This window comes from Eschrichtius robustus, chromosome 17, assembly GCF_028021215.1.
Source record: "Eschrichtius robustus isolate mEscRob2 chromosome 17, mEscRob2.pri, whole genome shotgun sequence".
Taxonomy (NCBI): domain Eukaryota; kingdom Metazoa; phylum Chordata; class Mammalia; order Artiodactyla; family Eschrichtiidae; genus Eschrichtius; species Eschrichtius robustus.
In genome coordinates this window covers 70,634,946-70,707,034 of record NC_090840.1, presented here as the reverse complement: position 1 = coordinate 70,707,034, position 72,089 = coordinate 70,634,946, and the positions used below count along the sequence as shown (strand labels likewise).

Sequence of the window (72,089 nt, the reverse complement as noted above, 5' to 3'; positions counted from 1 at the left end):
ATTTATTTAGTCGGACTGTACCTGCGCAGTGAGAGCTTTTAAACTCCTCAGGTGATTCTAATGTGCAGCTACAGTGGCAAACCACTGACTTCTGGACCATGATGAGAGTCAGGCTGACAGCAAAACCATGACTTTCTAGCAATCTCAATCCTCAAGGTCGGGCAACTTCTCCGGCATCATCTACCGACCCATTCCATTGATCAAATCATGCACACTCTGTGTCATAACTAATGAGGCCTCTGCTATAGAGCATGCTGGGAACTTAGACCTCCCCACCCAAAAAACAAATGGAGAGTGACCTGAACAGTCTGAAGCATGACCTAGGCTCATTAACAAGGAAAGGAGAAGAAGAGCCCATATACCAGGGAAAGAAAGAGAAGGAAGGAAGACAGCTAGACCAGGGTAGAAGTAAGAACAATTCTCCTAAGCCACCTAGATGCAGAATATCAGGAACCTGGGAGGCAGAAAGACAAGCAAGGGCACCCCCAAAGTCTTGCATGAGTGCCAGAGAAAGATGTGTGTCAATGGCTGCAGCAGTGGTGTCCTGGCCAATGCTTAACAAACACCTCAGGGGAAAGCCCTGGTTTGTAGCATTTGCCCATTTCTCTGGTGTAAATACTCCCACCATGGCTGATTTCAAGTTATCAGAAACAGAGCTGGGAAGAAACACTTACAGCTGGCACTCTTGAACCAGCCCCAGCTCACCCCCTGGCCAAGCAGATAACCTGAATGAGTTTTGTAGGCTGGGTCATTCAGGAATTCTGGGTACCTGGCATTCACACTTAATCTTTTTTTTTAAATAAATAAATAAATAAATTTATTTATTTATTTATTTATTTATTTATTTATTTATTTATTTATTTATTTATTTCTGGCTGCGTTGGGTCTTCATTGCTGCGCACGGGCTTTCTCTAGTTGCAGCGAGCAGGGGCTACTCTTCGTTGCAGTGCACGGGCTTCTCATTGTGGTGTCTTCTCTTGTTGTGAAGCATGGCCTTTAGGTGCACGGGCTTCAGTAGTTGTGGCATTTGGGCTCAGTAGTTGTGGCTCACAGGCTCTAGAGCGCAGGCTCAGTAGTTGTGGTGCATGGGCTTAGTTGCTCCGCGGCATGTGGGATCTTCCCGGACCAGGGCTCGAACCCGTGTCCCCTGCATTGGCAGGTGGCTTCTTAATCACTGTGCCACCAGGGAAGTCCCCACACTTAATCTTTGACATATATAATAAATAGCACTTTCTGTTAATTAACATTCTATATGTGAGAGGGGAAAAGGTCACTTGTACTCTACTCTCCCTGCCTTCCCAAGGAGCGTGAATCCCAAAGAGGGTGTGTCTGGATGGCTGGAGAAGCTGCCAAAAGTCATGAGAGGATATTTGGGTAGCGGGGAGAGATGAGATTGCTAGTATTGGGAGAGGAACGCTGGAAAAAGAACAAAGATGCTTAAAACGGGAATTCTTTTTAAGTTTTGCTTTGTAGTATGCAACATTATCTTCCAGATTTCTCCAAGAAATCTTGAGTAAAGTCTGCATTTTTTTCACTGAAACTTTTGGAGTTCAATTTGATTTGGGGAGAGATCCTGTAAGGTGCTGAGTTTGGTCTCAAGGTGGGTATGGGGTGAGAGAAGGGGCTGCCTGAAGGGACACAGTCACATTCAGATCAGATGGAAAATAACAATAATAACACAACAATAACAGTAACAACCCCGCTTGCGGAGCACCAACCACATGCCTGTGCCTGCTCCACTCACTTTATGAATATTAACCCATTTAATCTCGCAATATCCCTATGTGGTAGGAACTATACAGATTAGCAACTGACTTGAAGCCGGACAGGCTGGTGGCAGAGCCCAAGCTTGATCATTATACTATATGACCTCTCCGTGAAGTGCATGGAATACAGTGTCTCTTTTAGTTTTTTTAATTCGTTCTATTATTTTTATTTTTTATTTTTTAATCTTTTTGGGTTTATTTATTTATTTATTTATTTATTTATTATTTATGGCTGTGTTGGGTCTTCATTTCTGTGCGAGGTCTTTCTCTAATTCTGGCAAGTGGGGACCACTCTTCATCGCGGTGCGCGGGCCTCTCACTATCGCGGCCTCTCTTGTTGCGGAGCACAGGCTCCAGACGCGCAGGCTCGGTAATTGTGGCTCACGGGCCTAGTTGCTCCGCGGCATGTGGGATCTTCCCAGACCAGGGCTCGAACCCGTGTCCCCTGCATTGGCAGGCAGATTCTCAACCACTGCGCCACCAGGGAAGCCCCGTTCTATTATTTTTTTTTATTGAAGTATAGTTTACTTACAAAATTATATTAGTTTCAGGTGTACAACACAGTGATTCAATGTTTTTGTAGATTATACTCCATTTAAAGTTATTATAAAATATTGGCTATATTCCATGCAGTGTACCTTTTTAGAGAAACGGTGTATATTTCAATATAGAACCGCTTAGAACTTTGTAGTCAGGATGCTTGATCAGATATTCGCAGGAGAGCTGGAAACCTAATGTACCTTTTGGTAAGCATTGTTTTGAAGTGAAATGAAAGCCTTACGTGGACTGTAAGGGGGAAAGGGGGTTTCAGTCATCAATCAGGGAGTTGGATATTTTCTCTCTGAGGCTCCTGAAATCACTACAGAAAGGCATTGTGCACCAGCTGCATAAAATTCAATTCAACAGACATTATTAAGCACCCTTTGAGGTTTACACCGATGAGGATGACAGTCTCTATGCATCTCACTCAGCCAGAGGGATGAGGCAAGGAGTGGGGTGGAAAAGCAGGTACACCCTTAACTCTGTGATGGGGAGAGTGACGTGGGTGCATGAGAGGCAAATAAGTGCAGCTCAGGACGTGGCACAGGCATCATGAGAAACTTCACAGGCTGATGAAGTCGGGTCTTGGCTTTGAGGGACTCCAGCAGACACAGATGTAGGGAGAGTGAGGGTGCTCCAGGGAAAGGGGAAAGCCCGAGCAAAGGTGCAGAGGTGGCACAGACCAGGATAAAGAGTGGCACCATGAGCACGAAGAGGAAGCTTGAGGCACAGAAATCAGATGCTATTCTCGGGAGCTCACAGTCTTCTCCACATTGTTTTATAATAATTTAACTATGGGGCTTCCCTGGTGGCGCAGTGGTTGAGAGTCTGCCTGCCAATGCAGGAGACACGGGTTCGAGCCCTGGTCTGGGAAGATCCCACATGCCGCGGAGCAACTGGGCCCGTGCGCCACAACTGCTGAGCCTGCGCGTCTGGAGCCTGTGCTCCGCAACAAGAGAGGCCGTGATAGTGAAGAGGCCAGCGCACAGCGATGAAGAGTGGTCCCCGCTCTCCGCAACTGGAGAAAGCCCTCGCACAGAAACGAAGACCCAACACAGCCAAAAATAAATATAAAAAAAATAAATAAATAAAGATTACTATTAAAAAAAGAGCTTAATTAAAATAGTCTCAAAACAGGGTGAGAGAGTGTCATGGACATATATACACTACCAAATGTAAAATAGATAGCTAGTGGGAAGCAGCCGCATAGCACAGGGAGATCAGCTCGGTGCTTTGTGACCACCTAGAGGGGTGGGATGGGGAGGGTGGGAGGGAGACGCAAGAGGGAGGGGATGTGGGGATATACGTACACATATAGCTGATTCACTTTGTTATACAGCAGAAACTAACACAACGTTGTAAAGCAATTATACTCCAATAAAGATGTTAAAAAAAAAATAGTCTCAAAAAATAAATAAATAAAAATAATTTAACTATGAGATGAAGAGATTAAAATTATCATGAAAATCGGCAAGGTCAACAGGACTATTTTCATTCTGACAAAATAAAGAGCACCTTAAAATGGAAGGAAACATAACCATACTCCCACTAACCTTAATTGATAATAATTAATCAATAATGAACCAGTTAGTTGAGGCTTCACATTTTAAAGGCAGAGCAGAGTTACTCTGTGCAGGTCCATGACACCATCAGTTTCTTTTATAAGCACCTCCAGCCCCTTCCCCTGCTCCCCCATCTCAATTTTTCCATCCTTCCCCCAGTTCAGATCTTAAAACTCCATATGCCCTACCCTACTCTGGACTCCCTTCCATCTGGTTCTTTCAAGGTTGTACTTTCCTGATCGTGTCTTTTCTATCAAAAGATCATGTCTTTTCTGTCTTCTGTGTTTTAGGCCCTTGGAGTCTGAGATAGCCCTAACTGGAGCTCACGTGATAATAGCGATAATAATAATAATTATGATCTTCATTTGGGAATATATTGGCTTCAGAACCCAAAGTGCAGGAAATGGGAGAATGTCAGGCCAATAAGAGAGATCAGGGCAGGGTCTTCTAATTCCCCTCAAATTACACCCAACAGGAGATTCTCTATTCCACCTACAGGGCTGGCATTGGTTGGGGAAACTGCTTTAGGAAACCAAAGGCCAGATTTCATACAAGAAAAGGTAGAACATGGCTACAGATTGTCCTCTATGCCCTCTTGTGCCCTGGTCTGTTTTCCTTCCTCCCCCCAAGGAAACGCAGAGATGTTTTTGGAATGTAATTCTAGATAACTCAGGCTATCTATCAAGTTACATTTCATCTGGCAATCCAGACCGGCTAGATGAGCCAGCATAAAGAGAGACTGGAGGTGGGGGAGGGAGGAAAAAGCCACGGGGGAGAGCAGGGTAAAAAAAGGTGATGACAAGAGGAGCTTATAGAGGCAAAGACCTGGAAATCTGGACCCAGCAGGTTCACCTTCTGAGCCTGGTGTCCATCTGAAGGCCAAGGGCACTGACAACAGCCCTATGGGAATCTCCAGCATTTCCTAATTGCCTTGGCCAGAGTCCACCACAACTCATATCTCTAGACATTTCACAGTTTACAGAGCCCTTCCCAGACGGAAAGCCTCACAACAGCCCTGGGACAAGAACTACTGCTATTAATATACCCATTGTACAGGTAAATAAACTGAGGCTGAGCAATCCAGTGATTCACCCCAAGGTTGCTCAGTGAGCAAGAAGGGACACTGGGACTTCAGGTCCACTCATTCAAAAGCCAATCCTCTCCCACCTGCTCCTCCTTCTTCTCCATTACCACGGTCGAATGACTATCCAGAATTCTTGTTGATTCCATTTAGAAGACATCCTCGGATCTACTATACAAGTAGATCCGAGTAGAATCCAAGTAGAACAAGTACCTGGTAGTAGCCAATGTCATAGGAAATAAAGAAATGGGGGGAAAAAATTGTCTCCTTCCCTCAAGTTACAAGATTGAGAGAGTTTGAAATAATGCTAAAGGGCCTTCTGGCCAATGTGCTTTCAAACACAACCATGAACTCCACTCTGCTTCAGAACTTCGCCCTATAGTCATTCATTCAATAAATGTTTATTGAGTACCTGCTCTGTGTCAAGCCCTGTCCTAGGTGCTGAGGTTACAACGGGTGCAGGACCGTTAAGGTCCTTGCTCTCACGAAGCTTAGATTCTAATGGCAGGGGACAAGTAAGAAACAAGGAAAATAAATAAATAAGCATGTGTTGAAACAAAAACAGATGCAAACAGAGCCTCTCTTGGGCAAAACAAGCTCAGATCATATGAATGTCAGGATAAGCTTCACAAATCAGCCTAAATTAATACAAATCTTCTAAATTAATACCAAGTTGGTTCTCTATTTACCAGATTATATAAAAACAAGTCCCCTTATTACAAAACCACAGAAAACACCACGTGAGAGCCCGGTCAAAAGTCAAACTGGGAAGGATGGCTACAAGACCTAAGGAAAGATGTTATTGCCGATAAACCACAGCCTCATCTTCAAGGCAGGAATGGATGCAGAGCCTGAGAAAAGGGCAGATTCATTCACGTTGGAATGACCTGGGAAGATGACATTATCATTATGACTTCAGGGTCGAATTAGAGACCCTTGTACATTGAAATTAAATTATGCTTTCAGTATCACACACAAGGATTTCAGCTTCCAGGATGTCAAGATGTGTTTGTTCACATGTGGCTTTTATATTTCAAAAGATAATACCATCTGAAATTAGCCCAGCCCACCCCACAGACAGTGTTCTTTCTTTGAACTTGAGGCATTTGACATCCACTGTGCTTGTTTGGCAATTAACCACACACTGTCCGTGAACTTGAAGTGTTGTCCTGCATTGTTCCTTATCTCTTATAGGGCTGAACTTCTCATGCAATGATGATTCATCTACCAACTGAGATTTACAGGGTAGACTTCTTGGAGATTTCAGTTGACAGAGAGAGACTGACGTTAGCCATCACTCAAATGAGTCTATAGTTAGATATTACAGACTGAGACAGCAAAATGAAGGAAAATAATTCAGTTCAATGAGAATGGATCACATTTAGGAGATCCAGCCTGGACTGGAGGGAAGGAAAGGATTCCCTAAGAAAGTGGCCCTGGAGCTGAGACGGGGAGCAGATGAAGAAGAATGTGCAAAGGCCCTGGGCAGGAGGAACGGTGGGTCAACAGGTGCACTGTGCAAAAGTTGACACTGTCGACTGACACTGAGGCCAGAGCAGAGAGAGCAAAGGGGGCTGGAAGGGACTGAGGCAAGAAACTTAGGTGGATCCTTGTAGAACTTTCCCTAAAAGCAATGAGAAGCCCTTGAGGGGTATGATCAGATTTGCACATCAAAAAGGTCTCCTGCCTGCAGCATGGAGCAGCCTTCTCTAAACATTGGATTACACATCCTTAAGAGTAAAAAGGTTTTATGCAAACTTATGTATTGTATATTTGTATATTCATATATACTGTATAGTTCATGTACATTATAAACTGTACAAATATAGAAATGCTTTTAAAGGGAGCTAAGAAATAATTTTTAAAGTCTTGTCTTGGCAAAATGCTGATAATTGTTGAAGCTGAGCAATAGGTACATGGGGTTTCATTATTATATTTTCTATCTTGTGTATGTTTGGAAATGACCACAAAGAAAAGATTTTCTTTAAATCTTGCAAATTACGACGATGACTAGATACTATCATTAGTTAATATCTCAAAGCACAATGTACACTTAGGGTGAGGTTTGTTACCAACACTAGTAGATGTTTATCCATATTTCATGTGATATTTTTGATCACTCTGAATTCGGGGGCCAACTTAGAGTCTGACTTGATTAGGTCATCATTGTCTTTACTCATTCGAGGAGGTGTAATGGCTCAGCCAGTAGCCTGTCATTCCCTCTTGCTTGTCTTTAGTGTTATCTTCAATCTACAAATGTGATGCAGGAATCTTTTTAAGTTGCTTGTCCACTTTTTGAAAGTTCATTTAATTAAAGCTACTTAATGTAATCCATAAGTGGCTTCTCCAGGAGAAGATACAAAATGCAGTACATTGTAAGACACTGAGAACAAATGGGCAGAGGACCTGAATAGGCTTTTCCAAGATGACATACAGATGGCCAACAGGAATATGAAAAGGTGCTCAACTTCACTAATCATCAGGAAAATGCAAATCAAAACCATAATGGCAGATCACCTCACACCTGTTAGGATGGCTATTATCAGAAAGATGAAAGAGAACAAGTGTTGGTGAGGACGTGGAGAAAAGGAAACTCTTGTGCACCATTTGTGGGAAGGTAAACTGGTGCAGCTACTATGAAAAACAGTATGGAGATTTCTCAAAAAATTAAAAATAGAACTACCATATGACCTAGCAATCCTGCTTCTGGGTATATATCCAAATGAAATGAATTCAGGATCTCAAAGAGATACCTGCAGTCCCATGTTCACTGCAGCATTGTTCCCAATAACCAAGACATGGAAACAACTTAAATGTCCACTGATGGATGAATGGATAAAGAATATGTGGTACCTATATATGCAATGGAATATTATTCAGCCTTTAAAAAGAAGGAAATCCTGCCATTTGCAACAACATGAATGGACCTGGAGAACATTATGCTAAGTGAAATAAGCCAGATGCAGAAAGACAAATATTGCATGATCTCAATTATATGTGGAATCTAAAATAGTCAAACTCATAGAAACAGAGAGTAGAATGGTGGTTACCAGGGGCTAAGGAATGAGGGAAATGGGGAGATGTTGGTCAAGGGGTACAAAGTTTCAGTTATGCAAGATGAATAAGTTCTAGAGATTACTGTACAACAATGTGACTATAGTTAATACTGTATACCTGAAATTGCTAAGAGAGTAAATTTTAAGTGTTCTCAACACACAAAAAAAGGTAACCAAATGAGGTGATGGATATGTTAATTAGCTTGATTGTTGTGAATATTTCACAATGTATATGTATATATGTATGTAAAATCATATACATATGTATATAAAATCATCAAATTGTACACCTTAAATATGTACAACTTGTAATCATCAATAAAGCTGGGAAGAAAAAAAACAACAAGCAGAAAACCATGAGGGCATCCCCTGAACCCTGCCATGTTCTAGAGGCTTCCAGGATACTTTTTTTTTTTTTTTTTTTTTTAAGAAAGAAAGATGGAAAGGTTACTTTTTTTTTTTTAATATTAATTAATTTATTTATTTAGGCTGTGTTGGGTCTTCGTTTCTGTGCGAGGGCTTTCTCTAGTTGCGGCAAGTGGGGGCCACTCTTCATCACGGTGCGCGGGCCTCTCACTATCGCGGCCTCTCTTGTTGCCGAGCACAGGCTCCAGACGCGCAGGCTCAGTAATTGTGGCTCACGGGCCTAGCCGCTCCGTGGCATGTGGGATCTTCCCAGACCAGGGCTCGAACCCGTGTCCCCTGCATTGGCAGGCAGATTCTCAACCACTGCGCCACCAGGGAAGCCCCGAGGATACTTCTTGAACCAAACCTGACATGCATCTGTCTGGCACAAGGATTAGGGTGAGGAGCCCAGGTCAAACCATTTGTTGAATATCAGTAAAGCTTTTTTTTTTTAATTGAAGTATAGTTGATTTACAATGTTGTGTTAGTTTCTGGTATACAGCAAAGTGATTCAGTTATACATATATTTTTTTCATATTCTTTTCCATTATGATTTATTACAGGATATTGACTATAGTTCCCTGTGCTATACAGTAGGACCTTGTTTATCCATTCTATATATAGTAGTTTGTATGAATATCAGTAAAGCTTTATTCTTAACTTTATTAAAAATAAATTTTTAATAACTTTTATTTATTAAAAATAAATAAAAATCAAAATTCTGCCTGCACCCCAGTGGACTATACTGTATGCAAAGTTTTGGAGACACAGCAAAGTTTTGGAGACAGGAGGGACCCAGTGAGGACATCCAGGAGGCCACTCCAGTACGGAATGGAGTGATGATGGGGTGACAGTAGCGATGATGGAGGGATGTAGATGGATTCAAGAGATATTTGGAAGTATTGATACATCAATGCCGGATTGAAATGGGGATGGAGAAGAAGAAGGACACAGAAGCACTCCTGGGTTTCTGTCTTGCACAGAGTTATGCTTTCTACAAAGAAAGTACATTTATTCAAATGTTGAATTAAACTAGCACAGTGTCATAAAACTGCAACCTATTTGTGCTATTTAAATGGATTGTTTATACTAATAGTGCTTACAGTGATACTTTCTCTGTTTTTGTTTCTTAATAGTTCTAGAAAGTGCACCAGGTTCTCGCTCAGCTAATTTCACTTGTGGGAAGCTTCTGATTTTGAACCCTGAGCCCAGGCAGAGTCTAGGAGACAGTGGTAGATAAGCTGCACATTCAAGCCTGTGCAGTGCAGCCCGCATCCCAGGCACTTTGACTTGGGTCAGTCCTTCCCCTCCCACCACCAAGAACCAGCTTCCCTGACAGGAAGCTCGATGTGAGGGCATATCACAGTCAGGATGATGGGGAGAGGTTGGTGAGGTGAGGCCTGGATACGGGCCGAGCAGATGACCACCTCCTCTAGCTTGACTGAGGGGGCTCCAGGAAGACCAAGACCCAGAGGCCAACTTTCCTCTCCTATTCACCTGGCCCCATTACCTGAGATTCTCCCCTTGGAAATGAATTACTCTGCATTAAGTATCATCTCCCAGGCATTCTGAAAGGAGTAAAACATTATCATTGTCACCTTAGTATGAGTGGATTTATCAGATCACTTTTCTCAGTGGCAGGAAAAGCCCGAAGTTTCACAACAACATTGTACGTCTGGCAAAGCACGGAAATGAGCATGCAGGAAACCCCCCCAATACAAAAATCCTTGATGTGTCCTTGCCACACTACCAGACTGCAAGGGGCAGGCAGACAGAGGTACCTCTTCCTTCTCACAAGCCAATTCCCCCAACTAGGGAGATTATGCCATTCTAGCATATAGAACAATAATGATAATAGTGTTAAATTTAAAAAATTCTAATTTACTAAGAAATTATGTGTGCCAGGCACTTGGGAAAGCACTTTACAGGTAAAATCCCACTTATTCTTTACCGTAAATCCATGGTAGGTAATTATGATTGCCTGTACTTTACAGATGAGCAAAGATCAGAGAGGCTAAATACTTGTGTAATGATGAAGCATGAATGATGAAGCCAAGATCGTATTCAAGTCAGCAGGATGTTGTAGATTAAAGAAAGCTGCACCAAGAATCAAGAGACTTGAGTTTGAAATGCAGCTTTCCCAGGCAAGAGCTACGTGACCTTGGGCGACCTCAGAGCCTCAGTTTCCTCCTCTGTAAGATGAGGAACCCAATGATCTCCCGGGCTCTCCCAGCTCTGACATCCCATGAATCTACTGAGACATAATCTTCCATCCGCCAGGCCTCCCATCCAACCACACACTTTCTCTTGAGGCCAGTTTAATTAGCCTCTCTGTGCTCTAGCTCAGAGGAACTTTTCAGAGAGCAACCAGCTGTTACAGTGGTGGTCTTTCTTTAATTTTTAAATTAAACTGAAAAAAGCTACTCTAGTGCTAATAAGATGAATGCCTGGGCATTCAAAGGGTTGGATGGAAAATATCAACCTGCTGAGTGGACAGGCTGATTCAAGGCAGGCTGGCATGTTGCTGCCACTGTGTTCCTGTAACCAGGGCTGGGGAGGCTTAGCTTAGGGCTTCAGCTGTTCTACCAGCTGTGAACTATTCGTGTTTCTCAATTCTCAGAGTTACTCTGCCTTAGGCAGAATTACTTTCCACAAAGACACATGACAGCTGGCCTGGGGTCCCCACATAGCACCCAGGAAAGCCGTAGTGACCGGGCCTCGCTGCAAACAACTTTTCAGAAGAGGAAATGCCTTCCTTTATAATCGGGAGGAGACTTCATCCGGGACCTACCTCTTGTTGATTCATCTCAAGTCAGCCTCGATCATTGCATGTGAGCGCCATGAATAAGCTACACCTGGCTCTGGCCATGGGGTCATAAATCTCAGCTTTGCCGTTTATTAAGAACACCTGGGCTGAAATCCCAGCTTTGCCACTTATTAAAAACATCACCTCAGCTAAGTCACCTAACACCCACAAGCCTCAGCCTCCCCACCTGAAAAATCGAGATTATAGTACTTCATAGGGTCATTGAAAATATTAAGTAAGAGCTTACTGGGAACACGTCTAGCCCAGGGTTAACATACATTAAGCACTCAATAAGTATTTGTTAAATCTGAATCATAAGTTGTAAGTCTCCAAGCCTGTATGGGGAAAGTTAAAGATTTTATGTCACTCAGAGGAAATTGTGGAATTCTGCAGCCCTCAAGAGCCATTGGAAATTTAATTCCATTTATTCTGCAAGTCTTTACTGAATGCCTACTATGTACCAGGCACTGTTCTAGGTACCAAGGATACAGAAAAGAACAAGACACACAAGAACTTGCTCCCATGAAACTTATTTAGTGTAAGCTATTTGAAATTTTCAAAAGTTTAAATACATTTGGGGGACTTCCCTGGTGGCGCAGTGGTTAAGAATCCACCTGCCAATGCAGGGGACACGGGTTCGAGCCCTGGTCCAGGAAGATCCCACATGCCTCGGAGCAACTAACCCCGTGTGCCACAACTACTGAGCCCGTGTGCCACAACTACTGAAGCCCACGTGCCTAGAACCCGTGCTCTGCAACAAGAGAAGCCACTGCAATGAGAAGCCCGCTCACCGTAATGAAGAGTAGCCCCCGCTCGCTGCAACTAGAGAAAGCCCGCACACAGCAATGAAGGCCCAATGCAGCCAAAAATAAACATAAATAAATAAATAAATAAATCCATTTGGGGACAACAGTGTCGTATTAAGCTATTAGGTCATTAAGAAAACCCAGTGTCCAGCCTCTAAGCTCGGCCTCGGCAGAGGGCAGCCACATGCTCTTGCAACACTTTTCTTGGTGGCCCCATCACAGAGCACATTCCTGGGCTGGAAGACTGTGGCTCTGACCCAGTGTGACATTTCTTATGTCCTCAGGTATCCCTTCTGGCCTAAGTGGACAGGCCGTATAGTGTAACACAGCCTCTCTTTCCCCCAGTATATTCCTCAAAACATGACTAGATGATCAATGAGAAAAGAGTTCCTTGTCTACACAAGTTCAGAAAACAATGCCTTGAACCAAGTTCAATAGGTTTCCTTGCTTCAGGCCTTCTCAGAGGCTTTAGTAAGCTAAGGTACTTGTGAGTCTCAGAGAGGATTACAGTGTGCAACCTTTGACCAAAGTGTTGCTTCAACCATGGAACACTTCTTTATTCTGGAGTATATCGTAAGTCTGGCTTTCCCAGTACATATTTTCAGACATACTGGATTCTTGGAAAGAAGTCAGGAGTCCTGAGTTCTGGTCCCTGGATGCTGCTGACTCACTCTATGGTCTCAAGCAGGTCAAGTCACTTCCCTAGGTCTTAGTTCCCTCATCCAGAAAATGTGTTTGTGTGGTCAAGATGGGGCAAGAAGGTGATGAAGAGGTGGGAGGAGGCTGGCCCACATCAACTTGAAGATCCCTTTCAGAAGGACCAGTTTATCATCTGGAAGGTCACCAAGCTCCCTAGTGTACAAGCTGGCTCATGACTCTGTGTGCTGGCCCATGGGTTCCAATGGCCCCTCAACACTCAACGCCCCTGGGTCTGACTGTGACGCATTCTCCGTCATCCCAAAGACCACTCCTGCTTCCCTTCAGTTCTATTAACAGCCTTTCCATTCTATGGTCCACTAGCTCTTGAAATAATTGCTCAATAGCTTGTGTTAGCAGTCAGGTGGGGCCTTAAAGATGCTCCAGGATGAGCAAGAGTCAGCCCAATCCCATCTGAACCATTTCTAGAGGACCTGGTGAAAATTACGCAAATATCATGAGCTAATACTTTTAACATGATCAACCATGGACAAACCAATATCTGTCTATCTATCTATCTAAATAGAGAGGGAGAGAGAGAGAGACATCTATATCTATTTATTTATCTATCACCCATCAAGAAACAAGGAGATGAGAGACTGGAAAAAAATCCAATAACATATTAGCAGTGGTTTTCTCTGGGTCGTGGATAATGCGTGACTACTTTCTTATTTAAACTTTTCTATATTTTCTAAATGTTCATCAATAAGCATGTATTATTTTTATGATTCAACACAACTAATTCCTCCCCCCTTTTTAAAGAGTCATCTAGGGCAGGTCTGGGTGTGAAAGAAACCATCCAGCAGATTTTGTCAGATTGCTCCAGCAAGAGTCCTCCGCGTTCCTGTCTCCCATTACCTTGGCTTGTTTCCCTGATTCCTAATCTTCAACACCAACTCCCAAGCACAGTTTTTTAATAGCTCCCCAACTGAGTTCCTGGTATTTCCATGTGACCTCTGGCTATCAGCTTATGCAGGCCCCAAAGCCTTGGAGTAGCCACATATATTCATGCAGGTTGTCCACTGCACAACTCCAGGGGTTACAATTACATAGATGACAACGTGAATGGTACCTCCTGAGCTGTGCAGTGCACAGTCCACACAACCTTACATGGCAGCCCTGGCTGCCATGAGTCATTTACTCATGCCCTGAGTCATTACTCATGATTGCCTGAACATTTTGCAGAGACAAGTGCTATGCAGAATACGGCAGTAGCTGGGCTTGGGAGGCATCTACCTAATGTATCACAGCATGGGCTCTGGGCTCTGAAATCCAACTGCCTGTTTTATATACTAGCTCTGCCACTTGGCAGTTGAGTGACCTCTGACAAATTATTAAACTTCTCTAGCAATACAGCTTCAGTTTCTTTGCCTGTAAAGTGAGATAACACTAGTACCTACCCCCTAGTGTTGTTCTGAGGATTAAACGCAGTTAAAATATAAAGCACTTAATTTCCTGTCCCATGGTAAGTGCTCAATAAACGTTAATTACTGTAAGTTTGATTTGCTCTGAAGTCACACACAGGCACCTAGAGACAAGCTCTTCAATGCTAATTAAAACTTGCATTCTTATTTAGCTCTATCTGGGTGGGATAAAGGGAAAGCCAGCCAGGGAAGGAATGAGTTCCTTGGGGCCAGAACGGGATCATGGGTGCTCACCAAGGCAGCATAGGATACAGAGAGCCAGAGAGTCAAGCTGAATCAGGGTTGGTTAGTTAAGAATAGACATCAGGGGCTTCCCTGGTGGCGCAGTGGTTGAGAATCTGCCTGCTAATTCAGGGGACACGGGTTCGAGCCCTGGTCTGGGAGGATCCCACATGCCACGGAGCAGCTGGGCCCGTGAGCCACAACTACTGAGCCTGCGCGTCTGGAGCCTGTGCCCCGCAACGGGAGGGGCCGCGATAGTGAAAGGCCCGCGCACCGCGATGAAGAGCGGTCCCCGCACCGCGATGAAGAGTGGCCCCCGCTTGCCGTAACTAGAGAAAGCCCTCGCACGAACCGAAGACCCAACACAGCCAAATAAATAAATAAATAAATAAATAAAGTAGATTAAAAAAAAAAAAAAAAGAATAGACATCAGCAGCAGGGGCAAGAGACAGGATGGAAATGAAGGCTGCGACACCAAGACTGCAGCCGTCTGATGGAAAAGATGCTGGATTTGGAGAGTCAGGGATCAGGAAAGAAGCTCCTGAATCATCACTGAAATATCCTTGGGATGCTCCCACCTTGTAGAGCCTGGGTCTGTTGGACCTCCTTAAAGGTCAGTGCTAATGCCTCTTCTTTCTACAGTAATTAGGATTGACTCCGGCTGTGAGTTTTGAAAGCACCCCTAATAAGAGTGGCTTGAACAAGGTTGAAATTTCTCACTCAACTCAAAGAGTGGAGGTAGAAATTCCAAGGCTGGTCCATGGCTCTGCTCCTTCCAGCCCACACCTCCACCTTCTATGGGGTCTGGCCTCAGCATCGTGGTCCAGCTGGCATCCACGTCTAGGCAGTAGGATGAAAGGGAGACGAAGAAGAAGAAGGGAAGGGGCGCTGCCTGCCGCCTGAGATTCCCAGGAGCTGCCACACACCTGCTCCGTCTACAACCAGAACTCAGTCGTACCCACTTGGATGCAAAGAAGCCCGAGCAGCGTCCCTTTTATTCCGGGCAACGTATTAGTTTCCTACTCCTGCTGTAACAGATTGCAAACTTAATGTTTAAAACAACACAAATCTTTATCTTGTGGAGGTCAGAAGTCTGAAATGGTTCTCACTGAGCTAAAATCAAGATGTCATCAGGACTGGGTTGTCTTCTGGAGGCTCTAGGGGAGAATTCATGTCCTGCCTTTTCCGGCTTTTAGAGGTCACCCCATTCCTTAGGTCATGACGTCCTTCCATCTTCAAAGCTGGCACTGGCCAAGCGAGACTTCTCCCAATGCCATCTCTCCGGTTCTGACCCTTCTGCCACCTTCTTCCCCATGTACGGACTCTTGTGATTACCTTGGGCCCACCTGGATAATCCATGCTAATCTCTTTATTTTAAAGGCTACTGATTTGCAGTCTTAATTTAATCTGTAACCTTCATTCCCCCTTCCCATATATCATAACATATTCATAGGTTCTGGGGGTTAAGAGGTGGACATCTTTGAGAGGCTTAACATAGGCAACCATGGCAAAACTCCTATCACTATACAAGTAGGGTAAAGGACATGCCACACTCCCAAGAAGTCTGTGATCTCAGTGGGTGTCACGACACCCCACCCACCCACTGCCAAGTTCTGCCATGCTGATGGCATGGGAGGTGCCCACTGAGGAGGAGGTCAACCTTCTTGTCTGCCCAGCATCTCTTAAGGATCCCGCTCCCCTATGTGCAGTTCAGGTGGTTCAGGTGGGATGGCCCCAACCCTCTCAGACTGCTCCTGGGTGGAGCGCTGCTTCAGGAAACGGGCATGTGACCCAAGCCAGGTCAGTCACGTCATTCTCGGTACTTAGGCTGGAATTTTGGGAATGATGCTCTCCCTTTGTTCTAGGATCATTGGCTTGGAGGACAAAGGAAGCTGGGAGGGGCCAATGGCCATCTTTGTCACCACTGAGAAAAGCCTGCCTGGTGTTGAAGCCAGCGCAGAGGTGAGCAAGAACCTGTAATGGGGAGAAAGAGACAGAGGCACAGGGGACCTCCAGCCATGCCCACAGCCTGAGAGCCACCCCTGGGCTTTCAATGCTCCTGGGCCAATAAATTCCCTCTGCTCTTTTCTTTTTCCTTAAACTAATTTGAGTTTCTTTCACTTGCAGCCAAATGCCTCAGCTAATACGCTCAAGAAATACCTGTTGGGGCAAATCACAACTTCCCAGAGCCCTGGAGTGTCCCCTGAATCCCAGCTCTTCAATGCTCTGCCTCTAAGCCAACGATCAGGACCCACGAGGCCCTCCAGCTTCTATATGTCCTCACAGACACTCAAACGCCTGGCCTCCCACGGCCTAGCTTAGCCCAAATGCATGGAGACTTTGCCAAGTCATTTACTCTGCCTGGGAAAAACCCCCATGTAACCAGGGGCCCTTCCTGGCCACTCAACTGCTCTTTTCCTTCTGCATCTGCTGGGAACACTAACAAAGAGTCCAGAGGTAACCCGAGACCTGCATGGCTCTTGTAGGACATCCATATGGAAACTCACGGCTGCACAAGGAAGAGAGAAAGAACAACTTTCTTGCTCTGAGTGGCAGCTGTGAGAACCTATAGTTACTTCCTCTCTCCCACAGCCCCCTCCCGAGCACAGCTTTTCCTGGCCTCAGTCCCTCCCCGCAGTCCAGCTCTTGGCTGGGTTCCAAGTAAAAGACACTCCTTTAAATGTAACCGGAAGCAGGAATACTACCTCCAGGGAACCTAGCTACGGAGGAAGAATTTAGAAGACATAGCCATCCCCAGCCATCCCCTGTCCAAGCTAAGGTCAGAATCAGAGCGCTTCTGAGTTGCCAAAAGGAGCAACGGAACTGAAGAAGTTTACAAAGCACCTGGAGAGCTGCTTTGCTATTATAAGTGTCTCATTTCAAAATTTCCTGTCAGTAGTACACCTGGCTGGCGCAGCCTCTCTGAGACTTAAACATCTCCCAGCCCCCTTTACCTTTTCCCAGCTGGATGGGGCAGGAGAGCCTATAAGACCCATCTGGGTTCTGGTGTCTTTAAAGAAATCAACACCCTCTTAGGTCATTTATTGAATGAGAAATTAACTTGTACTTTGACTAAAATCAAGTGTGAAGTCATAGTAATCACTGCCATTTACAGAGTACCTCCCATGTACCAGACACTCCACTTAACCTAACTACAACCTACCAGGAGGTTTATTATCCCCAATTTACAAGTTAGTTGCCCAGGAGCTCACTTACAAGAAGGTATGTCCTCAAAAAGAACTCAATCCCACTGAATTAATTAATAAAGAAAATTTACCTAGCAGTACAGCTGTCAACATCTGATAGAAGTGCTCACCCCTGCTCCCCAGGGGACAGCGCCTCCTTTCTTTGTCTTCCGTATGACTTTGTTCTGAGAAAAGTCCCATGGTGACACATCGTTTGAAGACCACTTGTAGAAAGAGCCCAGTTCTTGGCAAGAGAGAAGGTCGGGGATTAAATTCTGGCTCTGCTGCTTAACAGCTGTGCAATTTTGGATAAGTCAAGTAAGCAAGCTGAGCTTCCAGTTTTCTCAATGAAAAGTAGAGCTCGGAATACCCGTCTCTCTGGGGTTGTGTAGGGATTTAAGATAATATTTGTAAAGTGCCTCGCAGTGAGTACACGGTAAGTGCATGGTTTTACTGGTAGTTAGGTACTGTAATTGGTTGATCTGGGACAGAGTGATGGGCTCGATGAATGGGAGGATGTTGAGGGCAGAGAACCCGTTGAAAGAAGGCCCAGGAGAGGGCAGAGGTCACCAGACAGCAAGGTGCAAGGGGCAAAGTTACAGAGTAGACCAGGAACTGTGGAAGGAGCAGTGAGTGCCACGGAAGACGAATGGCTCTAGTACCAAGGTGCCAAGGATGCCATGGCCTGGAGCCCAAGAGCTGGCTGGAGGCAGAAGCCCCGTAGGACCTTTCTTCCAGAAGGACCACTCATCCACATGCTGAGGAACACCAAGACCCTTGAATTGACTTCCTGTACAAAGGGGTAGAGACTCAAGAAAGTTCACTTGCTCACTTGCTCTTCTATCGCCAGATAAACAGCCCCTCTGCCCCCTTCCCACCCTTCCCCCATCACTCTCCAGGAGGCCGAGTGGAAACATTCCCCAGAGCCTCCTCTCGCTGCAAAGCCACGGGTAGGAGGCTCTTAAAAAGCAAATATTCAGCTTCATAAACATGTCATAAATTCATAACCAGTTCTCCACATTCTTTGTGTTTTTATGCGATGCATCTAATATCTTTCTACTCTTGACTTTGAACTCACATTTTTGGGTCCAGGTTACTAAGAAGTGGCTGTTCACAGGAGATTTTATTACTATTTATTACTTCTGTGTGGATGGGGCAGTTTCTTCTTTTTTATTCATCTCCAAGAAAAATATATTCCCTGTGGCACTTAGACAAAACATGATATTAGACATATTTTTCTTTTTCTGAAGAAGTTGCTTCAACTTCTGGTAAGATGGCGTCTAACCTGGATCTCCCAGAGGCTGCTTGCTTTCATGGTTTCAGGGTGGGGGCCATTGTGTGGGAACCTACGTCTATTTCCTTCCCTCAGAATGAATGTGCTCAAGACAAGTGCCATCTGATGCCCAGCAGGCTCCTTGCAGATTCTAACCATAAATATGCATAAACCACAAAACAGGAGGGGAGCCAGCTCTTGATTAGCCAGTATTCAACCAACCAGAACTCTCAGTTAACCGAAACTCTGTACTTGACTTCAAAGGAAAGGCCTAAGAACGCAGAGGAAAGAAGTTAATACTGGAGGGTGAGCTTTAGAAACAAAGCTCTTCCAACATACAGATGGCCAGTAGGCACATGAAAAGATGCTCAACATCACTAATTATTAGAGAAATGCAAATCAAAACTACAATGAGGTACCACCTCACACTGGTCAGAATGGCCATCATCAAAAAGTCTACAAATAACAAATGCTGGAGAGGACGTGGAGAAAAGGGAACCCTCCTACACTGTTGGGAATGTAAGTTGGTACAGCCACTATGGAGAACAGTGTGGAGGTTCCTCAGAAAACTGAAAATAGAGTTACCATATGACCCAGCAATCCCACTCCTGGGAATATACCCAGACAAAACTCTAATTCAAAAAGATACATGCACCCCTGTGTTCACAGCACCACTGTTCACAATAGCCAAAACATGGAAACAACCTAAATGTCCATCGACAGATAAATAGATAAAGAAGATGTGGTACATATATACAATGGAATATTACTCAGCCATAAAAAAAGAACGAAATAATGCCATTTGCAGCAACATGGATGCAACTAGAGATTATCATACTAAGTGAAGTAAGTCAGAAAGAGAAAGACAAATACCACATGGTATCACTTATATGTGGAATCTAGAGTATGGCATAAATGAACCTACCTACAAAACAGAAACAGACTCATAGACATAGAGAACAGACCTGTGGTTGCCAAGGGGAGCGGGGGAGAGGGATAGATTGGGAGGTTGGGGCTGGTAGATGCAAACTATTACACTTCAAATAGATAAAAAACAGAGTCCTACTGTAGAGCACAGGGAACTATACTTAATATCCTGTGATAAACAATAATGGAAAAGCATATTTTTAAAATGTTAAAAAAAAAAAGAAACAAATCCTTTCCAGTAGCTGTTTTTATTATAGCCAATACTTACCAGGAGCTCACGGAGTGCCAGACACTAGGCTAAGTAGTGCATATGCATTATCTAATTCAGTCCTCACAACAACCCTCGAAGGAAGTACTCTTATTGTCCCCATTTTACAGATCAGAAAACTGAGGCTCAGAGTGGTTAAATAACTTGCCCAGTCACACAAGACTGCCCTCAAATCCAGGATTCTGACTCTAGAATCCACAAGCGTAACTGTTCTAGGAAATCAGTAAATTCAGTTCCAATGTCTACACCTCCTACAGACACATCTAAAATTAACAGGAGTCTATTTACCCCCTCTTTTTACAATCAAGGAAATGGATGCCCAAAAAAGGAAGGAGTCAGCCTGTGGGCACCCAGCCAGCAACTGACAGAGCCAGGATTTGAAACAAGTTCAGCCCTTAGGACAGTACCCCTGTTCAGCCCTTAGGACAGTACCCAGAGGCTGCATGTTTAGAAAGATGGCACAGCCAAGTTCCCCAATTTCCACGACAGCCCTCTCTACTGCTCCTGGGGCTCATTAATATAGGACAGTGAGACAGTTTTTCGATAGATTTCGAACAAGAATTTGGAAGGGAGTAAATTAGCCACTTAATTAACTTTTTAATTTATCAGTCAAGTAGCAGGAGCTAATTGAAGTTTCCTTCGGGTATTAGGTTCAATAAGCCAACATAACAGCCAGGATTCACTGAGCACACACAATGTGCAAACTCTACCCTGAGTAATTTACATGTTTTAACTTAGTTAATCCTCACACAAGCTGATGACTCGGGACTGATGTTATTCCATTGCACAGGTGAAGAGACTGAGGCACAGAGAGATTAAGCACTTGCTCAGGGCCTGCTGAATTTATGGACTATTTGTATAAAACTGCTTCCACATATATTTTCTTATTTGATGTCATAGCAAACTTGTGATTCACAAACGAATATTTTATTTTTATTTATTTATTTATTTATTTTGGCTGCACTGCATGGTTTGTGGGATCTTAGTTCCCCATCCAGGGATCAAACCTGGGCCCCCTGCAGTGGAAGCACAGAGTCCTAACCACTGGACCGCTAGGGAATTCCCGAAAATTTTCTTATTTTTATCACCTCCATTTTAGAGGAGGAGAACCAGAGCTTGCACTAGCCCTGTCACTTTTGAGCTATGTAAGCTTGAGCAAGCACTTTACCTCTTCAAGCCCTAATTTCTGTAAAATGGTCAGGGTGAACCGGACGCTCTCTAAGATCCATCCCCACCTCCTCCGTGCTGGAATACCCAAGATAATGAAGAGAGATGGCCTTGTTCTCTGGAATGTCCTTCCCCTATGTCTGGCAAACCTGAGGTCTCTTGGCTTAAATACAGGCATGAGGGCACCACCATAGTGGTTGTGAGTAATTATGCGACTTAACTATCCATGTGCCCAAGGGCAGAGGAGAGGGGTTGCATTTTTACACTGATCTAATCAAAGCCTGCTTCATTCAGGATGTGCAACAATTCTGATTCCATGAGCACCCGATGGATGGTCTGGGGCCGGCTTCCCTTGAGGTGATGTTGAGGAAATGACACGGGGAGTTCACTCATGAAAAGTCCTGGGGCATCACCCAAGGAAAAGAGCCACATGGGAGATGGACACGGCCATCAGGTCGCGCCTCTCAAGGTCTAAAGCATCAGGGAAACTCCCCGATTACATATGCATGGTAAGATCGGAGGCTGAAGCCCTAGTGTTTTTCTGGGTATTTTTGTTTTGTTTTTTTCTTTGCTTAAGGCACTCAATTCTGTTTACATTTAAAAGGGCACTGTGTTCTGGCAGGATTTGCTTTTAAAATAAAAGGTAGGGGATAGATAAGAAATTAATAGGCCTCTTGAGTACATGATGACCTGTCATAGCTTTGACACCCGACATTTGGAGAGTGGGGAGTAGATGAAAAATAACACAGTAAAGCTTTCACTGACTCAAAAGGTTCAGAGAACTGGGCATTTTGTCAGAAGCTGTTGAACAACTACAATGTATTCAATTTGGAGAGACCTAGCTTGCCACCTATTATTAGAGTAAAAAAAAAAATTTCTACCCGACACTAAATCTTCCTGTTCTAGAGAATTCCCCACTGAGAGTTCTGAGGTAAGGTAGAGCCCATCTCCACTACAGAAGTCTAAAAGATATTCACTTTCCCAGCTTCCCTTGCAGCTAAGTCACAGCCAATCAGCTGGGCCCATGAGCTTTCAATCAGAAACTGGTGATGCAAAGAAGTAGGGCCAATGGAAAGGCATGCTGGTGAGGCCAGCAGCAAAGCAGCAACCTCTGATATCCAGGAACAGTGATGGTGACCTTGGTACACTGGTAATGTCCTCTGCTCAGGGGAGATGTCAGCAGTGTCCTTACTAGGCTGCTTCTCAGGCATGATTTTGGCCTTAGTCCTCGCTGCCATATTGCCTCGTTTGTTCCAGCTCATTTTCCAAGCCTGGGTCTTCCAGGTGATTCTGTGAGCTCCCCAATAGCCTTTCAACAAACTATTTTTCTTCTTAAATCAGCCAGAGTTGGTTTCTGTTGTTTATAACTAGGAACTCTGATGGAGGTACTAGTTATGTGACTTGGGCAAGTTACTTCATCTCCCAGACCCTCAGCTTTCCTATCTGTAAAATGGGGATCATACTCATGTCTTTCATTTATTCACTCAGGAAATACGTAATTATTGAACACCTGCTAGGTGCTAGGCACTGTCTAGCTCTCCTACACTCATACATTTATAGTCTGATGGGAAAGACAGACATTAACAAATCTTCACGGAAGTAATTTATTACAGTTGTGTAAGATTTTTGGAAAAATTCATAGCAGCATAATTTATAATAGCCCAAAACAAGCCAAATGTCTATCAACCGATGAATGGAAAAACAAAATGTGGTATATCCATGCAATGGAATATTATTCACCCATAAAAGAAGTGAAATACTGATATACACTACAACATGGATAAACCCTGGAAACATTATCCTAAATGAAAGAAGGCAAGCACAAAAGGCTACATATTGTATAATTCCATTTATATGAAATGTCCAGAAAAGGCAAATCCATAGAGACAGAAAGTAGATTGCTGGTCTGCAGGGGCTAGGGGGCAGGGAGGATTGAGAGTGTGAAAGGTGAGAGTTTTCATTTGGGGCGATGAAAATGTTCTGGAATTATACAGTATATATTGACGATGGTTGCACAAACCTGTGACTATACTAAGAACCACGGAATTGTATACTTTAAAAGGGTGAATTTTACAGTGTATGAATTATATCTCTAAAGAGGGCTTTCACTCTTATTCCATTCCTCATCACTGCCTTCCCTTTGTGCCCTATCCTCTTTCTCTCCAAATGCAGATAGTTTTTCTCAGCGCTGCTGAGAAAGATAGCCTCTGGTATCCCTAGATGCATAGGCTTCTGGCTTAGTAGCCCCATCAGAAACAAAGATCCTCCCTCTCTCCAGGTCTCTTGAAATCAATTCCAGAGAAGACCCTGATTGGCCCCACTTAGGTCACATGCCCATTTACAGGCTAATCACTGTGGGGAAGGGGGGCAGGGTAAGACTATGATTGGCTCAGCTTAGTTACCTGGAAACCCCTGTTGGGAAGGAGGTGGGCTCTGCGATTATCAGCCCCACCAGAACCACAGTATGAAGGGGGAAATTTTCAGGGACTTCCCTGGTGGTCCAGTGGTTAAGACTCCATGCTCCCAATGCAGGGGGGCCCGGGTTCGATCCCTGGTCAGGGATCTAGATCCCACATGCCGCAACTAAGACCCAGTGCAGCCAAATAAATAAATGTTTTTTAAAAATAAAAAAAATAAAGGGGGAAATTTTCCCCCAAAGGAAAGGCGGGGCTGTGACCAAAAGAGGTGGGGATGAGATGGTATGCTTGACAACCAATATCTATCCTGCTTCACCATGATCACTACAGAAACCAAGTCTGTTCTAGGGGTGCCAGAAAAACTTCCCTAAGCGCTGTTAAGACCTAGAGAATAAGTAGAAACTAGTGAAATAAACCCTGTACCTGAGAAAGAATGTTACAGGTGGAGGTAACAACTCATAAGAGAAGATAATATAGTTGACCCTTGAACAACACAGGTTTGAACCAGGTGGGTAGAACTGCAGGTAGAAAGGCCAACTATAAGCTATACTAAGATTTTCCACTGTGCAAAGTGCCAGCGTCCCAACCCCCTTGTCGTTCAAGGGCCAACTGCATATGTTAAAATACATCAGCTCTAAACCACTAAGTAATTATCACTCTAGGACCCAGGAATCCTGACTCCCAGACTAGGTTCCTTTCTGCTTTGGAGAGCTGTGACTTAGAACACACCCTGCCTCAGGTGGCCTGTGGAAAGCTCCACCTGAGATCCGTCACTGCTGGTGAGTAACGTACCTGAGTCTAGAAGACTCTCTGTTTAGTGTCATAAGCGAAATAAACACCATTTCATGCCTAGTGTTCCATCCCTCCTCCCACATAAAGGTTGCAAGCAGATATTTTCATAATCCTCACTTCCATCTATGTAAAACTGTGCCAACAACAGTCGATAATGTCAGCTCAAACATATTGCTTGCATCTTGGAACTCTGCACAGCGGGGTTTTGGGGTTTTTTTTTAATGTTAAAAAGTGGGGGCGTTGCAAAGCTGGACTGATACGATGCATAGACTGTATGAAGCTGGAAGAGAATGTAAAAGTCATCCACCCGCTCGTCTTAAGGATGGGAAAAATCAAGGCGTACTGGAAGATTTTAGTGACTTGGTCAAAGCTACACAGATGCTCCTGTCCCCTAAGCTGTCCATTTCTGGCTCAGTCAGGACCCATTTGGTTGTAAAGGGCAGAGCCAGTGAAAAGTCCACAGGCAGGGCTGGAACTGGGGGATCAGATGACGTCATCATGACACACTCCCACTCTCTACTTGAGGTAGAGACTGTCCTGATCTGCCCAGGACTGAGGGGGTTCCCAGGATGAAGGACTTTATGTTCCAAAATCAGGTCAGTCTGGGATGAGTTGGTCACTCTAGTCTATCTCTTCAGCTGTGCTGTCCTCTCCATCTTCTCTCACAGAGGCAAGATGGCTGCAGGGCTATGTCCCACCCTCTCAGGAACTCCTGCAGAAAAGGGCTATCTGAGTATCACCAGCAGGAGTCCTGCAATCCTCTCTGATTGGCCAGATTTGGGTCACATGTACTGAATGCCTCACTATATCCAAGAGGTCAGGATTGTGCTCAACTTCTCCTAGACCTTGTAGAGAAATGACTACACAAGACCACACACTGGTCACCATTTCATTGCTGTAATTTGATGCCCATGTGCGATGCCTGGAACTGCATAACAAAATATATGTATATAAGTACATAAAAGATGATTGATACATAGATGACAAACATATAAACAACTGTATAACAAGATATATAACCTAGCAACTGTATAACAAGATGGTGCTGGTGACCCTGTAAGAAATTGTTCCCAGGACCTAGATTTCAGATCCAGATGACATACCCTGACAAAGGCACTTTTTGCAATCATATGAAATGATGCTACAGGAGTTTCAACCAGACCTCACCCTGGACAGGCAGAAGCCCATCACCACAAATCCAAATGTATCTCCTAGGAGGAAATGGGGTGACCTAAAGAAGCAGTCCTCCCTTGGGACTTCCCTGGTGGCACAGTGGTTAAGAAGCCGCCTGCCAATGCAGGCGACACGGGTTCGATCCCTGGTCTAGGAAGACCCCACGTGCCGTGGAGCAACTAAGCCTATGTGCCACGACTACTGAGCCTGCGCTTAGAGCACTTGAGCCACAACTACTGAGCCCATGCACCGCAACTACTGAAGCCCGTGTGCCTACAGAGCCTGTGCTCCACAACAAGAGAAGCCACCGCAATGAGAAGCCCGCGCACCGCAACCAAGAGTAGCCCCTGCTCGCAACTAGAGAAAGCCCGCGCGCAGCAACAAAGGCCCAACGCAGCCAAAAAATAAATTAAAAGAAAAAAAACTTTATTAAAAGAAAAAAAATAAGAAGCAGTCCTCCCAGTGCATCCTCCAGCCTGAAACTTCCTGGTCCACTTTGCTGAGATTGTACCCTTTGTGCTTGTCACAGGAAACTGTGCTATCTGTAAGATTCCGGGTTGGTTTTGTCAAGCCCCCAACCCTGTCCTGTGGAGAAATGCTTCACCTGGGCCACGTGCCCACCCTGTCACCTGTAGGTGAGGCAGCCCCATACAACACAGGTAAGTTAAGTATCAAGGACGGCGTGCTGTTGCCAAAAGAAGGAGGGAGATGGATTTTAGAGTCCCAAAACAACACACATCCACCCCATCATTTCGTGCTGTTTAATTCTCCTGACTTTTCATATCACGGTAGTCCCCTCTTATCCACGCTTTTACTTTCTTCGGTTTCAGTGACCCGAGGCCAACCTCCATCCGAAAATATTAAATGGAAAATTCCAGAAATAAGCAAGTAATAAGGTTTAAATCGCACATTCTGAGCAGCGTGATGAAATCTTGCATCATCCTGCTCCATCCTGCCTGGGATGTGAATCATCCCTTTGTCCAGCGCATTCGATCCCTTAGTCACCTAGTAGCCGTTAGGGTTATCATCAGATCAACTGTCATGGTATCGCAGTGCTTGTGTTCAACTGACCCTTATTGTACTTAATAATGGCCCCACACCCTGGCACACTGCTGATGGGGTGCACATTGATTAAGCCTCTCTGGATAACATTTGGACATCCCTGTCAAATTTAAAATTCCTATACCCTTTGACTTGGGAATTATCCTCCCAGGAATTTATCCAACAAATATTTTGGTAAGTGGGGAAAGGGTGTATATTCAGGTTAATTACCGTGGCATGGTCTGACAGGACTGGAAACCAACTGTTAACGGGGGGTCAGTGAAATATATTGTCGTGTGTCCGCAATGGAATAAGACTTGCTCAAGGCATAAGGCAGCTCTGTGTTTACTGATGTGTATCTCTAACATACATCGGTAAGTGCAGAAGAGCAAGGTGAAGAATGGCCATATAATTATTTTGTATTATTCCTGGCATGGCTGCATGTAAATCAAACACTTGTAGATCAAATTTATTTAAATATTGTAGAAACTCTTTTTCAAGAAACACTACTACATATCCTTTGAGAAAATGAAGACTGCTTCAATAAAATGAATAAAATGAAAATGTTATGCTTCAGTAAAATGAAATCAGCTCCCAATTTGTATCACAGGGACCCAGCAGGTTACAAAACTCTGCTCAAATGGTTTAATTTAAGAGGTTTTAATGAAGGGATCAGTTACGGAGGTGTGGATAGAGTTAAGGGAGCCTTCAAGAGATGAGGGCAGCAGGAAGCTGTTGCTAGCTCTGGGTCTTCAAGGGCAAGGGGAGAAAAGCAATTCTGCAGAACCCAATGAGAACTGAAATCAGGGCGGAGGAGCTGCCTGGCAGGAATCAAAGTCATGGAAGTGTCGAGCTGATGGTGCCAAAGCAAAGAGGGAGTGAGGAAGAAATACTCTGACTACTCTGACTTCCTCCCACCCTCTAAGTTTTTTGCCCGTAACTTCCATTGATCAAATCAAAATGCAAACCAGAGGGCAAGGGAGCCCAGGTAAGGTGATCTGCAGGGCTCAGCCCTAGGACTAGAGAAGGACAGCACATGGACTGAGGGGAGGCAAGGGGAGGGATGCTGAGAGTCCCCTGCATGATCCACCCTGTTGCATCCTCTCAGCATCCATCTTGCCCCTCACTCGGATGAAGAAACTCTCATCCCCAGCATTACTGAGACACCAAATTCCATAAACTGCCCTGTCGTGGAAAGGAGATGTCAATTCAGTCACACTGTCACTTGGAACCTAAATTGTAACACACCCTTCACGTGAGGTAGCAGAAAAAGGAAACTGTAACTGATTAGATAAGACATGTATAACAACTACCATCCACACCTTTCGGTCCCCTGCTGATCAAGGGACTGAAATCGACAACCAAGCCTCCTTCTTCCACCACCCAATCCACCTTCTCCCTACTCTCAGCACTGCAGATGACTAGAGTTTTATTTACTTGATAGGATGAGTCAACCTTTTATTTCCATAGGATTAGAGCCCTTAGTGACTCAATATTCACTGGGTTGTCATGGTTTTTCACTAACCATTATTACTGTATATGAGAGTGCTAAGAAGTGACCCAGTGAGTCTTCTGGGCTCTGGATATGGTTTTTTTTTTGTTTTTTTTTTTTGCCTTTGTTGGGTGGCAGTAACCTAATTTTCCTTGATGATAAGGATCAACACCCCCCCCCCCCGCCCCGGTCAACACAGTAAGCTTCCATCTGCTTGTTGGTCCAGTGGCATGAGGAGCCTCAAATGGCCAGGGACACTTTCAGCTTCAGCTCTAATAGAACTATGCCTGTGGTCCCTGGTGGAAACCAGGACCTCCAAACTCACCAACCAGGGATTTCAGGGATGGGAAGCCAAAACACTCTAAGTGGGTTGTTAGGTGTAACAGTCTAAAAATGAGATGGGGTTACTCCCACCTCCCCCTTGGTTCCACGGCCTTGTATTTTGGATATGGAGGAAACACTGTATTTACTATATTTCACAGGACAGAAGCCCCAAACTTTAAGGACGTTATTTCCCGGTGGTCTTTAGGTCATTCTACAGTTCTATTAAGCTTCTGAGTGGTGGGTCACACAGTAGTATCAGCTAATTTTGTCAGCAAGAGGCCAGTGCTGTACTTCCTCTGCCATAACGTGAGTTCCTTGGTTATTTAGAGGTGAGATGGTGTAGGACACCAAGGCAGTTGAGGTCCCTTCAGAGTCCACATGGCAGCTGTGTTAAAAACCAGTCAGCTATGCCTCTGGTCCCGATTCTCCTCTACATGGAAGAAGAATTCTCTTCCCAAGGTCTAGCAGCCTACCCTCTGTTTTATCCTCCCTGCTGGTTTCCTGTAAACTTCAGGAGGCGGAATGGTGTCATAGGAAAGCACATGAGTCTTAGAGTCAAAAGTCCCAGATTCAAATCCCAGCTCTGCCCCATATGACCTGTGAGATTCTAACTATGCAGTTTCCTTGTGAATAAAATAGGGATATTATACCTACCTTGCAGGTTTTGGGGTGAATTAAATAAACTAATGTAGATTAAAAAGTCAGGCACACAATACACATTCAATAAACATTCCTCCCTCCCTCCTGCCTTCAAACTAAACTCCACATCTGAAGCATCCATTTTAGAAACTGTTTATAACAAAACATGTACCTTAGGGAAATTTATAAAACAATACCGGTTGAATTTTCTCTGCCTCAGCCTTGCTGCCCTGATGATGTGCATGGCATAGATTTATAATAAAAATCTACAGCTCTCAGCTTTTCAATTCCTCATCTTTTACTTTCACACATGGCCAGCTCAGCATTCTTCTCTGTCTCAATGTTTCTAAATCTGCCAGTTTTGTGCAAGCCAAAATCCCCTGTCTGGGCTTGAGTCCAGTTTTCTCAGCAGATGATTTCTTTTGGTAAGCCCTAATACTTACAAATCATCCTCTGGTCTAACTCAACCCTTGGCCCGAGTTATACACGTAAGCACATGAGACTGTAGGGGGTTAGAGGAGAGAAGGGTGGAGGGGAGAATGTGTATTTGTGTGTGACCCAGTCTTTGAATAACTTTCCTGCATGGGAGTTCCATACTGTCAAGATTGTTGTTTGCAAGCAACAGAAATCAGACTATCAGGGTCCATAGCATTGGAAAGAGGCTGAAGAAACAGATGTGGAAAACAGGTGGGAACCAAGACAGCCCAAGAGGACCAGACAGCAAGGACCATGCAAAGCTGCTGCAACAAGGACCACCTGAGTCAGCACCCCTTCCAGTGATGCTGGCCAGGAACGCCTTCCAGTGAGGAACCACCAGCTTCCTTCCATCTTTCCCCGGGAGAGTGTGATCAGTCAAGTCTAAGTCCATGCCTGTCCCTGGCCTGACCACAGCAGGGAGCAAGAAAATCTGGTCCCCTTAGGTTCTGTATCTGGAAATAAGCACTACCTCCCACCAAGACACAGTGGGGCCTCCCCCTAAATCAGGGGGCTAGCAGGAGGGTGCTACTAACTGATTGGTAAATATATACACACAACAAATTTTCAACAGACATTCATTCACTTGGTTTTAGGCAATTTACAATCCTTGGCTGACTTGTTTAAAAGAAAGTTTGTTATAACTTATTTGTAGTGAGAAAGAGCACTACATATATTTTGTAACATTTTTTAAGGCCTGAAAATGGAACATTTCATCTCATGGTTACAGGGCTGTGTGCTGTAACCACTGGCAGAGAAAAACCATCTCAGATGGATCAGATACAAGAGGGCAAAAGAGAAGGGTCCCTCTAAATGTTGTTCCAAATAGAGTTCCTGCCTCCTTCTGGGCAGGTCTGGGCAATTAGAAAGAAGTCCTTCCAGAAACACAGGCGACCTCCCCCCAGGCAGAGGAAATACAGAGTTTGCTCTGTTCTTGGCCCTAAAACCAGTGAAAGTGAGGCCTCACGCAAACAATGAGACTCTAGTCCTCAGTCTTCCATCCAACCATTCACTTCTCCTTTCACCTAAGCTAGAATCTTGAGAGCCCTCCTTGGTGCTTCCCTGACTTCATCCTTTGCATCCGACCGATCGCCAAATCCTGCAGTGTTTGCCTCCTACACACATCTCAAGTCCCTCTTCTCCTCACACCCCCGCTGCCTCTCTCTTGGCTCTGATGCTCATCAGCTGCTGTCTGGAAACAGCAACATCCTCTAACTTGTGTCCTGTCTCCTGTCCTTGTGCTTCTTCCATTCACCCCTCTGACACCCGAGAGAGAAGTACCTACAGCAAAATTGACCCATGTGATTCCCCTGCTTACAGCTCTTCCGTGGCTCCCACCGCTTCAGATCAAGCCCAGGCTTTCCAACAATCCTCACTGAGCCCTCTGCTGCCTGCCCGCAACCTCTTCATCCCCAGCTCTCCTCAGTCCCTGCCTCACACTCTGACCTTCACCGCACCCAGTGCTGTTCCCCTCCTCTTGTCATTGGTCCATCTGTCTCCTCCACCTGGGTGGCCACCCCACTCCCATCTTTATCTCCATTTGCTTCATCAGTTCTTACTCATCCTTTAAGACCCAGCTCAAGAGCAACTCCAGGAAGCCTTGCCTGACTGTTCCAGGTTGACTTAGGTGCTTTATCCCTGTGTGTGTCCCAACGACCTCTGTGCAAACCTCTCTCACTGTACACATCACATAGTTTTAGGAGAACATATTTATGTGTCTCTCTCTCCCCATGGCCTCTACACCCCTGAGGGTCAATGTTCATCTGTGTTCCCTAAGCTGCTTTAGATAGAAGAGGACCAGGAACATAGCAAGGGTGTGATATATCCCTGCTGAGACAATGAATGAATGACGTTCTATAATAAACTTTACAGCCTGTAAAATGATCAAAAACAGAACGAAAGATAACCACTCCTTTTGCTTAGTTGACAGAAGAGAGAAACAATCTAATTTATGTGCCATCTCTTCAATAAACACACAATTTGAAGATGTTTAGCAAAAGCTTTTATGGAATACCATTTTTAGCAAAGCAGATGTTTAAAAGACTAAATTATTTCTTAAATTACTATCAACAGTAAATTCTGGTTGAAAATATTAAGTCCCTTAAGGGACTGAATTTCTCAGGCAGTAGTCAGAATGGGAAAGAAGATGAACATTCTGTACTTCTTTTTAAATTACTTTCTTCTTCCTGAAATGAATGTACTGTTGTTTAAAAGAAATAGTGGGTTCATTTTATTTTTATCGAATAACCTGAGACTAACAGTAAAATGGTTTTTAGGTCACAGACCACAGTTTCTAGGCTACAACTTAGAAATTCAATTCCACATACATGGAGACTCCATATGTGCCCGCTATTGGGCATACATCAGTGAACAGAATCCACTTACAGACTTCAGCTTTCTGGGGAAAATAATGGCTAAGACAGGCAGAGATATACAAATCACCCAAGAAAAGACAGGAGAGAATTGTTTTTCTATTTCCCGATGAAAATTTGTAATTATTGTTATTGATCACCTTTCAACCAATGATGTCATAGAATAATTTAATGATCTCTATAACATGTACATGTACATAAATGTGAAAACTGAACACCAAATAGGTTAAGTGACTTCTCCAGGATTTGACAAATCAGTAGCTGACTCATATGAGGAAACACACTTAACACGACTAACAAACTTCTTCTCCAATAACTAGGGTTGACAAGTCCAAATATGCAGTTATCACAATTTGTCAAAATACAACAAACTGGGGCTTCCCTCGTGGCACAGTGGTTGAGAGTCTGCCTGCTAATGCAGGGGACATGGGTTCGAGCCCTGGTCTGGGAAGATCCCACATGTCGTAGAACAGCTGGGCCCGTGAGCCACAATTACTGAGCCTGCGCATCTGGAGCCTGTGCTCCGCAACAAGAGAGGCCGCGATAATGAGAGGCCCACGCACCGCGATGAAGAGTGGCCCCCGCTTGCCACAACTAGAGAGAGCCCTCGCACAGAAACGAAGACCCGGCACAGCCATAAATAAATAAATAAATAAATAATTTTAAAAAAAGAAAAACAACAAACTGTAGATCTGCATTCAATCTGACGGTCAGGTAAGGACTTACAAGGCACCTGATTTTTCAAATCTTCTGTTTCTCTAAGGATCCTCGTTGACTTTGAAGAGGAGTCTCTTTAAGGGCTCAAATACCTGTTACTGTTTTTCTTCTACTCTTTGGACCAAACTCACTGATGAGAAGTCCTGATAAAAGCCAATCATTGGAATGTGTGAATCAAAGGGTTTGAATTTTACTTTGAAATTTACTTTTCTCAGGGACATTGGTCAGTAGAAAAGGTTAATGGAATATTCTAACCTTATTGGTTTGGTCTCACGGTACCCAGTTCCCAGGACTGCTAGTAACCAGCTCTGTGTTCCTGAGTGAGTTTTTCTTCTTTGGAACTGGACTAGGTAACCTCTAAAAGTTTGTTCTGATTTTTATAAGCAGAGTTTCAAGTAAGTGGTTAACATACCTGAGCCTCAGTCTCTTCATCTGTAAACTGGGAATAAAACACCATTTTTCAAAGTTATGTGAATGTGAGTGATAATATAAGTAAGTAAATCACAAGACACAATGTCTAGATGAATTTCAGTCTGAGCTATTTTTGTTATTTTTTTAAATCTCAGAATTAAAATTTGCTACTCAGGCATTCAAGATACCATTTGAAGAATTATAGATAGGCTAGTTTTAACCAATTTCAGGAACTAATACTGTATTTAAAGCTTTACATCTATAACAAATGTAACAAAAATTTAATATAACAAATTTAACATTCACATTTTAAAATCTGTGGATTTTTTAAAAAACACTAGAAGTCTGGGCTATTGGTGTAAATGCTGTGGTTTTATTCATTTCCCTATATTATACAAAAGTTAGTAGTTTTGTCTCCAAATCCTTTTTGTTACTTATCAAAAGAAAAAAAAAGAATTTTCATTAAAATTGAGCCATTGAGCTATAAAAGGAGGTGGATTATAGCAAAATGTCCTTGACCCTCTCTCAGAAACAGAACCAGGCCCCCATTTGAGGAATAGCAAATGATTCTCATTAAAGTAATGAGAATATTCTCAGTGACATGTGTCTGACTGATTTTAATTTAGTTGGCAGGACTCCTGGCAGCCAGAGACCCAGAAATAACACACAGCTGGCAGTTCCTGCTCAAACACAACTAACGGACGTATTTCACACTGTTTCAAGGATGCCCTACCCTAGACAGCCAGGGCACAAGGTCATATGCAAATTGCTGTGGCATTAAACATTCCTCGTGACAGCACTAGCAGGTTGCGAATACTCTAGCTCCTCCTTTATCAAATTTACTCTGACTTGAACAGGGTGAGCCAACAGATTTGGTTGATTCCAGTCCCCACCCAACCCAACAAGCTAAAGTTATTTTTAACTTACAACTACTGCTGTTAAGTATTTTTCACACCAAAAAATACCTTTTTAGAAAGAGAAACTATGAAAAAACAAAATATCGTTACATTTCAGTGAGAAGTAGTCAGTCCCTCGGCGAAAGCTATAAACAAATGTCGTTTTGGATTAGAAACATATTTATCATATTTATTATACTTATCAAGTTTTTCACAGTCCTTTCTACAAACAATTTCTCTAAACAGCCTTATGAGGTAGCAGCCAGGCTAAAATTTTGTCAGCTTTACCTTTGAAAATGTAGTCTTTGGAACAGAATAAAGCCCACTTCCATAGTTTAAGTGCAACAAATAATAACTAATAATATGTAAACTATCATTTCATTGTACAATTTGCTCCAATAGACACATTTGCCCATATCTGGAAATTAGCTAAGCGAGCTGGGCTCCATGCCCTCAAAACTTAAAATCTGGTGGGGAAGACATAAATGGACTTAAGCAAGTTTTGCATAAAGATAAATAAGAATAACTACTACTGATGTTAGCACTGTTATAGGTACCTTTATACATATTACTTCAATCTCACAATACCCTCTGAGGTAGGTACTGTCATCATTCCCATTTCACAAATGAGGGAAAAGGAGCGCAGAGAGGTTAAGTAACTTGCCCAAGGTCACACAGCTATTTAAGTAGGGAACTATGATTTGAACCCAGTCAATCTGGCTCCAGTTGGGGTTGAAGGTAGACTTGGGTACCAGCCTGGGTTCCACCACATACTAGCTGAGTTATCCTAGGCAAGCTATTTAAATTTTCTGAGCCTCAGTCTCCTCATCTATAAAATGGGAATAATGATACTTAGCTCACAGGCTTTTGTGAGGAGTGTTAAACAGGATTATGTTTGCAAAGTGCTTGGCACACATCTTTAGGATGGCTAATATCTGCCATCAAGGTAACAAGCACATTAAAACATCTTTTTCTAGGATTTTGACCACCTTCTCTATTTGTCTCACCGACTGGTAAGGCACCATTTTTGGAGAATTCAGATATGCAGGGCAGGACTGCATATCTGAACTCTCCCACCTCCCTATTCTGCAATGTCCTTAGAAATAATATGTCAATAGGTAAAGACATGGGACTAACAGCATCCCACAGTAGTTCAACATTTATTGTGTTATTTATGGTTTATCTGTCATGTACCAAGCACCATGCTAGGCACTGTGATGACTAAACCACTAAGAAACAGCCCTGACAACAAGGAGCTCACAGTCCCATAGGGGAGAAGCACATGTAAATAATCAAATACCCAGCATGTGATCTGGTCAATCTGTTGCACAAAGCTGTTCAGGAGTGGCAGAGGCTCGGTATCTGTGCAATGGAACTCATGGCCAAACTATCCTGTGCGTTGCTCAAACCATCAGGCCTCACTTGTCCTCCCCAGTCTGTGCCTTGTGAAATTCTCAGAGTATCCTTCTGCCTCTATATCTTGAGTCCAAAGCCATTACACTGATATTTTGTCTTTGTGGTTCTCAAATGCTCAGCCATGATAAGGATTCCAATTCCAGAGGCTTTGCAAAGTCAAGTCAACATCTAATGTGAAGGTAACTGGTCTAGACATGGCCTAGCACATTCTTTATCTTGAAGGGCTCAGCATTACAAGGCTTCCTAGTTAGAAACCATGTGTTGGAAGAAGTGTCAAGTTGGATTTTTAATGGTGTGGGAAATCTAAAGCAGTCACTCATACTTCAGTAAAGGCTGAGCTAAGATATGATAGCCACATTTTTTTTTTTTTGAGAAGGAGAAAACCAAAGGACTAGAGACAAACACTGAGGCTTCCTGAGATTAGTTCTTCCCCAAAAAGACAAGGACCCAAAAACTGTGATTTCCTACTTGTGCTTGAATCTTGAATCTTTCAAATTAAAACTTTCACAAACTTTTATCTACTCAACCCTTTGTAGTAGTCAGCTATTGACACAATAATTCTGTATAATAAAAGATGACAATAATCTCAGTAGCATTCGATAATAAACATTTATTTCTTGCTAACATAACTGTAGGACAACTGGGGTGTTTGCTCCATGTGTCACATCCTAGGACCAAAGCTTGAGGAGCAGTGGCTACCCCAGGTATGCTCTTGCCAGGGTGCTGGTAGAAGTACAAGAGGACTAGCCCAATCAGACAAGCGCACACATCATATCCTCTATATTCTCTGCTCACATCATATCCACTAGCATCCCTTTGGCCAAAGCAAGTTACATGGCCAAGGCTAATGCCAAGAATCAGGGAAGTACCAACTTTGGACTATAATAGAAAGCTACAGTAATCAAAACATCATGGTACTGGCAAGAAAAACAGACACATAGATCAATGGAACAGAATAGAGAGCCCAGAAATAAGCCTATGCACCTATGGTCAATTAATGTACAACAAAGGAGGCAAGAATATACAATGGAGAAAAGACAGTCTCTTCAATAATTAGTGGTGCTGGGAAAATTGGATAGCTACATGTAAAAGAATGAGAAAAGAACATTTCCTCATGCCATATACAAAAATGAGCTCAAAATTAAAGATGTAAGACCTGAAACCATAAAACTTCTAGAAGAGAACATAGGCAGAACACTCTTTGACATAAATGGTAACAATATTTTTCGTATCTATCTCCTAAGGCAAAAGAAATAAAAGTAAAAATAAACAAATGGGACCTAATTAAACTTAAAAGCTTTTTCACAGTAAAGGAAACCATCAACAAAATGAAAAGACTACCTACTGATTGGGAGAAAATATTTGCAAATGATACAATCGACAAGGGGTTAATATCCAAAAAATATATATAAACAGTTTATACAACTCAATATCAAAAAAACAAACAACCTGATTAAAAAATGGGCAGACTTGAGTAGACATTTTTCCAAAGAAGACATACAGATGGCTAACATGAAAAGATGCTCAACATCACTAACTATTAGAGACATGTAAATCAAAACAACAATAAGATATCACTCACAACTGTCAGAATGGCTATTATCTAAAAGTCTACAAATAACAAATGTTGGTGAGGTTGTGGATGTACACTGTTAGTGGGAATGTAAACTGGTGCAGCCACTATGGAAAATAGTATGGAGGTTCCTCAAAAAACTAAAAAATAGAGTTACCATATGATCCAGCAATCCCACTCCTGGCAATATATCCAAAAAAATGAAAACACTAATTTGAAAAGATACATGCACCCCAATGTTCATAGCAGCACTATTTACGATAGCCAAGATATGGAAGCAACCCAAGTGTCCATCACAGACAAATGGATAAAGAAGATGTGATACACACACACACACACACACACACACAAATGGAATGTTACTCAGCCATAAAAAAGAATAAAATTCTGCCATTTGCAGAAAGGTGGATAGACCTAGAAAGTAGTATGCTTAGTGAAATAAGTCAAAGACAAATATTTTACTTTATCACTTATATGTGGAATCTAAAAAATAAAAATGAATATACAGTATATAGCAAAACAGAAACAGACTCAGAGAACAAAATAATAGATATTAGTGGGGAGGGAGGGGCCAAGATAGGGGTAGGGGATTAAGAGACAGAAACTACTATATACAAAATAGATATGCAACAAGGATATATTGTACAGCACAGGGAATTACAGCCATTATTTTATAATAACTTTAAATGGAGTATAATCTATGAAAACACTGAATCATTACACTGAAACTAATATAATACTGTAAGTCAACTATACTTCAATTTTAAAAAAAGAATCAGGGAGTTACATATTATTAAGAGGCCATGGGCCATGTGAGTGCACTACACTACCAAAGAGGAAAGAACTGGTAACCATAATCCCATTTAACACACTTTCTAAACAATCCTGAAAGGTAGGCATTTATAGGCTCTACTCTTTCTTGACAGCTGAGGAAACTGTGCCTCCAGAATTTGTCATTCATGCAGGTCAGACAGACAGTATGTTGCTCTAGCAGAAATAGAATTCAAATCTTCTGACTTCTATAGTTTCTACAGAGATGTAGTTTGCTGACATGTAACTAGCATGCATCTTTAATAATCACATCTCTTAATTATGCTCCCTTACAGGAATCAATTCTCTCCAACAAAGGCCAGACCCAACACTGTCTCATCTGTCAGCATGATTGTAGTGACTATCATTTATTTGGGACCTTCTGCAGTGTTTTTACAAGATATTTTTACTATAACTATGCTAATAAATTATTTATGGTGGAAAACCTGAATCAGAAAACTCTGGCTACTTGAAAGCAGACTTTATTAAAAACACCTCCTTTCCCCTCCAACATGTACCCTCCCAAGGCACACACAATGTCTTTATCTACTCTGAGCCTTAAAGATTGCACAGAGTCGGTGGGACAATGTTGATGGCTGCAGAGGAAGGGGTGTGGAAGAATCAAGGAATCAAGTGGAAGCTAATTATTGAGCATGCAGATTTTACTCTGCTGTGACCACTCTTTGCAATCTAATTGACAAATGGAACAGACTGCAAAGCATTGTAACTAGAAGTCATGAAGAACAAGAAGATACCCTGATGTCAGCAGCTTCCCGTATGTATTCACCTACTCATTGGACAAATAGTTATCTAAGGCCTACTCTGGGCCTTGCAAGGTGCTGGAGCTGGGATACCCCCAAAACAAGACGGTTGATCTCTCCTGGAGATTACATTCTGCAGAGAGTGGTAGCTTGTTACCAAAAAGCAAACAGGATAATTTCCGATTGTACTGTGGATTGTGAAGAAACTAGCCTTGTGACCCTGAGTAAGTCACTGGTTTAACCCTTCTCAGCGGCCCTCGGTGCCCTCATCTGGAAAACCAGAACTGCCACACTGGGCCCCCCTCCCGCCCCCGCCCCCGCCCCCCGCCGCGGTTTCAAGGATTAGGTTAATAAACTGAGGTCTGTGAGGGCCTCGGACTCCCGGGCATCGCCTCCTCACTGTGGACTTTTACCGAACTTCCTTTAGTCCCCAGCAGTCGGGAGGAGGCGCATTCTGGGCCCCTCTCCCTAAACGCTCACCAAAACTAAAACAAAACTCCTGGCTTGATTATTTTCCCAGGAGAGCCTAATAGCCCAGAGGATGCCGAACAGCAGGAAGGGGAAAGGGGCTTCGCGGTTCTTCGTAATAAAATCCCATTCCCCGGCGCCCTAGACCCGGGCCAGGCGCCAGCGCTGCTCGCTTAGGGTGCCCACAGTGGGGTGGAGGACTGTCCCTGCTCTCCACTCCCACCGCGCGGGGACCAGCTGCCGCCTGGCCTCCTTCTCCTCCCTTTGCCACCTCGGAGACAGGCCTGACAGCCGACTCTTTAACAGTCCTGGGGCAGGGTGAGGTGGGGGGGCTGTCCCCCCGCCCCATTCCCGCCTCGCGGTGGGTCCCCTCCTTCGCCCAAGAGCGGGTCTAGGCAGCGAGAGAGGCCAAGGAGGCTGCGCCCTCCTACCCGGCTCCGGGCCGCGCTGTGCCGGGCCCCGGCTCCTGCAGGGGTGCTCTGGATCGCGGGGCTCGATTGTGACAGCTCGCGGTTGGGAAGGGTGCCTTCCTTTCTTCCCACCCCCCGCCCCGCAGCGATCCAGAAGCCACTCGGGCCTCCTCCTCCCTGCACCTCGCCAGGCCGGGAGCTGCAGGAGGACGGGGCGCAGTTTCCCGAGTGCCCGGCCTCAATCTCGCGGCTGCAGAAGCTGCGCCCTGGGGGCGGGGTGGGAGCGCAGAAGGGCCAGAGGCGAAGGGGCAGTGGGAGCCCCGGCCCCGCGGCGCGGCTTCAAGTTTCCACCAGCAAGCGGTTGTGCAACAGCCAGAAGACCAGGAGCCGAGGGCGCCTCGGAAAACAAGCCGAGCCTATAAACAAAGCCACGTGGCCTCCGGGCTGGGGGGGCCGGGCTAAGAGCAGGCGCCTCTTCCGGCAACAAAGAGCCGCGGCCAGCGGCCCGGGATAAATACGGCGGCCGGGAGAGCAGCGCAGCGCTCCAGCGAGCCCCGCGCGCCCGGCGACCCTCCACAGCGGCCCCCCGCGAGCGCAGGTACCCCGCTCCGCACCCCCGATCCCGCAGCCCTCCACTCGGGTTCCCTGCAGCCGCGCCCTCACCGGCCCCGGCACCCCGAGCATCCGCCCAGGGCGGCGCGTCCCCAAGGCCGCCGGGCCAGTCCCGTCCATCACTCCGTCGCGTCCATCCGTCGCGTCCGTTGGCAGTGCCATGCCATTCCTCGGGCAGGACTGGCGGTCCCCCGGGCAGAGCTGGGTGAAGACGGCCGATGGCTGGAAGCGCTTCCTGGATGAGAAGAGCGGCAGCTTCGTGAACGACCTCAGCAGGTGAGGGGATCGCCACTAATTTCAGCTGCGCAGAACTGACCCGGTTGGTCTCCGGGAGCGGGTCGGGTGACTGGGACGCAGGCCGGGCTGGAACAGGGTGAGGAGGGAGCCCCTGACCAGAAGGATGGAAGTGAATTGCCCGGGTTTCTGCAGAGGTCACCAGAGCAAGGGATTCGGGGTATTTGGTTTCTCTTATGGTTCAAGGTCAGAGTCTCCAAGTGGGCACGACTCTTTACAGAACCCCGTGTCCCTCTGAGAATCTGACGACAAACGCGGATCTAGTCCCCGAACGCTAAAGCTTAAACACACAACTTCAGGGGTCCCCTGCCTTAAAGGACACCGGTATCGCGCGGTTTGCGGGTCGGGGCGCCGGCGAGTGGGCTGCACAGCTTTCACTCTGAGGTGGCGGGGCTCCGAGCACAAGTCTGGAGACGGGATTGCACACGGGTCCCGTCCGGAGCACCTCCAGGCTCTTCCCACGCACAGGCGACCACAGAGTGGGCAGAGAGCATGAGTAACCAGGAAGGGGCAGCCAGATGGTCCCTGGGGCACCAGCGCTTGCGGGCGGACTTGCGGAGCCATGATAAGGACTCAGAAACAGAGCCGCGGAGGAGGGAAGGGAGGCGGGGCATGGATCCCACAAGCCTTCTACTTCTGGAAGGACGGCGTCTTTGCACCTGTTTCCTCGGTGGCCCTTTCGGTCAGTTTTCTGTGTATAGTGAGTGCGCCCCCATTTCAAGTGATGCCTATCACCTGCAGAAAGCCCACCTGGCTTGGGTGAGCCTCTGGACTCAAGTTCCACCTGAGCTCTGTCAGTCTGGTGGAAAATCCGAGGTCCACCGTGCCTGATGCTCCGCTTCGTTAATAACACAGGGAAGCAGCGACTAATGAGTTAGGTGGTCTGGAGTCCGTCTGTCATGATCTCCACAGATGGCTTCCGGATCGCTGCCATTTGGCCCAGAGGGGATCAGTGCAGACCGCTTACCCTTGGGTGCCTTTATCCCGGGCCTTTGCTGAAAACCACTGCTCCACACCCCCAGACCTTAAATTGACTTCAGTGGAGATTTCTGTACCTGGGCCAGCTTCCCACTCAGATTTACCAGTGGTTGTTTGGCTGAGCCCCTGGCACTCACACGACAACTATCAAGGAAAAATCGTTATTGCCTCGTCCTGACCTCCAGAGCCCCACACCTGTTTGTGATTTGTAAAGCATCACCTTTTGTCTTCCAATGGGAAAAAAATATTTAATCTTGTGCGTCTGCCAGGAGAGACAAGAGCACATTGACCTTTATGTTAAAGACACTTTGAAGCAGTCCCTGGGGTGTTTGGGGAGCACTATAAAGAAATCTTATTTATGGAAAACCAGATAATTTACAGGAAAATAAAAAGACCAACTGCTGTCACTAGACTCTTTTAAGGGACTCTAGTTACCAATTAGGCCTAAATTATTCTCCCTAGACTAAAAGCTTATTTTTATTTTAGCAGAGTAGAAACTTCCTTCCTTCCTCCTCATTCCTAAGAAATGAGGATCTAATATTTTAAGTGCTTTATTTTTGTGTAACAGTTTGGATTCTTTCTAGGGAGGTGCAGTCATGATCTGCTGAGCTGTGTCACAGTGGCCCACCCAGATACAACTGTAGGATGCTCCTCAGCAGGAAACAGACCATGGGGTTCAGCAGGAGAGGCTCAAAATGCAGAGCCTCTGGTTCGCATAAACATTCACACTGTATCTGCTCCAGGAGATAAGCGGGTATCACTCCTATTTCCAAGTAAATAGTGGTGCCTCTCCCTCCACAGTAGGGGAGACCTGGAGAAGGTTTTACCTTACCACAAAAGTTTAACCCAGGCTGGAATCAGGTAGCTTCCCACCCCCTCTCCCCTTCTTGAATCGCCTTTCTTTCCTCCATTTTCACGCTTTCTGAGCTAGAACTGTCACCACCACCATCATCACAAACGGTGATCGATATAGTGACCACCTGTGGCTCTTTGATGAGTCATTTGAGGAATCATTTGGTAGCTCCTAGCAAAGCAGCTGGCTGTTTGTTTGCAGAGTGTTTTTTTCCCCCAGCAATTGTAAACAATTCCTTCCCTACTTAGCATGAGAAGTCTGCCAACTTCTTAAAAGCAGTTGGCCTTCTGAGACCTGGGTTTGTAGTCTCGAATATCCCCACTGTTTTCAGTCTTGGTGATGTTTCCCTGGATGTCAGGTTTGGGCTGAGCGCCTGCCTACTCAGGTGAAGTTGAATGCCTCCCCAGTTAGGAGCAAAGAAGGCAGGCCCTTTTGAAAGGGAGGGAGCGGGTGGATGTAAAACAGAGGCCTGCAGGGGCCTCATGCACTTACTCTGATTCCACCTACCATTCTGTGAGCTGCCTGAACAGGAGAGAGGGATGAGGGTGCACTTGGTGTAGTGCAGCCTGGGGACAGTGTTTTTGTGTTGACCACAGTTTGTCTGCCCAGCGTACCTTCTCTGGACTCTGCTGGCCATTCTCTCTGTGGTCCAGGGCCCTGTCCTCTTCCAGCAGCAGAATGTTACAAAACCCCATCACAGCTAAGTGCCCTGAACTGAGATCATGGGAGGATTTCAGATAAGCTTCAAGCAGGGCCCCTTGTGAAAAAGTTGAAACTACATAAGATGGAAGAGGAATGGCAAGTGTTACATTCGAGGAAAGAGTTCGGCATGAATTGGAGCGATCCAAGAATGCTTCAAGGAAGTGATGGTTGAGCCACCTCGCATGCAGTCTTCCTCACCAACAACCCCCAATCCCGCCCCAGCCCACCTCCAGGATGAGTAATCTCAGCTCCCTGAGCCTGGGCCACTCTTCTGCAAGCCTGCAGTTGAAAACTCCAATGTTGCTTTCCAGTACAGCTAAGGCTGAACCAGGAAGCAGGAAGTTTACTTCAGTGCCCTGGATGAGTTAGTGCATAAGCAAATAAAAATAATAGTTAAGATTTTATGAGTGCTTACTGTGTGCAAGGCACTGTTCTAAGAGCTACATACACTAGGCTGTTTGTTTTGCCAGAACAATCTGGTTACTAGCCATGTGAGCTTGACAAATTGGGTATGTATTGGAGCAAATTAGCATAGAACTCATTGGCCTTAATCTACAACTAAGACCTTTGGGGTAGGCCACAGCTTTCTTAAATGGCCTGTTATTACAAATGAAATGAGAAATAGGGCTTTTTTTTTTTTTTTCCTTCCCTCCCTTTATCTCTGCTGCCAAATGGGCTTATTTTGAAATCTTTCACTTTTTCTCAAGTTGTCTTTAAGTATCTTCGTATGTGTGTGTTGACAGTATGGGGCTGGACGAGGTCTTTTTTCTTATTCTAGGCCTGTGCCTATAAAAATCAAGATTAGTAAGAACTGACTATAATATAGCAACTTTCTGGTTATTATTGAATTTAATGAAGAAAGCAGCCTCTTTAAATGGTTTTGCTTATTTGAAAAAAAAAAAAAAAAATGTCGTGGTTCCTAAATGGTGGTGGCTTTTCTTGTTCAAAATTTCAGTTGTAATTTTCCACTGGCTTTGCATTTCCTTGAAATGGACATAATTGAACTCTCAAAATAGCCTCTAACTGAAATATATGATCGCTTAAAAGAAAACATATAAGCAGGCAACACAAATAAACCCCATAGCCCTTCCTTCCAGGCCCTACCTCTGAAGTCCAAAACCTATTGTCTAAGTGAAAAGTGCAGGGTTTCTCTTCGGTTAAAGCTTTTCCACGTTCTCCAGTGGGAGAGCATCATCAATTATGTCAAATTCTTCTTAAACTAGCTTTGGAAATGAGTCACTTGGGCTTAAAGCAGGTTATTGTTGTTTCTGTGAGGAAAGCAAGTGCTCAAATTCCTTTGAGGAATGTTTTCAATTAGAAAAGAATAAGATGAAATATAAATATTTAACATTGCTAAGGAATGGTCACAATCTATGGCCCAGGCTCCGAAAATGTTCTGCTAAACCTTAAATGTGTGATTGAGAATAAGGCAGCTTCATTTTATGGTTCTCTCTATGTGGAACTCAGGCTGTAGGCTTTTGTTCATGGTGCATGTGCGAGTTTCCTTTAAAAATAAGGCTTCGTGTGGTATTTTTACACAAAATGGCCTAACTTTGTTTTCTAAAGCTGTTCTCAGCTTTGGTACGTCATGGACCAATCAAGTGACTTTCCATCGTTCTCCCTTCTCCTCAGCATTGATTGAAATTTCTTAAATTAGCTCTAAGGGCTCAGAGTTCTGCTCTCCCTTTCTTCTGCCCCTCTTTTCCTGCTGACCTTGGTGCAAGTCAACTGATTGGTCGGTGGTTTTGTGCCTCTATAGCTGTGCAAGCAGACAAACACACACTCACGTGTGACACAAAGCTGGACCCAAAACATTCACCCTGGGCTCACTTAAGAAAGTGCCTCTAAGAGAGCGCATTTCTGCAGTAATCGCTCCTGAAACCTAAAAATATCCTGTTTCCCTCAATGAAAAGGAGAAGGCTAATGATATTAGGAAACTCAGTAAATGGTATTAAGCATGGCCTTCTGAGGCAAGATTAACAAATGACTGATTATCTATCAAGCCTATCCCTATGGGTCCAGAAACACTGAGTATATTGTTGGTAATGTCACGTGTAAGCATGTTAGCAAGATACTTATTGTACTTATTGAAGTGCTACTGGAGAGACCATCGTAGCAACAGGATACTGGAAACTGTCTCAACCCCTCTTTTTTCTTTTACATAATATCCATACAATGGAGAAGTGCAGGTGTACCTCATCTTATCCAACAGATGTAGGTCCAAAAAAGATATAAATTAAATCATATTTTAAATTCAGCAGAGGAACTCAGAAAATTAAAGGCCTCTAATATATGGCTGACGTAAGGGGAAACAAACCCTAATTGATGTTTTACTGGTTGGCATTATAAATCCTGCCTGGCGCATGCCCACGGGGGTTGGGGGGATCGGGGAACCTATCTTCTCATTGTACCTCAGTATTTCTCCTGCATTCCTTCTGTGGAAGCTCTTCAGAGATATACTCTGAAATCCCATTGCATAATAGAATAGAACTCAGTCAGCCCCCCAAATGACAGCTCAGCTCAGCTTACTGAAGGAAATATGCCCCTGACCCAAGTTGAACTGCACATCTTTAGTGACCTGTGAATTGGCCAGTTCTGTCTTTTCAGCTCTTATAAAGTATAAGTTGTAAATACAGCTTGTTTCATTTAGGACTCAAGGTCTTCACCTCACAGCATGATGCCTAGTGTTAGTCAAGGAATTATATAAAACCTAAACAACTAGTACTGTACACTAAACATCTCCTAGAAATGCAGTCTGTAAGTCAGATTTTTGTAAATGTTTTAAAGACACGGGAGCATGCTAGTTAAAAGCAGCTTGGGTACACTGTAAATAGGTGAATTGTATGGTATGTGAATTATATCTCCATAAAGCGGTATTTTTGAAAAGCAGCTTGGGGTGGATGTTTTTGCAAAATGAAAGTATTGTGTATTATAGTGATACCAGTAACCATTCCTCTCCCTCCCTCCCTCCCCATCCATTCATCATTTTTGCTTAAAATAATGTTGTTGTACCCTGCACGGCTCCTAAAGAGTGCAGGGCTGTGTGTCAAATACAATGGCGGACACTGTTGGGAATTCAAAAGAAGCAGAAGCCCCCGTCCCTGCCTTCCACAGAGATGTGACACTATTTCATCCCCGAAGAGGGAAGACTGGGCCCGTACAGACTTCTTTTGAGTGGTTACTTCATTGTTTTGTTTGAGGAGCATGTATGTTTGTGTTTTATAACGCAGTAAGCTATTTATAGAAACAGCTCATGTTAAAGTCTAGTTGTTAGAGCTCATCCCCTCTTGTCTGTTATTCCTAGTTACTGCAGCAAGGAAGTATACAATAAGGAGAATCTTTTCAACAGCCTGAACTATGATGTTGCAGCCAAGAAGAGAAAGAAGGACATGCTGAATAGCAAAACCAAAACTCAATGTAAGCTGTTTGTCGTGAACTTGAGAAGAAAGCTGTTTGAATATCATTATGATTGGGTTTTGGCAGGGGAACAAATCACACCTCACATGTTTGGCATCCGCTTTCATGTTGACTGTGTCATTCACAGAGGTTACCCGGATCTTTGCACTCAGAAACCTGGCTGTGCATTTTATGAGTGAGATTAATGTATTCTTTACAGTCGTGTTTATAAGTCAGTTGCTAGTTGGGGTGTTTTTTCCCTGCTTGTCACTTATGTTTGACAGTTAATTTAGTTACTATTCAGTGGTATGGTCAGCTGAACCAGTTCCAGTGTGTGCTTTCGTTTGGAACTGTGTTTTGAGGCTTTGAACATAGATTTGTTTCTCCCTCTTCCCTTGTATAAATACTAGTAACAGTTCTAGATGCTGGATGTAAGTATGAACAGAGAGTATAAAGTTCTATTAATAAGCAGGAATTACTGATCCTTAGTTTATTCCATCTGTACTGCATGGTTTCTTCATATTATCTGTTTTATTTCTACTTTTTATGGCCTTGTTTAACTTGTAAGCTTGGCATTTAACACAAACTCATACTTGGGTATTAGATTTTTTTCTTTAATTTGGAGCTTTGGTATACTCAGTCTGAGTATCAAAGACTTGAAGTGCTTCTGACAAAGTAAATTACAACTCCAATGTTTATACACTGCAGAAGTTAGGCATTTGCCTCCCCTGAGATTGTCAGTAGAGTCTTTGTACTTTTTTGTCAAAACTTTTTTACACTTTGGAATAAATGAAAACAAAACAAGTTTAAAATCTTGGGCACGTTATAAATTTCAAAGCTGTGGGGTTTTGGGTTGTTTTTATTTTGTCTTTGTAGATTTCCACCGAGAAACATGGATCTATGTTCACAAAGGAAGTACTAAAGAGGTGAGCGCCCATCAGTTCATTAAGGAGCATGCTTAGCTTTATGCCTCCCCTGACAGGGTAGGGGCGAGACTGGGAAACTACTTCACATCATGACTGTCTTCTTGGATGTGGGTGGTGGAGGCCTGCAGCCCACTACCTAGCCAGGCATCCGAGTTTGGGGCTACAGAGAGAGATGCAAAGGTCACTAGGTGGGCTCCCCAATCATTCAGTGAGATGATGTATGTAGAAATGCTTTATAAAGATTAATATTCCCATCTCAAACACACTATTATAAAGCTCTAGCCTTTCCCTCAGGACAGCGCCTCCCTTTTGTTCTAAGACCTCTTTTAGACTTCAACTCAATTCATTTTAGCCCTGGAAGGGTTCATCACTAAATACAGGAGAAGTTTTCGTGCTCACCCAGTGTGAGGCTGCATGAGCTAGATGCAGAAGAGAATAAGACACTGTAATATCTAAATTTGCACGGCGCTTTATAAAACCCTTTTATGTACATTTTCCCACTGCACAGGCATTTGCTCAGATAACTAGGATACAGGCAGTATGACAGATTGATAGAATTTCTATTGCTGTCAGGGACCTTGGAGAACATCTAGTTCGCTCTGTGACTTGAGGCCCCGAGAGGGCCAGGGATACACCCGAGACCACCCAGGTACTAGGAGCAGAGCTGGGACTGAGTCAGGGCTCTCTACACCCAGTGCCTTGTGTGTTCACAGAGAAAAGACCAAAACTTCTTTGGCTTCCTCATGAAGCCTTAAAAACGCTTCTGATGATCACAGAGAGAAAAGCACTAGAGATATGGCAGACAGAGTTGACACACATGGGGCTAATTCTTCCCCCAGGAGTATGTTACAGTGACCAACACACATCACATACCCAGCTCCCAACCTTTCCTTGACAGGCAAGTACAAGTGTGTGCAGAGAAGAAGGGCCCAAATGGTACACGTCACGACTTTAGTCACTGACTAAAGCAGCTGTCGGCTGTACTACCCATCTTTGTGGCTCATGGTGGGGCAGGGCGCCAGGGGCCCAGGGGCCCAGAAAGGGCTGATCATGGCACAGGAAAGCAGCAGATAGCCATAGGTTACCTAACACAGCCACCAAGCTTGTCAGCAGGGTCCAGGCAGATTTTTCTGGAAAATTACCTCTGCACCCCCTGTTTTCACATTCAGCGCCATGGATATTGCACTTTGGGGGAAGCCTTCAACAGGCTGGACTTCTCAACTGCCATTCTGGATTCCAGAAGATTTAACTACGTCGTACGGGTAAGTCTCTGTAGATTATCCAGACTCTCAAGTTGATTTGTCTTTTCAGGTTGTCTTGAAGTAGTTCCCCGCCCCACCAAAAAAAAAAAAAAACTTTTTAGGACCCTGGGGATTTTAAGGAAAGCAGAAAATGGATTCCTCAACTCCCCCCTCCCCCGATGTACTGCAGGTTCCTATATGGATACTGAGAGCCACATAGGATGGATCCATCCATATGGATGTCCCTGAGATTGGCCCCCGCAGACAGGGGCCGCCGTTAATACCTCACGTGGGCCACAGTGCAGGCAGCACAGGCTCTGGCAGTAAGATCAGCAACAGAGAATTCAGCAGAAAGCAAGTTGTAAAGCACCTTGGCTTGTTTTAAAAACTCTGTGCACCTCTGACTGCTCTCACTGTTCTTCTTGCCCGGCTTTAGCTGACTCTAGGTGACCCTAAGCCATTCTTGGTTTAAGCCTCAAAACTGGATGAGTTCAAAGCACCCCAGAACTACTTCCTCGTGACCCCCTTCCCCCACCCGCATGTAGTAACAATATTCAGTCCCAGGTTCACTTAAAGCTTGAAACTACCTGTTTGGCTCAGTTGCTTCCCATTTTAAACCCTATGTTGGAAAAAAATAATTTTTTAATGAGCTTTAGCAAAATATTAATGATGAAGGTAGTAAAGCAAGGAAGTCAAACCATGACCTTCAAGTCACTGATTCTTTTTAGTTGGTTGGTGGTTGTTTTTCTCCCTAAGCTCCCTTGTGTGTTTTTGTCAGTGGTTCCACCTGGGGGGGTAGCAGCTGTTTGGGTTTTAGGATCAGAAGTAGGAGGGAATTTACCCGCTGTGGGTGTTAGTTGGTTGGGTTTTTATTTTCTTTTTCCTGGGTTGTGCTTCTCGGTGCCATGTCATTGAGTCAGATGATTGCGAAGGCTCAGCCAGAGCGATGACATTCAAGCCCCCTTGAGGCCTGGATCATTCACCTGTCATCTGGGCAGATGCAGGGCTGGCCGTCCCAACTGACCTGATAAAAAATCCAGGCCTCTTGTAGGTTAGAAGCTCTGAGCTGAGCCCATGACCAGACCTGTCTAGTCTTCAGCTGAGCCCTTATTCCAGTCCAAAAGGGATGAAAATAAGAGACCTTCTTGATGAAATGTTCATGTCATTTCATCAAGACTCTGCCGCTTCTGGGAGGTCACTGTGGCCAGCCACCCAGTGCAGGCTGTTTGGAGTCAAGCCCGGGAAGATCTGGAAACTTGTTGCTAAGACTATGAATAGTTTCCATCCTCTAGGTGTTAGAGGAAGACACCCAGATCTGATGTCTTGATTCCAAACTGATCAGCATTTGGTCAGTTTTAAGACGGTTCTCCTTCCTACCTGTTCTCCTTCTCACAAGAAATAAAGCAAAGGAACAAGGATTCAAATAGTGAAAATCTGTTTCATGCAATTATGTGCACTAACACCTTTTAGCCTTCCATTAACCCTGTAAAGTGTAGGTACTTTTATCATCTCTGTTTACATAAACAGAGGTACAGTGAGCTAAAAATGACCTGTCCAAGGTCACGAAGCTACAGAAGGGAAGAAATCCGGATCTGAAACCTGGGCAGTCTAAAGTCCACACTCTTTAGCTGCTACAATGAGTTCCATATAAGCAGAGGATTGAAAGTAAAATGGCCTGAGGTCAGATCCCAGCTCCACGGCTTTCATGCTGTTTCAGCCTCTCCAACACTCACGTTCCCGGGTGTAAGATGGACTCAGAATAACCTAACTTCACAGGGTATCTGTGAAACTCAGTAACGTGTACGGAAATACTCTGCAGACCAGAATATGTTATTCAAAGTCAGCTACTAATACTTATTATTACCTACTTATCAAAATTGTTGCTTATTCTCCCTAAAAAGTCTTTTCAATTTGGTTGATAAAAAATGTTTTTCTACTTAAAAAAAGAAAAATTACCTGGGGAATCATGCCCTTTGCCCTTGATTAAAACTCAGCATAGAGGACTTGTGTCTGACAGTATCTGATTGTAAAATACATCCTGAGCACATTCTCCTAACCTTTAAGTTAAAGAAACTACTGAATGCTTTCAGTTATTAGGTTCAGAAAGAGGGGGGATATTTCCATTTTGGAAAGAACAATCTTTTTTTCCCCTTCACTGTTAAGAGTCCTCTGTAATTTGAGAAATGTCATTTTTATAAAGAGCTTAAAACATTTTAATGATAGGCACCACGTTTTGAGGGTTTTCTTCTAAGGAACTTAAGACACTTCTCAAATATTCTTCTTATCCTTAAACCAACTTTGCAAAGTAGCTTGCCAGTATGTTATCCTCATCTTACTACTTCAGCTTAATGGTTTTTTAATACTACAATGATTCCTCAGTCCCAGTAAGAAACCGAACCAACTTTGAAGCCTTAAAATCTGTTTAACCTCTTCAAAGACAAAGTACATTTTTTAAAAAGGCGTCATGTTCATGCTAGCTGTCAATGTTAATAAAAGAGACATGTAGAGGGAATAAAAGGGATAGCCAACACTCCTATCTCAATGTTATGATGTTTTATCAGCATGAAAATTTTGTGGAACTTTTGGAATCAAAATCTGAATATAAATTGGAGAGGTTTTTATACAGCCTTTGTACCTTTTTTTAATTGGCTTCAGGCTACACTCATTGCCTCTACCTGCTTCTCTACACACCTCCAATGGCTTAAACATAGTTTTAACTGGGTTTTAAAGATGATTTTAAATCTTTAAAAGCAGTAACTTATGAAAGGCCATTTTTAAAAAATGGGTTTACACCATGCCTCAAGACCAGCACATTTTGGAAAGTCCCCTGGGGAGCCAGCGAGGATTCCAGGGGCTGGGCCAGTGGTGGGGTTAGAACCGTAACCACAAGAAAGCAAGTGCTGACTAACCCACCCAGGGCACAGACAGGCCAGCGGAGAGAGTGGGTCTCCAGTAAACACATTAGAATCACATCTGCACAGTAGAATCACCTGTGAAGCTTGTTCCTCTAAGGAAGCCCACCTCTAGAGCATCCGAGTTCATTAGTTGAAGGTGATGCCCAGGCACTGCTACTTAAATTTATCCACCAGGTGATCCCAGTGTGTTTTCAAGTTTGTAAACCAGCTCAGAAACTACTTGGGAGCCCAAATTTTGTATTTTGCATAATGAGTTTTTAAACAAGACACACCGAGGCACAAGTGCAAGAGAGGGCTTTAACGCTTTAATGCCAGAATGCTCTTTGATCTGGTCCTCCCAGCGGCTCTCTCTATGGGATGAGAATGTGGCCAAGTACATGGTAACTGTAGATGCTGTCTTCAGACCAGGAAGAACCTTGAATAGCCGTTTCCTGACCTGAATGAAGTGACCCCTGTGTGCATCAGATCAGGAAGGACAAACAGAAGTTTGCAACCCCACTCTCTCTGTCCCTCTGCAGCAAAGAAGAACATCCACAACCTAAACCAGTGCACATTTTAATTTTTTTCTGCATTACCACCCTAAGTCCATTTGAATGTTTCCAGCAAGTTACTGCATTCCTACCGCCCCTAAAAGTCTTTTCCAAAAACATGTTTTAGTTTAAGTTGACTGGTGGTTTGGCAAATGAAAGGCTGAAATATGGCACGATGACTCAAATTCAAACCCAATGCCTTAAATTAAGGGCGTGCTGTTGCCAAGCCCCTGATGGGTTGTGATGTGTATGGGCTGCCTGGCCCCTTCACCAGGTCCCTCTGCCGCAGTGACCTTGGATTAATTTGGTGCTGCACAGCTTTCCTCTGATGGAATGTGGCCCCTGCCACCTGGGTCTTAAAACTGGTGGGAATCTTTTTCCATTGAGACTAAGAAGCTGGGGTGGAGGGAAGGCGGCCAGCCATTCCAATGGCAACAAAATCAAAAGAACAGGGTGCAAGCCCATTTGAAAGTGATTGGCAGAAATGGTTGGGAATTGTGAGAATTCACTGTGGGGTATTAACAGTGAGGGCCCGGAGCAGGTCCCTGAAATGAATGGTGATTAGGCTGCTAGTGATTTTACCGAAGAAATGCTGCAGCTCTTGGAATTCCGAGCCTTCTCAGTCACACTAAGCCTTTAGGCAAGCAGCAGATCCTGCAATTTCTGGGTGCCCACAGAAGTGGGGGACACTCACAGACCTTGAGGGTGTGACCACAGGATTGGGGGAGTGCTTGCAGAAGTAGGGGGTACCCAAGAAAATGGAGGAAGGCTGAGAGACCAGAATAGGGGTATTTTCGACCATGGACACCTGACAGTACATTAATAATTTAAGCATGTATTCTCAATTTATGTATATTCATAAATTCATTTGTAAATCATATACCTATAAAAGGTGCTGATAATGGTACCTACCCCATCGTGTTGCTATAGAATTAAACTGAGTTGAAACACATGAAATGCTTTTAGACAGTGCCTGGTATATGGTGAGCATCAGTTGTTGCTGTAACTATTGTCATCTTTAGGGTCCTAATTACAGGAATTAGAAAATATATGAAAATAGAAATTAAAGATGAAATAAAATATAGAGATTGATTATTTTACCACTTTTCTACCTGATTTTCTTTCCCATCTGACTTCGGAGACCAGAAGATCAAAAATGTGCCCATTTTGTATAAATTTTTTTCTTGAGGATTCAGAATTTAAATATATCCCATCATGAGCCCAGAAATATATTTTATACTAAAACTCTACCTTGTTTCTAGGCTAAGTTAGGTGCTTATTATACAGGGGATATGCTAAATTGGATAGGTGAGCTGCGTTTTAATTGCCAGTTCAGCAGACTTTTTTCCCATCCAAGGAGGGATGTTCCTGAGAGCATGTGACATTGCTCTAAGTTGCTCTGGTTGAGGGTGAGACAGAGGTTTAACTATCTGTGAGCTAGGATCCGAAGGCCCCTCAAGTCTTCTAAAGGAAGGGCTTTCCAAAGGCAAGGAGGTGACAACGTCCTCTGCTAGGTCCCCATACATCAATATTGCTTCAGGTGAATGTTTTCAGATCCCTAAGCAGGTGTTTTCTATATTAAGTCCGTACCATATACCTAGTGTTGCCACAGTCACTTGAGAATCAACTAAGACCTGGCCTCTGCTGGCCAGGAGTTTCTGGGCTACTCTGGGAGACAAGGTACAAGGTACTGCAGTAGCAAACTGGGTTTGGTCCTGTCTAGGAGAACGGAAGAAGAAGCACTGGAGGCAGCTTCTTGGAAGAGGTAGAACCTGAGATTCTCCTTCCTTGAAGGATGGCCAGGATTTGGCCAGGTGGAGAGGCAGGTAGAAGGCTTTGCAGGGACAAATGGCGTGAGCAGAAACCTGCAGCTGGAAAGAACAGAAGTGGAGGGGAGTGATGGTGGGCCAGGGGCCAAGGGCAATGTGACATCCAACCTTGTAGAAGTGTAGGGTGGGGGTAAAGAGGCTAGAGCAGACAGGGAGCCCAATTTAAGCAGCCTCATTGAGGCAGACAGAGCTGATCAGATCAATGCGACAGGGAATAGGGCATCATTCTAAGTTCAGAATTTTCTGGAATGGATGGAAGACAGAGAGGCAAGTTGTTCTCGGCTAAGAATACAATTAATTTGTGTAAACTTGGCCCTCAGTTAGAGGGATGTTTCACTTGCAAATAATATTTACCCAATCTTGACATGCCTGGAGATTATTAATGTAGCAGAAATGTTCCCTCTTTCAACCTGTCAGTGTTCAGGCTTAAAGTCAGGACAAAACTTTCCAGGTTTTAATCTGTGTTATCCATTGAGTAAATAAGGGAAGTACGTGGCACTCAGTGCAGGCAGAGGCACTGCCTGATGTAACCAAAGGTTTATTGCAAAAGACATAATTTTCCTATGGGCACCCAGCTGGCGTATCGAGCATGTGAGAAATGGCAGGGGCTTCTTGAAGTTTTTTCCTACCTTTGATAATCCTATGGCTTGTTTTCTAATCAGACATATACCTTAAACTGCAGGGCTCACTGTCATAGGAGATAGAAGAATCAGGGATAAGTTACATTCTTAACAATATTCTATGCAAGATAGAGTATGCTTGGGCAACAGCTGCATGGGCAACCTTGAACTAACAGGGAGAGTAGCTGCTGTTTTTGTTGATGCTTCTGAAGCCCCAGTTGCTTAGTGTCCCTTTAAATCTCTTTAAATATGTGTGTGTATGTGTGTGTGTGTATATATATATCTACATATATATATAGATATAAATATATGTATTTGTTAAGTGCCTGCCGTGTGCCAGGTTGGGGTAGAGTGGTAAACAACATAACCCCTTCTGTCTTGAGGTTTCCATCCCAATTAGACAGTCAGCAAGCAAGTAAACAAGATCATTTCAGACATGTATAAATGAAACAGTGAAGAACACTGAAACCATAGTTAAGATCTAGGATGGTCCGCAAAGGGCTCTCTGAACAGGTGACATTTGAACTGAGACCTGAGGGGTGGGATGGAGCTGGCATGTGAAGACGTAGCAGGACAAAGGCTGGGAGGTGGGAATGAGCTGAGCCTGCTCTGGGAACCAAAGGCGGGCTGTGTGGACAGAGCAGGGCGAGCTAGGGAAGCACTGGGCAAAACGAAGCTGGACGAGGGGCGAAGACCAGGTCAGGGAGGACCTTGCCAGTTATGGTAAGGAGTCTGGATTTTTTTTCTAAGGGCAAAGGGAAGCCATTTGAGGGTTTCAAGCAGAGAAGTGACGTGAGCTAATTTATTTTTAAAAGTCTGAATGCTATGACGAAGGGAAGAGATGACAGGAAACACGCATTTTCTGCGGGCAAAGTGAGACAAGAGGGCAGTCTCCTCTCCCCATTCATCTTCCACGCACCACTTCAAGCTGAGGTTGATATCCCTCCGAGACTGACTATAGGATATTGCTTGCAACGAGACTTTTCCTCTACTCAGTATGTCTAAGACTAGCACGAGCCAAAGCTGAAGGGCAGGATGTGGTTTCAGCATGCGGCAACCACCAGCCCTTCCTCCCGTGGCCCAGAACCGGTCCTGTTACTGCACAGCTAGTCACTGCGGATCGGGTCGTGCTGGATCCCCAGGCGGCCCCCACGGTAATGATAGCCTGGAATTCAGGAGGAGCTGAGAACCCTCTTCTCCAACCCCTAGCCCAGTCCCCCACCCCGCCTCTCCTTAAACACAGCCACAAATTACTGGCACCTGGGCTAAACTTTGCCCAGCAGGAAACAAACAGCCATTTTCAAACAATCCGTTTTCCTCTGCTTTTTCTCGTGTGGGTAGAGGCAAAGAATCCAACTGGCTAAGTCATCTTGGTAAATAAATTGCTAGATACAGCCCTTCTCCCCGTAGGCACACAGCTCTCTTGACACTGAAGTAAAATTAATAAATTCTGTCTTCTTTACCACTAGTTCCACACAATACTGGTTCTGGGTCTGTAGAGTTATGCTGATGTGGAAAGTAGACCTAAATGATTTACCCAAAGCAACTGCCTCATCCTAAATGCGTTATTAACCCTTTCTGGGTATTATTTCTCCCTTAATGTGAAAAGCTGATTACCGGTCCCAGTGTAATACTGATTTAAGATTTCCAGACTCTTTCCTAGAACATAACACTACATGGTATTGCTACTATTTTTAGAGTAAAGTTTGGACCTAGATGCAAATTTGATTGGCCTTGACAAACTGAAGTCCTTTAACTATCAAAATATATGTTCTCCATTAGACATATCTTGGTCTAAGTCCTGGCTCCACCACTTGCTACTGCTATATGTCTTCAGGTGAGTTGCTTAACTTCTCTGAGCCACGAAATCCTCTTTTGACTAGTGGAGAACCCACTTCAGTGGGTTGCCTCTGAAGATTAAACAAGATGACACATGTAAAATGCGTAGCATGTAGTAAACACCCATTATTGCTAGCAAAGTTAGACTTCATGGTAGATGCAACTATGTAAGCCACAGAATGTATCAACATTAACTTATATCAACAGACAGGGAGCTACTAAATATATAAGAAACATAATAAAAATGACAGAGAGGAATATGAAAATTTGAAAGCATTTAAGCATTTGGTTGACAATACATAAAATTGAAATACAGGGATTCTAAAGGTCTCTAAACCAGCTGTACTTTACCCTACTATTCACTATGCCTTCCCTGGCAGTAATTCTACCTAGTAATAGTCTCTGTACTATGATTAAAATGAATGATAATAATTTATTGAGTATATTCTTGCTATCAGGCACTGTTCTGAGTGCTTTATGAATGCATTTAATCTTCACAGCAACTCTGAAGTAGGTACTATTATTATGTATGTTTTACAGATGGGGAAACTGAGGCAGGCAGTTTGGCTCTGGAGCCCTCACTCTTGAACCCTATCATACACACACACACACACACACACACATTCTCTCTCTCTATCAGAAATTGACAAATTATGGCCCAAGGGCCAAATCTGCCCCCCATGCCTGTTTTTGTAAATAAAGTTTTATTGGAACACAGCCACACTTATTCATTTACATACTGTCCAAGGCTGCTTTTGTACTACAGTTGCTGAGTTAATTAGTTGCAACAGAGACCTTATGACCTCCAAAGGTTAAAATATTTACTATCTAGCCCTTTACAGAAAAAGCTTTACAGAAAAGATAACCCTTGATATCCACTTTAAACTTCACTAAAAGATTGGGGTTCAGAAGGGGAAGAAATAATACCTTATAATAATAATGCCTTGTATTTGGTATTTCCAGTGGGTTTTTACATACTGATCTCATCTAATTCTCCTAACAACCCTGTGAAGTAGGTAGTCTTTTTTTATTTCCACTTTAGAAATGAAGAAACTGGGGCTCAGTGAGTCTAGGGATCGTGTGTCTTTATCCGCATCACCTATCACAACACTACGATAGAATGGGCATGCAGAAAATACTTGCTAAGTGAATGACAACTGTAAAGGTCACCCAGCTAGAGCATCTGGGTCTCCTCCTATTCTGGGGTTCTCTCTCCTGACCCCAAGGCTGCCGGACAGTGAAAAGAAGGACTTTCTCTTGACACCGGAATAAACAGAAGGTGGTTGACGTGTCATTCTCCTGACAGTTGATCGAGTTTTGCTTCTGTATCTTTCTCTTCCTTAGTCAAAGATCATCTCAGTCAGACCAAAGGGCTTTTTTGTTTCCCCTCAAATGCATAGTCACAGCCTTGAGAATTTTTGTGTCCCTGTGATTGGTGCATTTTTAGACAAGATTGAAACTGATGCCCTCGTGAGATGGTAGTCACATGAAATGGGGGTTTTGGATGGATTTCAGGCAGAGCTCTGCCCGCCCTCCTCCCACCCCATGATGAGTCACTACCCTTCCCAGAGCCGACTCAAGACTTTTGTTTTCTTTCATCTTGCTTTGTGCTGGTCATGTGAGGCTCAGGGTATTAATAGACCCTGGGCTTGGCCTTCTGAATCTTGTTGTTGGTCAAGAAGATAAATGAACGGTTTGGCCAGTCCCTTTGTGCCATTTTTCACTCCTCTCTTGACTGTCACGCGCTGGTTGGTGACAGAGCTGAACTGGAAAGGCAGAGGACAACGCGTCTGGTCACCGCCTGTGGACGTGGCCTCTGCTGATGTTTTGACTTCTTGCCTCTCTTTGTGGGCATTTGGTCAGTTCCTGACGTCCAGCCTTGGATCACCAGTACTAATCTTAAAAACCAGCCTCAGTCTTTCTTTGCCACCTTCCCCCAGCCTGATAACAGCATCTCTCCCTGTGTGTGAGAGAGATACATAAGCCAGGCAGGAAAAGATTTGGGGTCTTTTTTTTTTTTTAACTTAGAGTAAAATTATGTTCAGGAAATTAAAAGTCTGTCCGTGGTTTGACAGGCTCCTAAGGGGCTCTATGGGGACAAAATTTTTAAACAAATGCCTTGGAAGCAGAGGTTCTTTGAATTGCCTGGGGCTTTGGTCCAAAAGTTTCAGTTCTTCTCTGCAGCCCAATTTTTAAAATGTCACTTTGCTAGTTCCCTCAGCCTTGATTCCAGCACCCAGCACAGTGTCATACTTGGTGTTTACTGACCTGAAGTGAAGTTGGGCTGGGGCCTGGCCAGGAGATGAAACTCCCTTGGAAGGTTTCCTAGGAGCAGAGATACAAGCTTTAACATAAAGGGAGGTCCTGGGTCTCTAAATCTAGTTTACTGGCTCTAAGGCTAGTGAGTTTTACTTAGCCTGGTGGGTTCTGGTGCAATTAATTATTTTCACTTTATATCAACCTCTTTTGTTCGATAACTCTGTGAAAGCATGAAGTGTGTTAAGAAGGATCCCGCTGAGCCCTGTCACTCCTTGTGGCATAGTTGGTAAAGTTTAGTTTCTTGAGCCTCACTTTGCTCATCTGTTAACTGGGTTGAACCACATGATCTCTAAGACCCCATTCCAGTCTAAAGTTTCATTTTTTCAATAATAGAATCTTTGATTTTTTTTTTTTAAATCTTGCCACATCTATAAAGAATTTTGCTTTTGAAGGGAAGAAAGGTTATGCTAAGGGTGCACCAACTTAAATTATTATCTTTATTTCTTTTTCTTTGGTGATAACATGGGTGGTGGGGAATGGGACATACTCCTTCAGTAAACCAACCAACCTTTACTTTCTACCTAATTTATGCCAGGCACTGTGCTAAGAGTTTTATGTGCATTCCCTCATTTAACACTCTCACCAATCTTGGAGACTCTAAGTATTACAAGTAGAGATGAAGAAACTGGGGCACCAAGACATTTAGGAATTTACCCAGAGTCACAGAGCTGATAAGTGGTCAAAGCAAAACTTGCACATAAGTCTAAGAGCTACAAGGTTCCTAGCCTCTAAGTAGAAATATGAGTATACACTGTACATCCCTGAATGTCTCTTTCTTCCTGTTATTGGCTTCTTTCTACAGAAAGTTAAGTGCAGTGAAAGATTCTAATTAACAGACATTTTTATTGAATGCTACATAAGCAGGAGATATCTGGATAAGAATTGCCACTTCCTTGAAAAGTGCCCATCGTTGCTGAACTTGAGCTTTTAGGTGCCTTGAGAGCAGTCCCAGCCAGTGGGGTGAAGTTCAAGTAGGGGTAAAAGAATTCCCGCTGGGAGCGATTATGTACAACTCCAACATCACAGGTCATAGGAGGTTTTGTTCCCTTTGGAGAACCTCAGCTTCACTTGCTGAAGTAGGACAAGTAGAATGAATTAGCCCTGGCTGAAGCCAACCTCGTTATATTTAAAAGAAAAAAAGCAATTAAATATTCAGCCTGATGCCTAGGTTTTGAATTACCCCCATTTGTCTTTTACTCAGAGCATCTGCTTTTTATTGCATTGTGGCCCTGCCTGCCATTTATCTCTCCCCGTCAGTCTGTATCTACGTGTCATGTGACTCAAAAGTGAAGATTAGAGGAGAAAAATATCTCTGTAGTCTAAGCCTGGCAACTTCTATTTTTATCCACAGCTGTTGGAACTGATAGCAAAGTCACAGCTCACATCCCTGAGTGGCATTGCCCAAAAGAACTTCATGAACATTTTGGAAAAAGTGGTACTGAAAGGTGAGCTCTCTCTCTCACTCTCTCGCCCCTTTTTATAGACCTGGGGCCGGGCAGATGGGTTTTCCAATGCAGTGGACATGTCATTGGATTTAAGAGAATGTGAGCGGATGGAAATGAATGACTCCAGATGCATTTCAGGGGTGCTGGATTCCAGTTTAGAAAGGAGGGCCATTCATGCTCATGACAAAGGGTGAGACCGTCACCCTCCTGTCCTTGTGTTGGGATCATCCATTTGTCCTGCTCTAAGCCTCTCAAGCTTCTTGGCATAGGCACGTGTCCCAACCTTGGCTGCCGAACCTCTAGATTCCAAATTCCTAGAAAATTGAGCTGTGTACAAGGCAGAATAGATCCATAGACTCTCTGAGCTAGAAAGAACTTTACGTCTCTGGCTCAACTGACTCATTGTGTATACGGGAGAAAGAGTGATTTATCCATAATCACACAAAGAGTCAGCCAGACTGGATGAGAATCCAAGCTCCTGACCCCCAGACCTGTGCTTCTGCCACTGATCATCTAAAAGAGACATCACTGCTGGGCAAAAGAAGCTGCTTTCAGATCAGGTGAGCTATTGGTGCTGGTAGGACAATGAAAAGAGAAAGAGTCTTTGTAGAAAGCGGGGAGAAGAGAATAAAGAGGGACCTAGATAATGGAAACTCTACCCAATAACCTCGAGTGCAGAAGCTTGGCCAAGTGTAGAATAAACACCAGTGAGAAAGAAAACCATATCCCCAGTGGGTGTACCCAGGTAACACGAGCAGAGTAGAGAAGAAGAAAGAACCACTTGTAAACTATGGAGTGTTCTAGTCTCATAAACGTTACTGCTTTTTTTCTTCCCCACTCAAGTCCTGGAAGACCAACAAAACATTAGACTAATAAGGGAACTACTCCAGACCCTCTACACGTCCTTATGTACACTGGTCCAAAGAGTCGGCAAGTCTGTGCTGGTCGGGAACATTAACATGTGGGTGTATCGAATGGAGACAATTCTACACTGGCAGCAGCAGCTGAACAACATCCAAATCACCAGGGTAAGCTGGAGCAGCCCAGCCTCCTCCTAGCAGGAACGGCTGCAGTTGGTTCCTCTGCTGGGATGCTGGGCAGCCTCGCCAGGACTTTAAATCCTCTCTGGTGATGGAAGAGTCTGGACAGTTCTGATTGGATGCTTTCCGTTGGGTGCTGAGGGTGGGCTGGGGGACTTTCCAATACAGGGAGGGTGGGAAGAAGAACTTGGCAGAGCAGGATCAGAGTATATGAACAATGACAGCCAATGGAAATGTGGTGGGAAAACTACAAACTTGACCTTGGGGCCGATGTAGGCTATTTCACTGAAATCTTTAGTGGGATCTGGAGATCTCTGCCCATTTCCTCTTAAACTACGAGTTTGTTTATAGCTTTAGGATGCTGCCTTGTATACAACAGAGCTGTGATGGCAGTGGCTTGGAGAACTGGCACCAGCCTTTTAAAACTCTAGTTCCAATTATTAATAGTTATGATAAAGGAAGGCTTTGAGTAAAGGCTGTAAACATACAGGTAGGAAAAGACATGAGCAATTCTCACTCAAAGCAAACAAACAAACCAAAAAAACCCCACATTACCAGTTAAACTACTACCAGTAGTTTCTTTTGGCTTTTAAAACGTAAGTTGGCCCCCAGCTCTTGGCCTCTTAAGAGTGAGCAGGAGGACTAAGGCACACAAAAAATGTGAGAAAGACGCTGGTGTAATCTCTCAAGGCTCCCTAATGGACAGACACACTTAGGCAGCTCACGTAGCACTTGGCTGACTTATCTAATCACTGACCATGGCTGTTTTAAGTGGTTCCGGGACCCAGGCTGATAAAGTTTGGGTCTGCCCCGTCTCTCGAGAAAGAAACATGAAAAAACTTCTTTGACCTCTTTTAAATATTTCACTATATGAAGTTTGCAAAATGCAGTGTCCTTGACTTTACTGTTAATAACCTCTCTGTGCCTTAGTTGTTTTTTTCTTAACTCTGAAACAGGGAATAATTAGAAGTCTCAGAGTTCTGTGACTTCCTTAGAATCACTTAGGCTACAGTACACACACACACACACACACCCCAGTGATACCCAACCAGTGATATAAATGAGCAAGTCCCATTAGTCCCAAGGGCATCTTCCCTCCAGCAACTTCGAACACCCATTTAGATGGTCACACTTGCCCAGAACTTGCCTCTGTTCTCTCTGTCCACCTCACAGGAGGCCCCCCCTTGGCCACATCTGCCCACATACCTTGCACTTCCATGGGCTTACTTCCCCAAAGCCCCCCTCTATTGATCTACAAACTCTCTTGGGAGGTACCCATTGTAGTTGCTATAACTCTTCATGGAGTGAGGGTAAAGGGGGATCAGAGAAGCCCAGTGACTCTCCCCAAGTGACACAGCAATCGGGGCCAGAGCTGAGGCCAGAACCCTGGGCTTCTTATTCCTAAAACAGCAAAGCTTTTAACATCAGTGGTTTCCAAACTTTTTTTCAATCTAGCTTTCTTCCAACTATTTATTCAATGACCCAGCCTTTTGCAAACCTTTTAAATCCAGTGAAATCCTATGCAGGACAGATCAAACACTGAAGTTCATCTCATCCTCCCCTCTGCTCACGGCACCCCAGCCAGACCAAGCTATTCTCTGCACACTCTAAGCTTGGGCCTGCCTCAGGGTTTTTAAGCCACCTCCCTCCCTGACCATCCAATCTCCTGAAGCCACTATCATCTTACCTTCTTCAGAGCCGCTATTATGATCTGAAATCATCGCATATGTATATTCACTTCCCTGTCTCCTCCACTGGCTTATAAACTCCACAAAGAAAGGACGTCACCGTCTTGTTCCCTGCTCTATTCCTTGTCCCTGGACCAGAGCAGATGGCAGTCAGTAAGTTTTAGTTGAATAAATAAATGATTGAAGGGGACGCTCCTCCCACCACCTACCTTAAAACTTGTTCAATGTTCAGAGGAATACAGTTGGAAAATATTGCCCTGTATTTACAGATGAGCATGAAGATTTATCAACTGCAGGGTCTGGGACTAGTGATTCAAATTCTCTGTGCCTCAATTTCCTCATTTGGAAAATGGGGGCAGTCATGCCTATCTCAATGCCCTGGTGTGAGATTTAATCAGGTAATATATAGAAAGCACTTAGAACAGTGCCTGACACATAGTAAGTATTGTAAATGCGTCAGCTGTTACTATTATGAAGGGCTCACTCTGTGGCAGGCACTCTTCTAAGTCCTCTAATGTATTCATTAACTCATCTAGTGACTAATTGTAAGTAGGAGTCATCATAATAGCTAATATTTACTGGCCACTGTGCTCAGTACTTCCAGGCATTGTCTCATGAGAAAAATCACACTGAGTGGTTAAGAACAATCTGGCCGGGCCCTCCCCACCAATAAGATGTGGGTTGAACCCAGGCCTGTCTGCAGAGGCTCTACTTTTACCCATGACACTCTACTCCCTCATGCCCTCCTTCCCAACCCTCCTTGGCTCTGAACTACATTATTTTGAGAGCAGTGCTGGAAGGAAAGATTGAGACAGAGAGAAGGAACTTAATTACTTCAGTCTGGACGGTATTTTAAAACTTACTTTTTAACAGTTTGGACCAAAGAGAAGTATGTTATTAACGTGAAAATGTTAAGGTGACATTTACAGTAATTGCTTTCTATTTGCCAAAGTTCTATCAGTATTTTCCCAGCAGATAATCTTGTTTTCCTTCAAAATTTCCTATCTAATTCTATGGAGCCCATTTTTATTGGCAAAAATAATTTATATAATAAAGAATGAAGGGGGAAAAAAACTAAGAGAACTGGCTTGTAGGGGAAAAAAATCAAATAGAATCATAGTGTCCTGTGAGCAAGGCAGAGAGAGTTTGGAAGCATGGGGGGTGGGCAGGATGAATATAAAAAGATTTTCAGCAAAACACTTGATAGGGGGAGCAAGAGTAACTTCTTTTTCTTTTGTATGTTTATATTCAAATAGAAGAAGGCATGCAAGCAGTTAATCATTTCTCAGGAGTAAGGACTCAGCATGGGGTCTGGGCAAGGATTTTGGAAAAGTTCAGGTTTGAAAATTTGAGAGTGAATTCTGCCAAGTGGACTTTAATAGGAGTTCATGTAATAACTGGCCTGGGAGTTTTAACCAAAAAAGTAGATGCTTTGAAGTGCTGGAAACAAAAAGAAAATCTCATGGCAGTTTTATTGGCTCATACGATCAGCAGCAGATGATAAATGAGAAATAGGTCTAGGACCTTCTGCAGTCCGGCAAAGTCCTGAATTTTGCAAACAATTGAAAGTTCAGCCCAGCAGTCCGAACAATATAAATTGTCGAGTCATAGACACTTCTGACGAGTTAGGAGGCTGAAGCTACTCCAAGTCTGAGATTGTTGGAGCTGGAAGGGATCTTCAGAGACTTCTACTAAGCCAATTCATTTTGGACACAGGGAAACTGAGACCCAGATTTCCCAAGGGCACTTGGGATCCGGATCTGCTGCTCGTGCATCCCGTGTCCCTCCCATGCCACCTCCCATTCTTCTCCATCGTCCAACTTCCCAAGCCGCCCTGCCACTGCCCACCTTCCCTCTGCACGCCTGTCCTGCTCTGCGGAGACGCGGGAGGGAACTGCTGAGACTGTGTGTCCCCCTGGAATCCTGTGTGTTCCAGCCTTGATGTGCCTCATACAGAGTTTAGTTCCCTAAAATTTCGAGGAGGGAGCTCAGTACTCATTCCCAGGATATTTTCCCCTCAGCCAAGGAAGGGTTTCTTCATCCTGTTTTGGTTTTTTTTTTGTTTTTTTGTGTGACCTCCAGAGGTGACAGAACACTGAGCTAAAAATGTCAGTAGTTCAAATTCAAGAGCGCACCCAGGACTAGCATGGGAAGGACAAAGAACCATGGTCTCGAGCGATTTGTGCTGACTTCTTATCCAGATGGCAGCAGCCAGCTGCTGTTCAAGAAATAGCAACAAATACTACTGAGGACCTTCTGTACAGATTGTTCCCATAGCACTTGGCGCTTACATCCTTGATGGCATTTAACCTTTGTCCTCTAATGACTTGCTTATATTTCTGGGTCTCTCGCCCATTGCAGCAGCTCCGGTGCCAGGCATAATAGGTACTCAGGAGAGGGGTTTTGTGCTGGGCTAGTCTGCAAGGGATACAAGCTTAGACCTTGCCTTCGAGGATCTGGGTCTGGGTGGAATAACATGAGCTCATCAGAATTTAAACATTAAAGGGCTTAAATATAAATTCAAGGATATGTAGAAGCAACTTCTGCAGAAGCTCACGATTAACTGCCAGTGTGTTCTCCACAGACCAATAGTTATCAAAATGTTCCGTGCAGCCCTAGGTTTGAACAGAGATGCCTCAATGGATGATGGATCTTAGGCTGAAAGGTTCTTGACCAGCCATTTCCCAAAGCGTGCATACACGTGTGTACACACACACACACACACACAGACACACACCAGTATAGAGTCTTTCTGTTGTTGCTGTTTGTACCTATTGAATTATTTGACTTTCATCATTCCACAAATATTTATGGAGTGCCTACTATATGCTAGCACACTTCTAGACTCTTCTAGACATAGCAACGAAAACACACAAAAATTTCTGCCTCCGTGGAGCTTAGATCCTAGCAGGAGTGTTCCATTCAAGCTTCCTTCTGCAGATGGGTTACGTGACATGACAATAAGAAGTTGTTGCAAAAGGCACCTGAAAGAGATCCTAGGAATTCTAGGAAGATGTAGTGGCTAAGGCTTGAGGGAGTCACCAAAGTAGAAAAGGCCTTTCAGAGGAAGTGAGTTTGAACTGGATGTGAAGAAGAGTCACATATGGACAAGCAGAGGCCCGGGCAGAGTGAGGGCCTTGTGGGCAGCGTGTTTGGGGGCCGGTGAGAAAACCTACTTGGGGAGATCAGTGGTCACAAGGAGGCGGGCAGTGAGACCCGAGGCTGGAGGTGCTCTGTCCAGGGTAGTGAGTCCTTTGGGAAGGTAGCGAATATTGTAATTGAGTGAAGCACAGGAATCCAACGTGCGCTATTAGGGGAATCTTTCAGAGCAAAAGTGTAAATAGATGAAGGGGATTCAGAGGTACAAACCTCCAGGTATAAAATAAATGAGCCATTGGGGCTGTAATATACAATATAAAGAATATGGTCAGTAAAACTGTAATCACTTTATATGGGGACACATGGTTACTAGACTTATCGTGGTGATCATTTCATAATGCACGCAAATGTCAAATCACTATGCAGTACACCTGAAACTAATATAATATTGTATGTCAACTACAGTTCCATTTTTTTGAAAGCGTAAAGCCTTGTGCAACTTAGGAAAATCCCTCTGGCACCATCCGCTGGAGCCGCTCCAGACTGTTCTTTGCGGGTCTCAGTCATGGGTCCTGTGTCTGTACTTAGAGTAGAGAGAATTGCTGCTTTGATCTCTGATCAATAAACCACCTTGAGGCTGGAGGATGAGGGGACAGCTGCATCCTGGGTGTCACCTGGTGCATAGCTACTCTCTGCCCTGCAACTTAACATAACCCTTCTCCCCACAGCCTCCCTTCAAAGGCCTCACCTTCACTGACCTGCCTTTGTGCTTACAACTGAACATCATGCAAAGGCTGAGCGACGGGCGAGACCTGGTCAGCCTGGGCCAGGCGGCCCCCGACCTGCACGTGCTCAGCGAGGACCGGCTCTTATGGAAGAAGCTCTGCCAGTACCACTTCTCCGAGCGGCAGGTCGGTGCAGCCCAGTGGCCGTTCTTCCTTCTCTTCCTCTCTGCCCGCCACCCTCAAGCTGCCTTGGCATCCTTCTCAAACCCACTCTCCAGAGCTCCCTGGTTTGACTAGAAAACAGTTCAAGGAGTTTCTAAATAATATCTGTGAGATTTTGTTTATGTGTTTCAGTAGGAAAAAAAAAAAAACACCTTATATTCTTAACCTAGTCCCATGTTACAACTTGCTCCAAAAAAAATTCATAAATTGGCACCAGTCCTTCTTTTCTCTAACACAATAACTTACATTTTTATGAGATTTTACAGCTAAAGGACTTTTACTGATGTTATTTCATTTTGTGTTAATGGCCCAGGGAAGGGTAGATATCATTATGCCCACTTCAAACGGATGGAGGGACTAAGGCCACAAGTGACTAAATGACATATCCAAATTAGTAGAGCGCTCTCTAGGTGGGGAAACTGGCCTTGGATTTGAATTTGGGCCTTCTGACACCAGCTCTAGGCCTCTTTCCCCTCCACACACTGCCTCAGATTTTTTTTCCAACTTCTTTATACAGAAGTGTGAGCTCAACAAGTTCTGTTCACGAAACCACTAATATTTCGATATAAAATAGAGCCATTGTGCCGAGCAGTCACTGCATCTCCCTGGAAATAATCACTCAAGTCTACAGCAAAGAAAAGATTGAAGTGGTTTACTGAGATCACCTAAACTTTCAAGACCATCCAAATGCAATTTAGTACAGGTCACCAGTCAGGCGTCATCAGCCACCTGTTTCTTTTAAAGACTGGTTAAAAGCTATTGTTTCCTTCACTAGGTAGAGCTCAGAAGCTACTTCTTTATATCTTTGCTACTTTTTCCCTAGCTGTTGCCAGGGTATAGATGAAAAAGGTGGAAAGGGGGCAGGAGCAGAACTTTTCTGAACTACTTTTATTTGTTTGATATTTAGATCCGCAAGCGATTAATTTTGTCAGATAAAGGACAGCTGGATTGGAAGAAGATGTATTTTAAACTTGTGCGCTGTTACCCACGGAAAGAGCAGTATGGAGACACCCTTCAGCTTTGCAGACACTGCCATATTCTTTCCTGGAAGGTATATGTCTTGGAGGTCGTTGCCACACATCCCCAGCCCAGCCCCTAAGAGCCAATGGCGCCAGCACTGTGTCGCCAAATGCTTTCCTGCTCTTCACTGTTGTAGCCCCCAGCTGAAGGTGAAGGTAAAACTGATTCAGCCCCTGGGGAAAGAAACTTTCAAAGACCTTCATTTCCTTCACCCCGCTGTGTTTATTTTTTTCTGCAACTCCCCCCGCCAAACTCCCCCATCGCTCTGTGCACAGGTGTGCGCACGTGCACACACGCACACACACACACACACACACACACACACACACACAGCTCTTTAGTTTTCCATAACACAGGGCATTCTTGACAGAGGAATGTTGTTTTGAGGTTGGGCAATGCCTTACTTAGGGTGCTACAAGCCAATGAGATGCTGCCGAGAATGCCCACCTAACCATGATGTTCCTTTCTAGGGCACCGATCACCCGTGCACAGCCAATAACCCAGAGAGCTGCTCCGTTTCACTTTCACCCCAGGACTTTATCAACTTGTTCAAGTTCTGAATCCCAGCACATGACAACACTTCAGAAGGGTTCCCCTGCTGATTGGATGGTTGGAAATACAGAGTTTGGATGCTTCATTTGTAAATAGTGTACATTTTAGACACTGGCTCAAAACTTCTGAGATAAGCCATTGAGAGGACGTTGGAGGGGAGAGATGCAGTTGCTGGCTGCGAATTTAAGCATACGGACTTCTCATTAGAATTGGTATGGAAAAGCAGAAATACTGTAAATAAACTATCTTTCCTAATGATTTGCCAGCAAGACTATATGGCAGGAATTCTATTTCATCGGCGAAAATGGAATTCTCTTGACGTTCACTGAGACTCTTGTACAGTTCCCTAGAGATGTGGGAGAAAGGGGCAAAACTCAAATACAAGATAGAATGCTCTTTGTTTACAATGTGAAAATGTGTTGAAAAAAAGAAAAAAGAAGAAAAACTACATATGAGAAATCCCTGGGCTTTGGGTTTTGATCTGGGGTTTGTTTTGAAAAGGCAAAGGAAGCACCACTCATCTTAAACCCGCATGGGTATAGGGCCTTATCTTCTGAAGATACCACACAATAGTCTACCTCGGAAAGCTACAATGCTCGCTCTGACAAAGTGCGTGGTCCAGTAGGCAGTCTCTGTTTTTCTTGTTTCTTCATCATATAAAAAGTGATTTAAAACAGGAAGAGATATTGGAGGCAATCCTCATCATGCTTCAGGCTTCCTTTTTAGACGAATGGGACACTCTTTGGGGTTGCCTCTTTTCTAGAACAACCCCAAAGCATCGATGCCTTTTTTCCTTCCATGTTGTAGCTCATTTGGGACAACATAAGGCCAATTAAAAACAGTTCAAGAGGAAATCCTGCCACAGAAAAGATGGAATTAGTCACCCAATAGCTGTGAAGACTTTCTTATTCCTGTTTAACTTCTTGGCTTGTCTGGGCTTCCTGGGGTATCTTCACGGATAAGCCTATCCCTGGGGACTGTTTGGAGCCAGAGTACTGATAAAGGCTTGTAAAACAGGTTTTACATATCAGCTGCTGTTCCTCTTGGTGGGTGACGAGTTGAGGAGTTTTCTTTACATGCAACACCAAAATTTAGTCAACCTGAGGTAGGGCTTCTTGTAAGGATGATAAAGTAAAGCCTGGCGTTCCAGCCAGATGGGGAGCCAGAGGTACTATGAGTTCATCCTAAACTTGCTCCAAACCCCAGGGGAACTTGCTAGGCCAATACCAGCAGGTAACTATGTGGAAGAAGGAAATCTCAGGACTTAAGGAGTCAATATTCCTGGGAGGGAATGGGGGATGTTTTTGTTTTTTACTTTTTATAGAACTTTGCTTATCTACAACAATGTACATATTTTTGCAATTGTATTTGCTTTCCTTTTTTTCTGGTAAATAAAGTGGCCACCCAGCATGACCTTGGCACATAAGTGAAGCAGAAATAGGAACTTGGTTCACATTTACGTTGAGGAGCAGTGTATTCTTAGCGGTTGAATTTGGGGTGACCTGAAATGGGGAGAGATGGTTAAGAATGTACAGAGACAAGCCAAGGGACCAACTAGTGATGTAGGACCCCTTCACGCCCTTCCCTCAAAGCACAACCCAAGTACCAGCATCCGGAAGGGAACTCGACCACTAGTTGATGTTCCTCACTTTGCAAGGTCTGTGCCTACACCAGGATTTCTTAATATCTTTTTTCATCACCACCCCCCTGAAGAAGAAAAAAGTAAATTGTTTATTTCAATTCTGAGCAAAAGTAAATACTGAAGAATGAGATTTTGTTGGGTAAGGTTGAGCTTCGGAGGGCCACAAACTACTGTAACACCTCTTCTCCCCCCGAGTCAAGGTCACACTGAGAATGCAGGGTCCAGACCATGGAATAAAAAGCTCTGTCTTCCATAATTCAGGCAGTTTCTCGCAAAGGTCTCAGCTTCCTTAAAGATGTGAGTGGAGCTGGGATTGTCGTTGCTGTGAGGGCTCTGGAACCTTTGACTCTGGCATTTTTTGGCGTTCATGGCCTTCCACATCTTCCCCCCAACTCATGACCTCCACCCCTCCACGCTGATGGAGCAGATGGAGACTCCACGGCACCTTCAGGTTTGCAGTCCCAGAAATGTCGCCCGCTTTGACTGTCAGCACGAAACTGGCGAACCAGCGTCACTTGGACTGTCCGTGGTGCTCACGACCGCATAGCGTGCCCCAGGCAGCAGGAGCGTCTGTGCAAAACGACCCTACCACAAGGGATAGGCTTAACGGTCTTCTGAAATGTCTACCCAGATGGTGACTCGGGGCTCTCCCCATCTCCTTTGGCATAATTGGAGATGGTGTGTGACAGAGTCAAGGGAAATTTTTAAGGAAAAGAAAAGAAGAAACCAACATTTGTGGTTCCCTTTCATTGGAAGAGGAGAATAAGGAAGGAAATGGCAGGTGGAGAGGGAGAGGGGAAGGAATAGAAGTGGCGTGTCTTTGATGCTGTGGTTTGTGGGAGGGCAGTGGGGGAAAAGAGCACAGCGGGTGTGAGCATCTGTGTTGGTGCCACTGGGTGGCTGTGAAGCATGGCCAGAGCCTCACGTATAAGTAAAGCGAGCTAAAAAGAAAATGCTTGTTCCCTGGGCACTAATCGTCTATAGAATTTCTATTGGCAAACCCTCCCAGGACAGAGTGACCTAAAAAACAAAAACAAAGAATCTCTGTCTCAGAACTGCTGTTCTAAAAGCCAGAAGGGACATGACAATGGAAAGTGCTGGAAGAGACAGAATGCTCTACTGTCTTTGCTGTACCTACCTACCCCCACCCCAACTCTGTAGAGGAGAATTTAAAATTGATGTCAAATATGAAAGTAATCTGGACTTCCAGAGAAGGAAAGAGTTTTGTCCAGGACAGTGGAAGCCGAGCCACGGGGATGTTATGCTTTGGTTCAACACGCAGGTTTCCGAGCAACGATCCTAGAGTTTCTTGAGAAGAAGGCACAGCATTTGAGGAAAGGAGAATATGAGAAGCTTAGGAGGGCTCAACTTATAACAAGATCAGACATTGTAAACTAGATGGTGTTATTACTCAACGCTGTTACTTTTAGTGGATGGACCAGTCATGTGGGAGGATCGTGGCAGAAACTACAATGTGAAAACATCCCCAGTTTTGAGGTCAACAGGGTCAGCTGTAAGATGACCTATGTTTAGTGATGGTCCATTTTATATTGAAGTGGCTCAGAGGAGATATTGATATTTTAGATGGGCTGCAAAACTGTCAAGGCAAGAACGGGCTTCACTTGGCAATGGTGAAGGAAGGTAATAAGTGTGTATTGCCTTATTGCCACAGTTCTCTCTTCAAAAACTGTTTGGGAGCTTGCAATTAACAGAGGCTCCTTGTTTCCAGTTGTTTTTATGTGGGAGAAGAGAAAGAGCTTGGAATTTCATTTGTCTAAGCAAGTGGTGTGATTTACAAGAAGTTCAATCATTTCAAAAGTATATCATTCTTAGTGTTCAATACAATGTTTATCATAAAATAGGCACCTGAGTTTATATATTCCTGCCAGGCTGAAGGGCAATTATGTCTTGCTATGCAAACACGCTATTTTACGTGTGAATTTTTTTAACAGTAATTTTATGTGTGAATTTTTTTTAAACTAAACTCTGTCATCATTTTCTATGTTGACATCTGTTGTTTTTTGTGTTTTTTTGTTTTAATCTGTTTCCAACTCTCCGAGTCTGTGAACCATCCTCTGACTGGATGCTGGCCTAAAATCCTATTAGTGTTTAAACAGACCTCAGAAATACCCTGAACCTCTAGGCGAACGCAGAGATGGAGCTCTTTGATATATCTTGGGCCCTTGATGTCTTCAACAAACAAGATCATAATTCCTTTAAACTCAATGTTTT

At 44.1% G+C, this 72,089-nt stretch overlaps 1 protein-coding gene across 1 annotated transcript; it reads left to right on the top strand.

Annotated features, from left to right (window-relative positions):
- The first annotated feature begins 39,631 nt into the window (after positions 1 to 39,631).
- Positions 39,632 to 68,480, top strand: FBXO32 (F-box protein 32). The gene is made up of 9 exons (XM_068526253.1): positions 39,632 to 40,258; positions 46,114 to 46,226; positions 47,082 to 47,131; positions 48,301 to 48,393; positions 59,776 to 59,869; positions 60,713 to 60,897; positions 66,425 to 66,607; positions 67,551 to 67,694; positions 68,134 to 68,480. Exons 1-9 carry the CDS (start codon positions 40,143 to 40,145, stop codon positions 68,221 to 68,223), a joined length of 1,068 nt encoding a protein of 355 aa, XP_068382354.1. The 5' UTR covers positions 39,632 to 40,142; the 3' UTR covers positions 68,224 to 68,480.
- The last annotated feature ends 3,609 nt before the right edge of the window (positions 68,481 to 72,089 follow it).

Excerpts from the sequence above, each read along its gene's own strand:
- FBXO32 (XM_068526253.1), top strand. The coding sequence starts at position 40,143 with ATGCCATTCCTCGGGCAGGACTGGCGGTCCCCCGGGCAGAGCTGGGTG. Across the intron at positions 46,227-47,081 it reads TAGCAAAACCAAAACTCAAT|ATTTCCACCGAGAAACATGG; the intron begins GTAAGCTGTTTG and ends TTGTCTTTGTAG. Across the intron at positions 67,695-68,133 it reads GCCATATTCTTTCCTGGAAG|GGCACCGATCACCCGTGCAC; the intron begins GTATATGTCTTG and ends GTTCCTTTCTAG.